The sequence below is a fragment of the Rattus norvegicus genome, chromosome 4 (genome assembly GCF_036323735.1).
Source record: "Rattus norvegicus strain BN/NHsdMcwi chromosome 4, GRCr8, whole genome shotgun sequence".
In the NCBI taxonomy this organism is placed as follows: Eukaryota; Metazoa; Chordata; class Mammalia; order Rodentia; family Muridae; genus Rattus; species Rattus norvegicus.
The window spans coordinates 70352775-70424334 of NC_086022.1; the positions used below are offsets into that span (position 1 = coordinate 70352775).

The following is a 71560-nucleotide window of genomic DNA, read 5'->3' on the forward strand; positions in this document are numbered from 1 at the left end:
ATTTGTGTTCTCTTAGGGTCTGTATGACATCAGTCCAGGATCTTCTGGCCTTCATAGTTTCTGGCGAGAAGTCTGGTGTGATTCTGATAGGTCTGCCTTTATATGTTACTTGACCTTTTTCCCTTACTGCTTTTAATATTCTTTCTTTATTTTGTGCATTTGGGGTTTTGACTATTATGTGACGGGAGGTGTTTCTTTTCTGGTCCAATCTATTTGGAGTTCTGTAGGCATCTTGTATGCCTATGGGTATCTCTTTTTTTAGGGTAGGGAAGTTTTCTTCTATGATTCTGTTGAAGATATTTACTGGTCCTTTGAGCTGGGAGTCTTCACTCTCTTCTATACCTATTATCCTTAGGTTTGATCTTCTCATTGAGTCCTGGATTTCCTGTATGTTTTGGACCAGTAGCTTTTTCCGCTTTACATTATCTTTGACAGTTGAGTCAATGATTTCTATGGAATCTTCTGCTCCTGAGATTCTCTCTTCCATCTCTTGTATTCTGTTGGTGAGGCTTGTATGTACAGCTCCTTGTCTCTTCTTTTGGTTTTCTATATCCAGGGTTGTTTCCATGTGTTCTTTCTTGATTGCTTCTATTTCCATTTTTTTTTTCAAAAAACTTATTTTTTTTTATTAACTTGAGTATTTCTGATATACATTTCGAGTGTTATTCCCTTTCCCGGTTTCCGAGCAAACATCCCCCTCCCCCCTCCCCTTCCTTATGGGTGTTCCCCTCCCAACCCTCCCCCCATTGCCGCCCTCCCCCCATAGACTAGTTCACTGGGGGTTCAGTCTTAGCAGGACCCAGGGCTTCCCCTTCCACTGGTGCTCTTACTAGGATATTCATTGCTACCTATGGGGTCAGAGTCCAGGGTCAGTCCATGTATAGTCTTTAGGTAGTGGCTTAGTCCCTGGAAGCTCTGGTTGCTTGGCATTGTTGTACTTTTGGGGTCTCGAGCCCCTTCAAGCTCTTCCAGTTCTTTCTCTGATTCCTTCAATAGGGGACCTATTCTCAGTTCAGTGGTTTGCTTCTGGCATTCGCCTCTATATTTGCTGTATTCTGGCTGTGTCTCTCAGGAGCGATCTACATCCGGCTCCTGTCGGTCTGCACTTCTTTGCTTCATCCATCTTGTCTAATTGGGTGGCTGTATATGTATGGGCCACATGTGGGGCAGGCTCTGAATGGGTGTTCCTTCAGTCTCTGTTTTAATCTTTGCCTCTCCCTTCCCTGCCAAGGGTATTCTTTTTCCTCATTTAAAGAAGGAGTGAAGCATTCACATTTTGATCATCCGTCTTGAGTTTCGTTTGTTCTAGGGATCTAGGGTAATTCAAGCATTTGGGCTAATAGCCACTTATCAATGAGTGCATACCATGTATGTCTTTCTGTGATTGGGTTAGCTCACTCAGGATGATATTTTCCAGTTCCAACCATTTGCCTACGAATTTCATAAACTCGTTGTTTTTGATAGCTGAGTAATATTCCAATGTGTAGATGTACCACATTTTCTGTATCCATTCCTCTGTTGAAGGGCATCTGGGTTCTTTCCAGCTTCTGGCTATTATAAATAAGGCTGCGATGAACATAGTGGAGCACGTGTCTCTTTTATATGTTGAGGCATCTTTTGGGTATATGCCCAAGAGAGGTATAGCTGGATCCTCAGGCAGTTCAATGTCCAATTTTCTGAGGAACCTCCAGACTGATTTCCAGAATGGTTTTACCAGTCTGCAATCCCACCAACAATGGAGGAGTGTTCCTCTTTCTCCACATCCTCGCCAGCATCTGCTGTCACCTGAGTTTTTGATCTTAGCCAATCGCACTGGTGTGAGGTGAAATCTCAGGGTTGTTTTGATTTGCATTTCCCTTATGACTAAAGATGTTGAACATTTCTTTAGGTGTTTCTCAGCCATTCGGCATTCCTCAGCTGTGAATTCTTTGTTTAGCTCTGAACCCCATTTTTTAATAGGGTTATTTGTTTCCCTGCGGTCTAACTTCTTGAGTTCTTTGTATATTTTGGAAATAAGGCCTCTATCTGTTGTAGGATTGGTAAAGATCTTTTCCCAATCTGTTGGTTGCCGTTTTGTCCTAACCACAGTGTCCTTTGCCTTACAGAAGCTTTGCAGTTTTATGAGATCCCATTTGTCGATTCTTGATCTTAGAGCATAAGCCATTGGTGTTTTGTTCAGGAAATTTTTTCCAGTGCCCATGTGTTCCAGATGCTTCCCTAGTTTTTCTTCTATTAGTTTGAGTGTGTCTGCTTTGATGTGGAGGTCCTTGATCCACTTGGACTTAAGCTTTGTACAGGGTGATAAGGATGGATCGATCTGCATTCTTCTACATGTTGACCTCCAGTTGAACCAGCACCATTTGCTGAAAATGCTATCTTTTTTCCATTGGATGGTTTTGGCTCCTTTGTCAAAAATCAAGTGACCATATGTGTGTGGGTTCATTTCTGGGTCTTCAATTCTATTCCATTGGTCTATCTGTCTGTCTCTGTACCAATACCATGCAGTTTTTATCACTATTGCTCTGTAATACTGCTTGAGTTCAGGGATAGTGATTCCCCCTGAAGTCCTTTTATTGTTGAGGATAGCTTTAGCTATCCTGGGTTTTTTGTTATTCCAGATGAATTTGCAAATTTTTCTGTCTAACTCTTTGAAGAATTGGATTGGTATTTTGATGGGGATTGCATTGAATCTGTAGATTGCTTTTGGTAAAATGGCCATTTTTACCATATTAATCCTGCCAATCCATGAGCATGGGAGATCTTTCCATCTTCTGAGGTCTTCTTCAATTTCTTTCCTCAGTGTCTTGAAGTTCTTATTGTACAGATCTTTTACTTGCTTGGTTAAAGTCACACCGAGGTACTTTATATTATTTGGGTCTATTATGAAGGGTGTCGTTTCCCTAATTTCTTTCTCGGCTTGTTTCTCTTTTGTATAGAGGAAGGCAACTGATTTATTTGAGTTAATTTTATACCCAGCCACTTTGCTGAAGTTGTTTATCAGCTTTAGTAGTTCTCTGGTGGAACTTTTGGGATCACTTAAATATACTATCATGTCATCTGCAAATAGTGATATTTTGACCTCTTCTTTTCCGATCTGTATCCCTTTGATCTCCTTTTGTTGTCTGATTGCTCTGGCTAGAACTTCAAGAACTATATTGAATAAGTAGGGAGAGAGTGGGCAGCCTTGTCTAGTCCCTGATTTTAGTGGGATTGCTTCAAGTTTCTCTCCATTTAGTTTAATGTTAGCAACTGGTTTGCTGTATATGGCTTTTACTATGTTTAGGTATGGGCCTTGAATTCCTATTCTTTCCAGGACTTTTATCATGAAGGGGTGTTGAATTTTGTCAAATGCTTTCTCAGCATCTAATGAAATGATCATGTGGTTCTGTTCTTTCAGTTTGTTTATATAATGGATCACGTTGATGGTTTTCCGTATATTAAACCATCCCTGCATGCCTGGGATGAAGCCTACTTGATCATGGTGGATGATTGTTTTGATGTGCTCTTGAATTCGGTTTGCCAGAATTTTATTGAGTATTTTTGCGTCGATATTCATAAGGGAAATTGGTCTGAAGTTCTCTTTCTTTGTTGTGTCTTTGTGTGGTTTAGGTATAAGAGTAATTGTGGCTTCGTAGAAGGAATTCGGTAGGGCTCCATCTGTTTCAATTTTGTGGAATAGTTTGGATAATATTGGTATGAGGTCTTCTATGAAGGTTTGATAGAATTCTGCACTAAACCCGTCTGGACCTGGGCTCTTTTTGGTTGGGAGACCTTTAATGACTGCTTCTATTTCCTTAGGAGTTATGGGGTTGTTTAACTGGTTTATCTGTTCCTGATTTAACTTCGATACCTGGTATCTGTCTAGGAAATTGTCCATTTCCTGAAGATTTTCAAATTTTGTTGAATATAGGTTTTTATAGTAAGATCTGATGATTTTTTGAATTTCCTCCGAATCTGTAGTTATGTCTCCCTTTTCATTTCTGATTTTGTTAATTTGGACACACTCTCTGTGTCCTCTCGTTAGTCTGGCTAAGGGTTTATCTATCTTGTTGATTTTCTCAAAGAACCAACTTTTGGTTCTGTTGATTCTTTCTATGGTCCTTTTTGTTTCTACTTGGTTGATTTCAGCTCTGAGTTTGATTATTTCCTGCCTTCTACTCCTCCTGGGTGTATTTGCTTCTTTTTGTTCTAGAGCTTTTAGGTGTGCTGTCAAGCTGCTGACATATGCTCTTTCCTGTTTCTTTCTGCAGGCACTCAGCGCTATGAGTTTTCCTCTTAGCACAGCTTTCATTGTGTCCCATAAGTTTGAGTATGTTGTATCTTCATTTTCATTAAATTCTAAAAAGTTTTTAATTTCTTTCTTTATTTCTTCCTTGACCAGGTTATCATTGAGTAGAGCATTGTTCAATTTCCATGTATATGTGGGCATTCTTCCCTTATTGTTATTGAAGACTAGTTTTAGGCCGTGGTGGTCCGATAGCACGCATGGGATTATTTCTATCTTTCTGTACCTGTTGAGGCCCGTTTTTTGACCAATTATATGGTCAATTTTGGAGAAAGTACCATGAGGAGCTGAGAAGAAGGTATATCCTTTTGCTTTAGGATAGAATGTTCTATAAATATCCGTTAAGTCCATTTGGCTCATGACTTCTCTTAGTCTGTCTACATCACTGTTTAATTTCTGTTTCCATGATCTGTCCATTGATGAGAGTGGGGTGTTGAAATCTCCCACTATTATTGTGTGAGGTGCAATGTGTGTTTTGAGCTTTAGTAAGGTTTCTTTTACGTATGTAGGTGCCCTTGTATTTGGGGCATAGATATTTAGGATTGAGAGTTCATCTTGGTTGATTTTTCCTTTGATGAATATGAAGTGTCCTTCCTTATCTTTTTTGATGACATTTAGTTGGAAATTGATTTTATTTGATATTAGAATGGCTACTCCAGCTTGCTTCTTCTGACCATTTGCTTGGAAAGTTGTTTTCCAGCCTTTCACTCTGGGGTAGTGTCTGTCTTTGTCTCTGAGGTGTGTTTCCTGTAGGCAGCAGAATGCAGGGTCCTCGTTGCGTATCCAGTTTGTTAATCTATGTCTTTTTATTGGGGAGTTGAGGCCATTGATATTGAGAGATATTAAGGAATAGTGATTATTGCTTCCCGTTATATTCATATTTGGATGTGAGGTTATGTTTGTGTGCTTTCATTCTCTTTGTTTTGTTGCCAAGACGATTAGTTTCTTGCTTCTTCTAGGGTATAGCTTGCCTCCTTATGTTGGGCTTTACCATTTATTATCCTTTGTAGTGCTGGATTTGTAGAAAGATATTGTGTAAATTTGGTTTTGTCATGGAATATCTTGGTTTCTCCATCAATGTTAATTGAGAGTTTTGCTGGATACAGTAATCTGGGCTGGCATTTGTGTTCTCTTAGGGTCTGTATAACATCAGTCCAGGATCTTCTGGCCTTCATAGTTTCTGGCGAGAAGTCTGGTGTGATTCTGATAGGTCTCCCTTTATATGTTACTTGACCTTTTTCCCTTACTGCTTTTAATATTCTTTCTTTATTTTGTGCGTTTGGTGTTTTGACAATTATGTGACGGGAGGTGTTTCTTTTCTGGTCCAATCTATTTGGAGTTCTGTAGGCTTCCTGTATGTCTATGGGTATCTCTTTTTTTAGGTTAGGGAAGTTTTCTTCTATGATTTTGTTGAAGATATTTACTGGTCCTTTGAGCTGGGAGTCTTCACTCTCTTCTATACCTATTATCCTTAGGTTTGATCTTCTCATTGAGTCCTGGATTTCCTGTATGTTTTGGACCAGTAGCTTTTTCCGCTTTACATTATCTTTGACAGTTGAGTCAATGATTTCTATGGAATCTTCTGCTCCTGAGATTCTCTCTTCCATCTCTTGTATTCTGTTGGTGAAGCTTGTATCTACAGCTCCTTGTCTCTTCTTTTGGTTTTCTATATCCAGGGTTGTTTCCATGTGTTCTTTCTTGATTGCTTCTATTTCCATTTTTAATTCCTTCAACTGTTTGATTGTGTTTTCTTGGAATTCTTTCAGGGATTTTTGCGATTCCTCTCTGTAGGCTTTTACTTGTTTATTAATGTTTTCCTGTGCTTCCCTAAGTGTGTTCATGTCTTTCGTGAAGTCCTCCAGCATCATGATCAGATATGATTTTGAAACTAGATCTTGCTGTTCTGGTGTGTTTGGATATTCCATGTTTGTTTTGGTGGGAGAATTGGGCTCCGATGATGGCATGTAGTCTTGGTTTCTGTTGCTTGGGTTCCTGCGCTTGCCTCTCGCCATCAGATTATCTCTAGTGTTACTTTGTTCTGCTATTTCTGACAGTGGCTAGACTGTCCTATAAGCCTGTGTGTCGGGAGTGCTGTAGACCTGTTTTCCTCTCTTTCAGTCAGTTATGGGGACAGAGTGTTCTGCTTTCGGGCGTGTAGTTTTTCCTCTCTACAGGTCTTCAGCTGTTCCTGTGGGCCTGTGTCTTGAGTTCACCAGGCAGCTTTCTTGCAGCAGAAAATTTGGTCTTACCTGTGGTCCTGAGGCTCAGGTTTGCTCGTGGGGTGCTGTCCAGGGGCTCTCTGCAGCGGCAGCAACCAGGAAGACCTGTGCCGCCCCTTCCGGGAGCTTCAGTGCACCAGGGTTCCAGATGGTCTTTGGCTTTTTCCTCTGGCGTCCGAGATGTGTGTGCAGGGAGCAGTCTCTTCTGGTTTCCCAGGCTTGTCTGCCTCTCTGAAGGTTTAGCTCTCCCTCCCACGGGTTTTGGGTGCAGAGAACTGTTTATCCGGTCTGTTTCCTTCAGGGTCCGGTGGTGTCTCTGGCAGGGGTCCTGCCGCTCCTGGGCCCTCTCCCACGGGAGCCCAGAGGCCTTATACAGTTTCCTCTTGGGCCAGGGATGTGGGCAGGGGTGAGCAGTGTTGGTGGTCTCTTCCGCTCTGCAGCCTCAGGAGTGCCCACCTGACCAGGCGGTTGGGTCTCTCTCTCACTGGGTCTGGGAGCAGAGAGCTGCTGCGGGCCGGGATCCGCGGGTGTGGGACTTCCGGTAAACACAGAACGTGCCCGGTTCTAGAGAAATTCTGCTTCCGTGTGTCCCAAGCTCACCAGGCAGCTTTCTTGCAGCAGAAAATTTGGTCTTACCTGTGGTCCCGAGGCTCAAGTTCGCTCGTGGGGTGCTGCCCAGGGGCTCTCTGCAGCGGCAGCAACCAGGAAGACCTGTGCCGCCCCTTCCGGGAGCTTCAGTGCACCAGGGTTCCAGATGGTCTTTGGCTTTTTCCTCTGGCGTCCGAGATGTGTGTGCAGGGAGCAGTCTCTTCTGGTTTCCCAGGCTTGTCTGCCTCTCTGAAGGTTTAGCTCTCCCTCCCACGGGATTTGGGTGCAGAGAACTGTTTATCCGGTCTGTTTCCTTCAGGGTCCGGCGGTGTCTCTGGCAGGGGTCCTGCCGCTCCTGGGCCCTCCCCCACGGGAGCCCAGAGGCCTTATACAGTTTCCTCTTGGGCCAGGGATGTGGGCAGGGGTGAGCAGTGTTGGTGGTCTCTTCCGCTCTGCGGCCTCAGGAGTGCCCACCTGACCAGGCGGTTGGGTCTCTCTCTCACCGGGTCTGGGAGCAGAGTTCTATTTCCATTTTTAATTCCTTCAACTGTTTGATTGTGTTTTCCTGGAATTTTTTCAGGGATTTTTGCGATTCCTCTCTGTAGGCTTCTACTTGTTTATTAATGTTTTCCTGTGTTTCCCTAAGTGTGTTCATGTCTTTCGTGAAGTCCTCCAGCATCATGATCAGATATGATTTTGAAACTAGATCTTGCTTTTCTGGTGTGTTTGGATATTCCATGTTTGTTTTGGTGGGAGAATTGGGCTCCGATGATGGCATGTAGTCTTGGTTTCTGTTGCTTGGGTTCCTGCGCTTGCCTCTCGCCATCAGATTATCTCTAGTGTTACTTTGTTCTGCTATTTCTGACAGTGGCTAGACTGTCCTATAAGCCTGTGTGTCGGGAGTGCTGTAGACCTGTTTTCCTCTCTTTCAGTCAGTTATGGGGACAGAGTGTTCTGCTTTCGGGCGTGTAGTTTTTCCTCTCTACAGGTCTTCAGCTGTTCCTGTGGGCCTGTGTCTTGAGTTCACCAGGCAGCTTTCTTGCAGCAGACAAGTTGGTCTTACCTGTGGTCCCGAGGCTCAAGTTTGCTCGCGGGGTGCTGCCCAAGGGCTCTCTGAGGCGGCAGCAACCAGGAAGACCTGTGCCGCCCCTTCCTGGAGCTTCAGTGCACCAGGGTTCCAGATGGCCTTTGGTGTTTTCCTCTGGCATCCGAGATGTATGTAAAGAGAGCAGTCTCTTCTGGTTTCCCAGGCTTGTCTGCCTCTCTCGTATTTTGTTTTTATTCCTTTAAACACAACATAAATATATCTTCTTGTCTGAAAATGCAAGACTTACAATCTGTGGTCCCGAGGCTCAGGTTCACTCGTGGGGTGCTGTCCAGGGGCTCTCTGCAGCGGCTGCAACCAGGAAGACCTGTGCCGCCCCTTCCGGGAGCTTCAGTGCACCAGGGTTCCAGATGGTCTTTGGCTTTTTCCTCTGGCGTCCGAGATGTGTGTGCAGGGAGCAGTCTCTTCTGGTTTCCCAGGCTTGTCTGCCTCTGAAGGTTTAGCTCTCCCTCCCACGGGATTTGGGTGCAGAGAACTGTTTATCCGGTCTGTTTCTTTCAGGTTCCGGAGGTGTCTCAGGCAGGGGTCCTGCCGCTCCTGGGCCCTCCCCCACGGGAGCCCAGAGGCCTTATACAGTTTCCTCTTGGGCCAGGGATGTGGGCAGGGGTGAACAGTGTTGGTGGTCTCTTCCGCTCTGCAGCCTCAGGAGTGCCCACCTGACCAGGCGGTTGGGTCACATCTGTAATTCTTGACCTCTTTCCTAGGTTTTTTATTTCCAGGTTTGCCTCCATTTGTGTTTTCTTTATTTTTTTCTATTTCTACTTTTAAGTCTTGGACTGCTTCATACAATTCCTTTACCTGTTTGATTGTGTTTTCCTGTATGTCTTTAAAGGATTTATTTCTTTGCTCTTTAGGGCTTCTACCTGTTTACCTGTGTTTTTGTGTATTTCTTTCAGTGAGTTATTTATATCCTCCTTAGAGGACTTTATTATCTCCATGAGATAGGATTTTAGGTCAGCTTCCTGATTTTCAGGTGTGTTGACGTATTTAGGACTTGCTGTGGTGGGAGAACTGGGTTCTGATGATGCCTCCATATAATGGCTTTTGTTGCTTGTGATCTTGCACTTGCCTCTTGCCATCTGTTTATCCACCATATTTACTGGTCTGAGTGACTCTGTCTGGAGTGCCTCTTTTATTCCTGGGTTGCTACAGGTCTCTTGGTAGGCCTGCAGCCCTGGCTGTAGCAGACCTCCCATGGAACCTTCCAACTGGAGGGTCTTTAGAGGGGCAGAGAAGCTGCTGATTTGTTGCTCTGGCTATAATAGATCTCCTGGGAGGCTTCAGACTGTTGAGTCTTCAGAGGAACAGTCAAACTGTTGTTCTGTATAAAACTGTTCTCCTGGGGTCGGGGCAGGGGGTGCTATGCACTGTGGTTTCTGTTTTCTTGTGTACAGCTGAAATCCAGGGAGTCTTTCTGTCTTTTGGGTCAGTTACTCTGCATGCCACAGAGCCCCCAGGAGGTCTTCAGACTGTGGTGTCTATTGCCCAGTTGCCTTGTGTACAGAACACACAAGCTGTGGTGTCCTGGGTGCAGTGGATCTCTTGGGATGCCTCAGGATGTGGTATCAAATTCTCTGAGTGTAGTAGTTCTGGTATGCCTCATGATATAATGTCAAATTCTCTGAGTGAAGTGGATCCTCTGGTATGCCTCAGGATATAGCTTCTTTGGGCAAGCAGACTAGCTAGCAGGCTGTCCCAGCAGAAAGGACCAGGAAGAAGGGGAGTGGTATTTGGTGGTCTGGGGGTTTAGGGAGATGGTGGTTCCCGGAGGCCATTGGACTCCCAACTACAGCTGTGGGACTTTGGAAGGGTCCTTACCAAATGCTCTGAGTGTAACAGATCATCTGGTATTCTTCAGGCTATAGTCTCTTCTGGGGCTAGCAGACTAGCTAGCAGTCTGTCCCAGCATAGAGGACCAGGCAGAAGGGTTGCCTGGTAATTTCATGAAGTCCTTGTTTTTATTTTCCATTTATTTATTTATTTATTTATTTATTTATTTATTTATTTATTCACTCACTCACTTTATATCCCACTGCCTCCCCTTCTTGGTCACTCCCTCAAACAGTTCCTTCCCCATCCCCCATTCTCTTCTTCTCTGACAGGGAGGAGACTCCCCTGGGTATCCCCACCATGGAGCATCAAGTCTCTGTAGAGCTAGGCACATCCTCTCCCATTGAGGCTAGACAGGCATCTCCAGTATTAACCCCAGCTTTAGAAAAAGCCCCTGCTCCAATTGTTGGGGGGATACTGAGCTGCACCTTGTCACATATTTGGGGGTCTAGGTCCAGGCCCATGCATGATTTTTGGTTAGTGGCTTAGTCTCTGATAGCCCCCAAAGATCCAGGTTAGTTGACTCTGTTAGCCTTTCTGTGGAGTTCCTATCCCCTCTGGGAGCCTCATTGCCCCTCCCCCCCAACTATTCTATTAAGCTTCCCATGCTCCATCCAACATTTGGCTGTGTGTCTCTGCATCTGTTTTAGTCAGTTGCTGGGTGGAACCTCTCAGAGGACAGTTATGCTACACTCCTGTCTAAAAGCATATTGGAGTATCATTAATAGTGTCAGGGATTGGTGCTTGCCAAAGGGATGGGTCTCAAGTTGCATCAGTTACATGTTGGTCATTCTTCCAGCCTCTGCTCCGTCTTTGTCCTTGTATTTCTTGTATACAGGGCAATTTTTGGGTTAAAGTTTTGTCAGTAGTTTGGTGTTCTTATCCCTTTATTGGGACCCTGCCTGGCTAAAGGAGGTGGGCCATTTTAGATTCCATATCCCCAATTGCTAGGAATCTCAGCTAAAGTCACTCCCATAGACTCCTGGCAGCCTCTCCATCCTGATACATCTTAGACAAGCCCTCCCCCCGCCCCACAACACACTAGCCCCCAATTTCCATTCATTCTCTTGGCCCTCTGGCCTTCTCTCCTATTTGCCACAGCTAATCCAAAATCCCCCTCCCTTACAATCCCCTCTCCAGCTTAGTTCCCTTCATTCATCAGCCTTTTATGACTATGTTATTTCCCCTTCCAATTGAGATTAAAGCACCCTTGCTTAGTCCTTCCTTCTTGTTTAGCTTCTTTGGGTCTGCAGAGTGTAGCTTGAGTATCCTCTACTTTATGGTTACTATCCACTTATCAGTGAATATATACCATTCATGTCTTTTGGGTCTATGCTACCTCACTCAGGATGATATTTTCTAGTTTCGTCCACTTATCTGCAAAATTCATGAAGTCCTTGTTTCTACAGCTGAGTAGCATTCCATTGTGTAAAAGAACCATATTTTTTGTATCCATTCTTTGGTTGATGGACACCTGGGTTCTTTCCAGCTTCTGGCTATTATGAATAAAGCTGCAATGAACATAGTTAAGCAAGTGTCTTTGTTGGGTGGTGGAGCATCTTTTGAGTATATGCCCAGGAGTGGTCTAGCTGGGTCTTCAGGTTAAACTATTTCCAATTTTTCAAGAAACTGCCAGAGTGATTTACAGAATAGGTGTACAAGTTTGCACTCCCACCAGCAGTGTTTCCTTACTCCAAATTCTTGCCATCACAAGCTGTTGCTTGAGTTTCTGATTTTAGCTATTCTGGTTTGTGTAAGGTAGAATCTCAGAGTAATTTTGATTTGCATTTCTCTGATGAGCAAAGATGTTGAACTTTTCTTTAAGCACTTCTAGACTATTCCTCTGTTGAGAATTCTTTGTTTAGCTCTGTGCCCCAGTTTTAGTTGGGTTATTTGGTTTGATGGTGTCTTACTGCTTGAGTTCTTTATATATTTGGATGTCAGTCCTCTGTTGGATGTAGGTATGGGGAATGTATTTTCCTGTGTTTCTTTAAGGGATTTATTCATTTCCTCTTTAAAGGCTTCTATCTTTGTAAGATTGGATTTAAGGTCATTTTCTAGTGCTTGTGCTATCTTGGAATATCCAGGGCTTTCTATGGTAAGATAGCTGAGCTCTGATGGTACCATATGGTCTTGGCTCTTGTTTATTATGTTCTTATGCTGGCCTTTAGTCATCTGGTTGTCCTTGGTGATTTTCGGCCTGGTAGTCCCTGCTGGCAGCAGGAAGAGCTGTGGTCTGAGCAATGGAGGGCACAGGGTACAGGGCAGAACTTTCTGCTAGATCAAATAATTTTATTTTAAAACTATAATCTATACTTATTACTTGAAAAATAGTACATGTTTCACAAAACATAGAAAAAAGACAAAGATTCCTTATTATTGAAGTGTGTGTATGTATGTCACATGCATGTATATGTATATGTGGTGTGTGTGTGTGTGTGCACTCATTTGTGCCTATGTAGAGGTGAGAAGTTAGCTTTATGTATCTTCTTTGCTGGTCTCCATCTTATTTTTTGAGATAGACTTTTTCATTTTCCCCAGAGCATGTTGATTGTCTAGACTAGCTAGCTAGCTAGTCTCTGGAATTCTCTGTTTCTGGGATGATAGGCTCAGACTACCAATCACATCCTTTTATCTAGGTTCTAAGACTCTGAGCTTGGGTTCTCATGCTTGTGCAACAAGCACTCTCCCCATGAGCTATCTCCCACTCCTAAAAATAATATTTTAAATGTAATTTTCCTATCTATCCAGCATCCCAGTCATCTTCATTTTTATGTAATATTTCCTGTCACTTTCAACTATTAGTTCTTTATATTTTACTCCTCAATTCAGGCAGGTAGTCATAGCATGAGAGGACTCACAAAAATGCATGGCTGAGCTGAGCAGCCTCCATTGGAAGGAGGCTCCATTCTCTGACACTAACAGACTATGAAGCTTAAATAGGGAGCAGTTCTCCCCATTTGTTTTTTCTTACCATAATTCACATAACTTCAGGCAGAGTAATCTGACAGGAGATGGATAGAGATTAGCTTGGAAAGTGGGTTCCTAACATGGACACACAGAGACAACTCTTGGCAGTTTGTTTTGTGACTTTGGGTTTTGATATTTCTATAGGAGACTCTGTGAGAGCTCTAGCCTGGCGTGGCTGAGGTCTGTTGGGCTAAACTGCATCAAGTACAGGCACAGATCTGATGAGGAGGCTGCCACTTCCTAGCCTGGGTTGTTTGTTCATACGTTAGAACCTGAGAGAAGCTAACCTGGGGATTCAGAAGTTCTTGATGAGGGAGACTTCAAATTTCCTGACTAAATGACTTTTTAGGGTTCCAGAAGTTGATTAGCCTCCAGAGAGAAGGATAGAAGTTCTGTTGAGCTTTTCTTTGCCAGTATCCCTCGTGTATCTTTGAACTTTTAGAAATTGTACCTTAGTGTATAGCTAACTATCCTTGGGGGCAGATATAGGAAAGAAAAAGGAAGCAAAGAATATAAGAAGACAAATGAACTTTCTGCAACAATATGATTTCTGGATTTTGCCTACGCTTCACTGTGTGTGGTCAGTGTTCTTCATGATGAACGGGGAAGAAGCCACTGGCTCTACCTTACGGGCTTAGGTCTGGACTAGCCAGGAGATTGCCAGTGTGGGTGATCCCTGGAAAGACAATGAACTTTCCAATTGAGTCTATTGTCTGTAGATGTCTTTCAGTGGCTCCTGCCTGTGAGCTACAGAACAGTAAAGCACCATCCTGGAAGTGCTTGGCTTGTCACCTTCTAAGGACACAGACACACTGAAGAGAGGCTGAGGAGCTTCACAAAGGGTGATCCTGGAGTCACATCTTTCTTCTTTGCAGAGAACACATCTACCTGGCTTTGTGCAGGGTGGGTACAAAGTGCTGCCTTGTTCCCAAATCCCACCCCTTTCTTCTCTCCATTCTTCTATTTGTCTGCCATTCTGTAGAGCTCTAGGACTGGCAGAGCTACAAAATCACGCTGTACTCTCTGTTCAGTCTCTATGTCCTCACTTCTATTCACTGACATACTCATTAAAAAAACACTGAGTTCATATGTCATCAAACTTTTTTTGACACTGGCAATACATGTGAGAGAAGTGAAGGAAGGATAAGATGGGGAAATGTCAATCAAATCTGGGGTTCCAAGACTACATTTGTAAGCAAGCAAACATGATTTGATAGTAGATCTTACCAGTAAGAGCAGTGTTCAGGAAAATGCAGCCTAGTGGAGGGTAGCATAGGTGTGCTGTGCTACTTTAGAGAAAATGGGATTTCTCTGCAGGAAAGGCTGGGAGAAGGAAGAGGAGGAGGAGGAGGAGGAGGAGGAGGAGGAGGAGGAGGAGGAGGAGGAGGAGGAGGAGGAGGAGACATTGTACAAAGATCTCATGAGGTGAGAGTGGGAACCCAGGCTGACTCACTGGTGTGTTTTTCTTTTCTCTCAGAACTGTGGAGAAAATAGGCAGTCACAGTAGACTTGATGTGCCATTTTTGAAGCTGTGTGGTGGGACTGAGTCAGTGGCGGGTTAGAGTAGTGCACTAGTCATTTGAGGTTCTATCTCCCATGGAAAGTAGAGCTTGAGACCCAAGGGATGTAGGAGATGCCACCTCTGCTCCAGTTATTTTCTTGCCTTCTGGTCCCAGGTGGAGACTTCTCAGGACAAATGGAAATTGAAGATTAAAGTTTGAGCTCTCTCACTCAGTCTGGCTTCTTCCTTGCTTGTTTGCAAAAATCATATTCAATAAGGTAAGAGGCAAAAATGCCTTTCATCATACCAGAAGAAGCCATGTCTGATGACAGTATCCTGTGTATATTCTACTTACCAGCCCCACCCCATAACTGATCCATATTGTGGAGGTGGAAACTTTGAAATGAACACAATAGAAACAGAGCCTGTGTTTGGAAGATGTAAAAGAGAGAGAGAGAGAGAGAGAGAGAGAGAGAGAGAGAGAGAGGGGGGGGGAGAGGGAGAGGGAGAGGGAGAGGGAGAGGGAGAGGGAGAGGGAGAGGGAGAGGGAGAGGGAGAGGGAGAGGGAGAGGGAGGGAGAGAACTTAGAATCATTGAAGTGCAGCAGGGGTTTGTAAGATTGGGACACAGTTGCAGAGAAGTGGTAGCATAACTGAACAGACCATGATCGGGGAAGTAGTATGATGGCTGATCACAGCAGATGTAGGAGGATTTCTATCATGCTGAGGGACAAAGGTACACGTCATACTGTTTTCCCTGTTTATGATGTAAATATTGTGCTATTGATGAGTAGCACTTATCCATTTGAACCTACACACTTCTCTTGTGTATCCATATACATTTGTGTATATGAATCATCCATGTGTGATTCCTTAAACATTGAACAACAACTATGGATAGAAAGAATAGCCATGTGGAGACTGTTTCTTGAATCTGGTAATATCTTCAATAATTCTGAGGCAAAAACCATTGTCCTCTTCTCTCTTTTGCTATCTAGGTTTCACAAGGAACAAAGACTCAGAACTAAATGTTCGGGAATCACACTAGTGCTACTAAATTTTATCTTGTTGGCTTTCCTGGCTCTGAAAAACTACACCACATCCTGTTTGCTACCTTCTGCTTCTTCTACTTAGTCACACTAGTGGGAAACACAGTCATCATTGTGATTGTCTGTGTTGATAAACGTCTGCAGTCCCCCATGTATTTCTTCCTTGTTCACCTCTCCATCCTGGAGATCTTGGTCACAACTGTTATTGTGCCGGTGATGCTTTGGGGGCTGCTACTCCCTGGAATACAAGTTATATCTTTGGCTGGGTGTGTTGCCCAACTTTTTCTGCAACTTGCTCTGGGGACCACAGAGTTTTCTTTGCTTGGAGCTATGGCTGTGGATCGTTATGTAGCTGTCTGCAACCCTTTGAGGTACAGTGTCATCATGAACAGTCGCACCTGCAACTCTGTGGTAATCGTGTCTTGGGTATTTGGCTTCCTTTATCAAATCTGGCCGGTGTATGCCACATTTCACCTTAACTACTGCAAATCAAATGTGTTGGACAATTTCTTCTGTGACCGAGGGCAGTTGCTCAAATTATCCTGCAATAATACTATTTTCATAGAGTTTATCCTCTTTTTAATGGCAGTCTTTGTTCTTTTTGGTTCTTTGATCCCCACAATTGTGTCCTACACCTATATCATTGCCACCATCCTCAAGATCCCCTCAGCCTCGGGCCGGAGGAAAGCCTTCTCCACCTGTGCCTCCCACTTCACCTGCGTTGTCATTGGCTACGGCTGCTGCTTGTTCCTCTATGTGAAACCCAAGCAGACCCAGGCAGCCGACTATAATAGGGTAGTTTCCTTGATGATTTCGATCGTAACTCCTTTCCTCAACCCTTTCATCTTCACACTCCGTAATGACAAAGTCATAGAAGCCCTTCGTGATGGAGTGAACCGTTGCTACCACTTATTCAAGAGCTAGCCTTGTTCTGAGGCATCTACATGGCCAAACACATGCTACGAATGTGGAATAATCTGAGAAGAACATCTCTGAGCTGCTCTACACTCACCATAATTATTAAATAACCTGGGGCTGGGGATTTAGCTCAGCGGTAGAGCGCTTGCCTAGCAAGCGCAAGGCCCTGGGTTCGGTCCCCAGCTCCGAAAAAAAAATAACCTGTGTTCAAAGATTTTAAGTTGGGGAATATAATATTTTTTTTATTATATTCCAGATCCTCCCTCTTTCCTACCCATCCAACTTCATATTCTTTCTAATAAAAACAAAACAAAACAAAACAAAACAACAACAACAACAACAACAACAACAAAATCTACTGAAAAACACTGAGCCTTATCTGTGTTGATCATCTACTCCTGAGCATGGTGCCTACTGTGGAGTGTAGTTGATGCACCAAGTGTCACTCCATTGAAGAAAATCAATTTTCCCTCTCCCAGAAGCTATCAGTTACAAATAGCTTCTCGGCTAAGAGTGAGATTTTGTGTTCACTTCCTCTCCTTTGTGCTGGGATTTCATATTCTGGCTTGAACTTGTATAAGTCTTCTCCATTCTGCCACAATCCCTGTGTATCTGCCCTGTTTTTTTGTGGGAAAAATTAAAACCATATGAGAGGGCATTAACAAGACCGCTCCATTATTAGGTGGGGGGGGGAGTTTTTATTGTGAATAAGAGAGAGAATATATCCAGAGGCATCTGGAAGAGTCTAGAGCAGAGAAAAAAGAAAACAGATGGGGCACAGCCCCTAGAGAAGTAGGAGAACAGAGTGGAGATATCAGGGGATAGAGAATTGAGCATAGTAAGAGAGAGGATATTGACAGTAGCAAGAGAGCAAGAGGATAGCCACAGATAAAGTGTGCGGGGTGGGTGGATGGATCGTGTGGAGTATGAGAAGGACGAGGATGCTCAGGTGCAGGAAGGATGAGGAGACAGGGTAGATTTTGAAACGTACAAGTTCTTGTTCATAGGGACCAAGGGAATCTGGAGGCCAGCATGGGCCCTATATGCAACCACAGGTAGCCATATGTCCCTTCTGCCAGAGGTAAGGGAAAAAAAATGATACCTCCGGGCAGGTAGGAATCAATTTTACAAGTTCCTGAGGAATGCTGGCTTTTATTTAACCACCAGAATTCCTTCCATAGTCCAGCTTGAGCTTACTCCTTACATATGGACTACCTGAGACCTAGCAATCACTCCCCTAATTGCAGAGCTTTCTTGAGCTGTTAGAGAAAGAAGAGCTGGGGAAGGTATACTCTCTTACATCATCACACAGATCCTGCTGCTGCCACAAGGAAGTTTGCTGATGGACGTAGAATGAGAAGAGGGCTGGGATTCCTGTCATCCTGGGCTGAGGGGTGCAATTCACAGGCTGAAGAGACTGCCTCGGTTCCTCTCTGGGATGCTCAGTCTCCATTTCTCCAGGTCTGCGTCCTTTGCTTCTGTCTTTCTTCGTTTGCTCATCCTCCTCAGCTGTGCGTCCCCATTCATCTCTGTGTTCCCCTTTTGGTGGTTCCAGCTCTACAGTGTACTCCTGGGTTTGAATTTTTCCCTTACTCAGAATAATCAAAAGTTTTCCATTCAGTCGTCCAGCTCTTTCCAGTATTGCTCTCACGCCCCACTTCCCTCTTTCCTGCCAGCTCCACCCTGTTCCTAGTCTCATTGTTTCCATTTCTTTGGTTGCGGCTACTTTGTGAAGTAATCCACTGTAGCAGTTTTAAAAGCTATGAATTGATGCTCTGCGGGATGTCCATAGGGAGCTGTTTAAACATTTTATCCATGCAAGGAACTATTATGAAGCTGCTGGAACAATGGTTTTCTTTCTGCAAGGTTAGAAATGTTATAAGCTCTATAGTCTTAAGGAAGAAAATCAGAGTGTACAGAATGTAAGTGGCTGGGTAGTCACTGGTGCTGTGGGTGGCAAAGTAAGAAGGAAGTGGTTACTAGTTGTCCTGAAATTATGGCAATGAAGTGGGTACGAAGGAAGGAATGACTTGGCCCTGGGCACCTTTTAATATTCTTTTTATTCCTGCAAACGTACACTAAGTTATATTATAAATTATAAATAAAATTTTCTATACAAAATAAAACAATTGGATCTCTCTTATTTGTCTTTTTTTTTCTTTTTCTTTTTTTATTTTTTATTTTCAGAGCTGGGGACCGAACCCAGGGCCTTGCGTTTGCTAGGCAAGCGCTCTACCACTGAGCTAAATCCCCAACCCCCTCTCTTATTTGTCTTAAAGGCTATGCAAAGTCAAGCTCCTACCAATTTTAATATATCTCACAGGCACGAGATCTTCTTTACACACACATTTGTCCAAGTAAGGAGAGATTTTGTTAAGTAGTCCTGATGTTAAATCATGGCATTTTTTGGGAACAGTTTTGGATGCATACCTGTAATCCTAGTATTCAGGAGGCAGAGGGAAGATGATTGCAAACGTGAAGCTATACTGAGTTGCACACTGTTTTCTAGGCTGGCATTAACTGTGTAGGGACAGCCTATCTTAAAACAAAGGAGTTATGAAAGAGGATATAAAGATATTCATTTTATAAAGTTCTAATTCTGTTATTATTTTTGGCTTGAGTGGTGGATAAGTGCGTAAGATATATTCACTACTGAAAGTGCAAAATTTAATGTAAAGTCACACAGCTTCCACTTCAAATATCATTTTTAGTTATTTAAAAATTTGTTTAATTGTATAGACATTGGGTCCAGTTGATTTTGGTGGTTGATGTTTTTATTTGTATGCAAATTTTTAAATAATAAAATTTACTTAAAAACCCACAAAAAAAAAACCAAAGGAAGAACACTCTGGCAAATTGGTAAAAAAGGTAGCAAATGTCACAAAGCACACTTATGGGTGTATTTCTAGATCTTTACACAGAAGTTGAGAGCTCAAGATAGTAACAAAATTAGATGTGTTGATAGGACCATATCCTTTCCTATGTTTTAAGTTAAAAAGTCTAATATCAACAAAAGTATCATTCTCAGCAGAAGAGGCTACTCAAAGTACAAGAAAGAGGCTTCTAATTCTTCATCAGATGATGAAAAATGGAGATGAAATACAAATCAAAATCACCACGGGAGCACATTTGCATAAAACAAGGCAGCTAGGTAACAGCATGGGTTGGCAAGGGTATGGAAAATATTAGAGTGCATACATATTCCTGATGGGAATTAGCAATGGTTCAGTAGCCTTTGAAGACAGAAAGTTCTTTAAATAATGTAGCAGATAACAAATGAACTAGCAATCCCACTCCTCGGTGTATACTTGAGAAATGGATGTTTGTTATAGTTATAATGGTTGACAGGTACAAAGTTAAAATACCAGTCAGCTGTTGAGGTATTATAAACAAATGTAATAGTATTCAGCCATAGAATGAAATACAGATTGTGATAACAAGCTTTGTACCACTCTAACATATACCGAGACAAGTAACTTATCAAAAGGTTTTGGAAATTGCAACCCATAATTAGTTGGCCACACTTCATGTTAAAAGCATGTAATAGAGAACAACCAGTTCTGGCTTGGGAGCAAAATGAAAGTGCTGAGGACAGTACAGCTCTCATAGAAAGCACATTCTGAGGGACCTACATACATTCCAGGAATTACTACCTCTTAAAGGCTCTACCATGTTCCAATATCACAATCCTAGGGAATGAGCCTTTGACCTATGGGGGACACTCAAGATCCAGACTGGAGCACTACTATATGCTGAAATGCATCGGTGAATCTTGAAAATCTTATTCTAAGTAGAGGAAAGAGTAAAAGAAGGGCATACATTGTATGGTTCTATTCATATGACACCCAGCATAAGGAGCTCCATAGAGACAGGAAGTAGACCAGTGTGGCTCCTTAGGGCTGAGTGGAGTACAAAGATGCTGTAGTGATATCTAATACTTACAGGATTTCTTTTTGAGGTGATGGCTGTAAACTACTGTGAATGTGCCAAACATATTGAGCTGTACATTTCAAATGGGTAAATTTTTGGATATGTCACTTATATCCTAATGAAGCTATAAAAACTATACCTAGTGTGCCTGATATTTAAGGGAAAGTATATTAGAAGCAAAGTCAAAACTCCAACACAAATGTCTTACTAAGTCCATTTTGAAACTCATATCACGGCTCCCTAATAAAGGTCACTTTTACCTACCCTTCATGAGTCCCTTCCCCAGTAACTGAAACAATATACAAAGAGTCCCTGAATATTCTCTCTCTCATGCCAGCCCTTGTCCAGGCTTCTTTAAGAACCTGTACATGAGTAACTAACTTCTCGTCTTGCGGGATATTCAGACTTCAACCACAGAAATCATTAGATGTCCTCATTTCCTGACCCCGGGAGTCAGGCAACTATTCTGTCATAAGACAGGAAGTGTGGCAACACAAGTTCCCTTTTCTCAAAAAGGACCAAGATTTCCTTTCTGATGTCTGAGTTTTGGGGCTTACATCTGATTAGACCCCAATTGCTTTTCTCTACCATAGATTAAGCCCACCTTGCCCTGGCTTTGACACCATTAAGACCATTAGAGAACACATAGCTCATTGGGTACAAATGTAATTCCAGTATCCACCAGATTATTTTTGATGGCCTTCTTCAAGCAGGTTTTAATAGGTAGTACATTATCTCATTAAAAAATATAAATCTACTAATACACCAACTATAAAACCTAGAAATTAGAAAAAATATCTTAGTATTGTAATAGCAGAATTTACAATTTATTTTGACTACTGATGCATGTACATATTGCTACTAGTTGAAAGTAATGAGTTGATTATTGGGTGGCTTTAATTCCTTTAACTCTCTATAGGCTTCTCTGTAGTTTAATTCTTGCTACTTAAAACAATCAATACATCTCCTTTCTCCTATAGTTTAGGTATGTATGTAGCTTGTGTCTTGTGATAACGGTTAATGTGCCCAAGACATTTTCTACCTCATTCCTGTCTTTCTTTCCTTGTGATCAAATGAACCTCTGCTTCATCTCTCATGATTTCCATTTGTCCCCAATTTTGCCCTTTCTTTTCTAATGAAAAGGTATTATATATATCACAATAGACTTTTATCCAAAACCAGAAAAAAATTTAGCTTGAGTGTCTTTCCTGGCCCCTCCTGTCTCTTTTTCTCCTGTCCATCACTCCTTTCCCCACTCCTTCCCACTTTTCCTTTCTTCCTATCTCTTTCCTTATCCTCTTTGTTTATCTCTGTCCTATTCAGAACTTTCATCATTCCCTCAACATTTGTTCAGTTCCAAGTCAAGCTGCAGAAGTCCTCCCCCAATTCAGGAGGGCCTCTGCTTCTAAGACAGAGTATGGGAATGGGAGTCTTCTGGGAATGGAGGAGGTTGTGAAGCCGAGTTTATAGTCTTCTGCCCATAGTGCTTCCTAACAGTTCTCATATCTGCTTCATGAGCAGTTTCTCCTCAGTGGTGTGGGCATGTTCTCTAAGGATGAAGGTAGGTGGATGGGGAAGCATCCTCATAGAGGCAGAGAGGATGGAGGAAGGGATAGGGGGCTTATGGAGGGGAAACTGGGAAGGGGGATAACATTTGAAATGTAAATAAATAAAATAACCGATAAAAAAGAAATGGATTCTGTCAACAGAGGAAACCCTACTGATAAGTCAAAAGGCTCAGCTCTGCAGAGACAGACTGCGCTTCCACACGGATTTCATCTCCAGAAACATGGCCCTGTCTGGAGATAGCCAGAGTCCAATCCCCTCTCAGTCTTGGGAATACTTAGTGCAGAAAGGAAGTTTTACTGTGCGATGATGTTTGTGAAAGGGCATGTTGACTTTGAGGATTCATTAGGAAGATGGGCACAGTCTTTGATGCTCTATATTTTCTGGACTGGTTTCAGTCACAATGAATCTCTTTTGCTGGTTCTGTAAATATTCACTCTTGTAGAGATCTCTGATCATTTGGGAGTGGTCTCACAGATCCAGCGATAGCTGATGTCACACGATGCAGCATCAAATGTCATTGTCAGACCTATAGTGACGCAGTTGAAGTTCTGCTCCTGATTGGTAACACTAAATGAAAAGAGAATGCTTGGTTAGGCTCCTGGTTTCTGTTCTGACTTTAACCCTTTGGTGAGGGTCTCCTGGGAGCTGTACATGGAGGGAATGCAGCCTCATGCAACCACACACTCTTCTTGCCACTCGGTCTTTCATTCCAACTTAGATCCCTGCTTTTCAATACATCATCTCCAATCCAGCCCCGTACCCACTGCTTCCTCTCAACTCTCCTGTGAACAGTCACAGATTCAAAGAATCTCAGTCTAACTTCTCATATTACTGTCACCCCCAATCATAATTTTTTTTATTGGATTCCTGTTTATAACAGGAAGACCCAAGGCAAGAGGAGAGGGAATTTTTAATCTTTTCCTGGATTTGAGCTGGCTCTTGGAAAAACTTGTGAAGGCAACTGTTATCATTCTTATACTTCCTTTCTGTCAATAAGATCCTTTTGGTCTAACTGCAAAGTCTCATTTCATGAAAAAGTTGTATGATTTTTGGGATCAAGGGACTGTAGAATCAAATGATAGCTCTATCTTGTTGGTATATGAAAATCAACACACTTCTAACCATTCTAACACTAAGTTCAAGAGCCTGGAAGTAATAAAAGCTTTCTCCGTGGCATCCCAGTGAACACACGAAGAGATAATCCATGCTTCGCATAGCATAGTGACTGACGAAGAGTAGACACTGAGTGGATATAAATTTTCCTTCCCCCGTAAGGAAGTTCATGTACACATTGGAGACCCAGCTTGGTCCTTGTCTGACTCATCATCTCTATATGAATACTGGAATATTACAGCCACCTGCAAACTTTGGAATATTACAGCCTCCTGCAAACTTTGACTCCATGGAGTGATGCCTTTAAGGATCTTGAGGGTAACAGCTTCCACTGTGAGGCATAGGTAAGGCTTAGGTGTGTAATAAACTTTTTTAAATGAAGGAGCTATATCTGGGGAGATGACATGACAAATAGTTTAATGGCCTATGAAATATCATGTGAGGTACAGTAGCAGCTCTTATACATATTATAAAATATTAATATAATATATAACTTAATTTAATTACAACATATAATATATTAATATAGAATGTAACATATTATTATAATATAAATAAAAAGAATAAAAATTTAAATAGGAAAGAAATGGGTTGGAAGCAACTAGAATAGTAGAACAGAGTCCAGTCTAAGCCTCTGAGCTGTTTCAGTCTGATGCTTAGGTTTTGTCTTATCTAAAGGTTTTGCAAAAATCTTTAGAGAAATGCAGGCTGTTCACGTACTTGCCCTTGAACACAGAGTTGTTGACCCAGCGCCATTTCTTCTCTCCAGGCTGACGTATCAAACCAATAAAGTAATTCTCAGCCCCAGCTCTGTCCTGAAGAAACTTCTAGAAATTAAAAAAGAAGTTCATCAGTGAGCTCTTCACTGCTGCATTCCAAGCTGGTGGTAAATGGTTGGCTTGGTTCTGGGAATCAGGAAGACAGTTGAGGATGTTGGCTGACACACATGCCATTAGAGAGAACTTCACAGAGACGTTCTAAAACTTTGTAGGAAGTAAGATCACCTGGTTATCTGGACCAAACACAGAGAAATTATATTATATTTAGCATGCATCCATTCATTCATTTCCCTGTCAACATACTTTTGTGAGCTTGTGTATATATATTTATGTGTACAATCATACATGTGACACTTTTGGAGATTAGAGGTTCAATCATGGGAGCTGATTCTCTCTAGGATCATGTTAGCCTCAGGGACTGATTGAAGGTCACCAAGCCCAGTGACAGGAACCTTTATCTGTTAAACCATCTTATTAGGTTCATATGACATTTATTTATTTATTTACTTATTTTAAATAATTTATTTTATACATATGTATGTGCTCACATATGAGTGGCACAGTCTTTCTGTAGAGATCAGAGGACAATACGTGGGAATTGCTTCTCTCCTTGTATGCAAATATTAGATCTCTGTGATTGAACTCAGGTCATCAGGCTTGGTAGCACATGACTTTACCCATTGAGATATCCTCCCAGTCCTTAAGCCACTTCTTCAGATCTTTGGTCATTTCTTGCACTTTAAATGTCCTGGTCCATCCTTAGGGTATGGTTCATAAGGAAGACAACAGAATCTGGAATTCTAGTGTAGATGAAAATGAAGAACCTTCCATTCTCAGGTTTACAATAAGGACTGTGAACTTCTCAGCTAGGCACATCTCTACTTCTCACTATCATCCTACCCTTACATCATCAAATTGTTCCATAGACTCCACCAACTGCAGCAGGTGTAGGCCAGACTATTTTCTTACACCATCCCAATGCTTTACCAGTTTCTTTGGAGTGTCGACAATTGCCAGTGTGGATCCTTTTGTTGCACAATAGTCCCTGCTGTTTTTCCAAGGTGATTCAGAGGTAGAGAAGAAAAAACATCTTCCTTGGTGAAAATCCCAGTTGTTGGGACAGGCTGGAGAGATTGGAGCAGGAAGGAGCAGAGAGAGAGGCAGAGAAGGAATACATGTGATTAGTGGTTTGGAATCTGAGCCCTTGAATGGAGTCATAAAATGATGGGGCACATTTCTCTGTAACTACCTCATGATATAAATTCTTCCCAATTCAGGAAGAAACTCCACTACTCTGGTCTACTTTCCTGTCCCTAACATAAAGGGAATGAAAACTCTTCATGGTCCCTTTGAGCAAAAGTCCCACAAGAAAGGAGGTGTTCAGAAAGGTCCTTGAGAATCCAGCTCGTGAATACCAAGGGGGTGGGAGGAGCCCAGGATCATGCACTGTACCTGTTCCAGAGCTCCTTGTGGGAACGAAGCTTTCATCACTTCTTCCAAAAATCTGTGAGACTGAAATGAAAAGAAATCCTGGTGAACACTATATGGTGAACACAGCAGTCAATAGGCTGTGGGCTGCTGAGTTCTGAATATTTGTTTCTAAACATCTCTGGTGTTCTAGATGTGTTTCCACATACCTGATGTTTCCAGAGGTGGAAAGAAAAACCACCATCCTTGATGAAAATCCTATTCGGGGCAGATGAAATTGAGATGGGAGGGTGTAAAAAGAAGGAGGGAAGAAGGGAAAAAGAGGCTGAAAGAGATGCTATAGAGAGGACAAGGACCTTGAATGTTAGAAATACTGTCTTTGAAGCATCTGTTACTATGATCTATTATACTTGGCACTCAGGCCCTACTATCTATCTATCTATCTATCTATCTATCTATCTATCTATCTATCTATCTACCTATCTACCTCTCTTCCTTATGATAGTAGATGTGAAATGCTTAGATAGAGATAAAGATAGATAAAGAGAGAGAAGCCCATTAAGGGAGGTTCTTACTCCTTTCTTATATACATATTTGACCCTGTTTCCAGAGAGCTGTTTGAAGCACTTTTGTTTTTTACCCAGTAGAACATTTTCATTGTTTTTTTTTTTTGATTTTACATAAAGCACCCTGATCACATTCACTTCCCAGTTCTCTCAGGCTGATTCTCATCCATGCTTGTCACCTCCTCCAAGAAAAAAGAAGAGGAAAAAATAATTCCAAGTCCATTTTTGGTTGCCCACATACTTTTACCCCAGGCTCCCCATAGCAATTTTGCTGTTCCCTTTACTTCTGGAGTCCAAACCCTCTGTGAGATGCTATTGTCCTGAGCAACTTTAGATGCTTTTCTCATTAATATTCCCTTAGCTCTATGGATGGTAACTGATTAAGGTGGACCCAGGATACAGGGAGTTACAGCAGAAAAGGAAATATGGAACTGATCTAGAGATTTTTAAAATATAAAATGTGGAGATTAATGGACCCCAAAAGCTTCCTTTTCCTTGGATGCACTGGCTGTCTGAGCAGACAGCTACAGTGACTCAATAGGCTATTGAAATATAGGGGCCCTTGTTACTTGCTGTTTATGCTTAAGACTACATTCATTTACCCAGATGCCAACTAGTCACTTAAAATCTTGTTGGTAAAACAGACATGAACATTCATATTTTATTGTACTTCCCTACTACTGGACTGTATGAAGACAATATCAGAAAATGGAGAGATCTCCTATGCTCGTGGATTGGCAGAATTAGCATAGTAAAATGGACATCCTACTAGAGGCAATCTACAGAGTCAATGCAATCCCCATCAAAATCGTAACACAATTCTTCAAAGACATGGAAATTCTTAAATTCATCTGGAAAGGCAAAAACCCAGAATAGCAAAACCAATTCTTAACAATAAAAGAACGGCTGGGGGAGTTACCATCCCTGACCTCAAGCTCTACTACAGAGCAATAGTCATAAAAACTCCATAGTATTGGTACAGAGACAGACAGGTTGATCAATGGAATAGAATCGAAGACCCAGAAATAAAACCACACACTTGCACACATTTGATCTTTGACATAGAAGTAAAAAAATATACAATGGAAAAAAGAAAACATCTTCAATAAATGGTGCTGTTCTAACTGGCTGTCTGTATGTAGAAAAATGAAAATAGACCCATATTTATCATCATACACAAAGCCCAAGTCCAAGTGGATCAAGGTCATCGATATAAAAACCAGATACACTGAATCTAATAGAAGAGAAAGCAGCAAAGAACTTTGAACTCATTGGAACAGGGGAAAATTTCCTCCAATGGCTCATGCTCTAAGATCAAGAATTGATAAATGGAACCTCATAAAACTAGAAAGCTTCTGTAAGGCAAAGAACATCGTCAATAGGACAAATCGGTATTCTACAGATTGAAAGAAGTTTCACTTACCTCACATCTGATAGAGGGCTAATATCCAAAATATATAAAGAACTCTAACCACCACAAGATCAAACAACCCAATCAAAAAATGGGGTATACAACCAAACCGTGAATTTACAATAGAGGAATCTGGAATGGCTGAGAAGCACCTGAAGAAATGTTCGAAGTCCTTAGTGATCAGAGAAATGCAAATCAAGATGACCCTGAGAGCCCACCTTACACCAGTCAGATGGCTAAGATCAAAACCTCAGGTGACAGCACAGGTTGGCGAGGATGTGTAGAAAGGGGAACACTCCTCCATTGCTGGTGGGATTACAAGTTGGTGGGGTACGATCACTCTGGAAATCAACTTGGAGGTTCCTTAGAAAATTGGAAATAGACCTACCTAAAAACCCAGCAATACCACTCTTGGGAATATACCCAAAAGATGCCCCATCATGCCACAGGAACACATCTTCCACTATGTTCATAGTGGCCTTATTTGTGATAGCCAGAAGCTAGAAACAATCCAGATGTCCCATGACAGAAGAATGGATATAGAAAATGTGGTTCATTTACACAATGGAATACTAATCAGCTATTAAGAAGGAGGATGTCCTGAGTTTTTCAGGCAAATGGATAGAACTAGAAAATATCATCCTGAGTGAGGTAACTAAGACCCAAAAGGACATGCACGGTATGTTCTCCCTGATACGTGGATATTAGCAAAAACAAAAAGAAAGAAAGAAACAAACAAACAAACAAACAAAACCGTACAGAATACCCAAGAGTCCACAGGACTCAAAAAGAAGGGCCCAAGTGAGGATGCCTCAGTTCCACTTGGGAGGTAGAAGAAAACAACCACGGAGTGGGGGAAGGGGATGGGGGAGGGGAGAGGGGAAAATGATCAGGTATTGGATGGGGAAAAAGGACTGAAGCCCCAAGGGCCAGCAGAAAGAATGGACACATTCTTGGGAGGAAGGAGGTTGGGAGGACCCTCTAGAATGAACCAGAGACCTGGGAATTGAGAGACTCAGAACACAAGGGGGGAAGAGGGACCTTATTGAATCCATCTCCAGCAAAAAGACAGGGCAATCAATCCCTCAAGTGAGGGATTGGGTTGCTATCCCACAGCCAAAGCTCTGACCCATAATTCTTCCTGTCTGAAAGAAATGCAGGGATGGAAAGGGAGAAGAGTCTGAGGAAAAGAAATTCGCCCAAAGGCAGATCCAGCTCAACAGGAGGATGATACCATTACTGAGGCTACAGGGCGTTCACAAAATGGGACCAACCATAACTGCTCTCCAAAACACCCAACAAGCAGCAGAAAGAGTCAGATTAGGGAAAAGCTGGAGGAAACTAAGGAGGGCGACCCTGTAGGAGGACCAGCATTCTCAATTACCTTGGACCCCTGAGATCTCTTAGACACTGGATCACCAACCAGGCAGCATACACCAGTTGATGTAATGAGGCCTCCAACACATATACTACAGAGGACTTCCGGGTCTGGGTTCAGTCACAGAAGATGCACCTAACCCTCAAGAGACTGGAGGTTCCAGGGAGTTTAGAGTTCTGGAGGGGTGGGTGGGGTGGGAACATCCTCATGGAGACCAGGTGTGCAGGGAGGGAGTGCAGGGGGTGGGCAGGAAGGAGGTGTGGGATGTGGAACTCGGAGAGGGGGGTGGACTGGTATACACTCGGATGTGGAGTGTAAACAAAAAGATTCTATGAAAATCATTTACAATCCATTATAGTAGTCCCATACAATTCATTCTCAAGCCCATGAGGGAACCTGAGGATCATACATTTCATACAGGGTCTAGGGGATTTATAGCTCAGTACTAGACTTTGTGCTTTCTATGAGCAAGGCCCTGGATTAGATCTCTAGTACCGATAGGGGACAAAGCCCGGAAGAGACAACGATCAATGAGTTTGCTGTTCATTTCCACACTTGTAAAGGAGAATAGGACCTTTGCATGGCATCTGTATGCAAATTCATAGGAACTGTTAGAATTCACGACATAGAATCTGGATAGTAGAGAGATTACCATTCTGCACATTAGTGGTTCCGTAGCTCTCCGTGGGGATGAAGCCATCACTACTTTTGCCAAAAACCTGTGGGACTGCAAAGAAAACCAGCTAGTGGCTCAGCACCAGTGTGGCTGCAAATGAAGGTGACAAGTGAGCCACAGGGGATGGCAAGAAACTGTGACCACAGGAGGAAGCACTGAGCTCCCTCTACCTCCGTGGGGTGTGTGTATATTCACACTTCACTAACTTACTTGTGTGTCTTTTCTGTGCCTGTTATTGATATTACATGTTCACATTGAGTCACAAGGAAAATACCTCTTACCCAACTGCTGCAATTTACCCACATTTCCTTCCTCCATTTTTTCCCTACTGGCTTCAGTACTAAATATTTGGCTATGAGGCCAAGTGAATTTATTGAGAGTAATTTATGTATACACACACACACACACACACACACACACACACCACACACACACCTCTGTTAAACCTTGGTCTTATAGTTAACTCTTCATACAGTCGTATTGGGTTGAACTGGAACAGTAATTTTTAAAATTATAGCAACAATAAAAAAGCCAGGCTAGATATTCTAGTTTAGATTATCCAGTGAAGACTCTCCAGTGAAGCCTTTCATGCAAGGGCTCTGTCCCTTTTACAGTCAGTTGTGCATTTCCATTGTAGCTCACAGACCCCACGCATCTGCTAGAGTGTAGGAAGACAGTGTGGAAGAACTTGGGCACTGAACCTTTGCACTCAATCTAGCATTCTGAGTCGGCTAAAGCAATAAGGAAGCGGGGGAAGAAGCTTCCACAAATACTTACAGTACAGCAGAAAAAAGGTCATTCCAACAACTTTGATCACTACTACGATAAGAGCTGAGATGGTCATGTGCCAGTTCATGATGATGGGGGTTCAGGGATCTGTGGGGATAAGAGCAACATTGTCAGAATCTGGGAGTGAAGCCGTTGACCTTAGCCTTGTGTCTTTCTCAGAGAACCCAAGGACAGCTGGGAGACAGGCATTCCATTGACCGGTGAAAGGAGGTGACCCACACATGCCCAGAACACCGATAGAAAACTCTGTCCTTCAATTATACTTTAGCATTAGGTCTTAACCTTGTTTCCATTTGTGGTTTCATAAATCCTGTCTAATAAGTAATTGTCCTGCAATTCAAGAGTACTTAGTCTTGAAATGACACCTGCTCACAAGCTTATAGTCTTGGCCATGCTAATTTCACTTATAAAAGCTGCAGTCTCAAGTGTGTCAGGGGCGTGTGTCCAATGAACAGAGGACAGATGGACAGACAGACAAGACTGACTTACCTGATCTCTTCCTGTGAGTCTTGGTTGGCATACAGATAGGAGTCTTTTTGATAAGTTAATATTTGGTGTGGTGGGCAGGGTTCCTTTTCTTCTGAATGCCCGCTCCTGCTTGGGTAATGGGTAATGTCCTTATTCACAACCTCTCCTCTGAGCAGCATCTCCAAGCAAACACTTCTTCCTGTTCAGTGCTCTTGGCAAAGGAGTAGGTGGGGCAAAAAAGGGAAGGGAACTTCTGTCTCTACAGGAGGGAGGTTCCTTTAGGGGAAACTTTCTAGCAGGATTTGGAAAACCACATGCCTCAGGACAGACTTCTCCTCCATCTGTTCACTTTCTTTTGCTCATAGGATGAATTTTAGCTCCTCAGTGTAGTATACAAATCTTTGCATATTCCTTCTTTCATGGTGGCTCAGTGTTCAGACACATCCTAGATATACTCTTAGGCTGGGATATGTGTGATGGTTCTGCACCTCTCATTGGCACCAAATCTGCCCTGCTCTTATGTGCTGAACTGAAATTTGTTTTCCTTTGGTGTCATGTTTTCGTCACATATTCACACGACACACCTTTGTTGATCTGTCTCTGTCTCTCTGTCTCTCTGTCTCTGTCTCTGTCTCTGTCTCTGTCTCTCTCTCTCTCTCTCTCTCTCTCGCTCGCTCCCTCCCTCCATCTCTCCCTCCCTCCTCTTTCTCAGATACACAACAGTACACAACAGACTCCTTGATATTCTCTTTGTCTAGATAATTCTGGTGCATCCCTTAGACCTCACTTCCTTCAGGAAAATTCTTTTGCCAATCCTCTACTTGTTTGTCCCATTTAGGTTTCGGTAGCCCTTACCTAGGACCATGAGATGAGGTACCTATTCCTTGGGAGAATTTTTGCAAGATCATTTACTTGTGCACTATAATTTCCACACTCTGAAACCATGCAGGCTGAAGCTACTTCTTTTCTCACTGCTGTCATCCTGACACAGTCACAGCTCTTGGATCACTGTACTTGAACATGGCATCTGACTTTTTTATTTGTGGGATTTATCATTAGACCTATAAAATAAATATTTATGATCCTTGGTTTTTGTGTGACACTACTTATCCAAATTGATGAGTTAGTCGTCTTTGTTTTTGAAGATAATGTAGATGTTAGACCACTTCCAAACATGTAGATTCCTGATTAAAATCCATGGACTGCAGACTGTGATGACAGTACTCAGAATGACAGCTAACCATCCCCCCATTTGTAAACAAAGTTAGCTTACATTACAAAATAGTACGTGCTTTTAATGTAAGCTGCCACTCAGCTTATGTAGCAACTCAGAGTTCATAGAAAAATCTGGTTTTTAATAAGCTGTTTCCTGAGAGGCTCTGCCAGAGCCTGACAAATACAGAGGTGGGTGCTCACAGCCCACCATTGGACTGAGAATGGGATCCCCATTGAAGGAGTTAGAGTAAGGACTGAAGGAGCTGAAGAGATTTGCAACCCCATAGGAAGAACAACAATATCAACCAACCAGACCCCCCAGAATTCCCGGGGACTAAACTACCAACCAAAGACTACACATGGAGTGACCCATGGCTTCAGCCACATATATAGCAGAGGATGGCCTTGTTGGGCATCAATGGGAGGAGAGGCCTTTGGTCCTATGAAGGGTCGATGCCCCAGTGTAGGGGAGTTCCAGGGTGGGGAGGAGGGAGTAAGTGAGTGGGTGGGTGGGGGAGCACCCTCATAGAAGCAGAAGGAGGGGGGATGGGATAGGGTTTTTTCAGAAGGGAAACTGGAAAAAGCAATAACATTTGAAAAGTAAATAAAATATCCAATAAAAGAAAAGAAAAAAAAGGAAAAAAAGACATAGGTGATGTAAAAAACAATTGTGGGTAGTTAGTAGTAATAGTCTGTAGTACTGATAAACAGTTTTGTACTATGAATTTTCCTATAATGTATACAATATCAAGATATGATTTATTTTTATGTGTTGGAGAAAGCCTTAGCATTTTACTGTGAAAATTGGTACACATGATGAGATAGAAGTTCTGTGTGAAGCATCTTGAAGTCATGCTTATCAGTAACTAAGACCACTGTGGCCACCTTTCACAATGACAAAGAACTCAGGTCTGGTCATTGCACCATTTATCAGGAAACACATTGTGTTGCTATGTTCATGAATGTGGTAACGAAGGCTGCGTGTGACATAGCCTTGGATATCTGGATGTCTGGAATCATAAAAATCCTAGGGCTTTGCAGGATGAATTGGATTTATAGCTCAAGATTATTTTATCAACATTAGTGAACAAGATGTGTGTGTGTGTGTGTGTGTGTGTGTGTGTGTGTGTGTGTGAGCGAGCACTCATGTGCAGATTTAAGGTGTATCATATTCATTGGCTCTAAGATTCACTCAGGATATCTCTTATCCAACAATAAGAAGGTTTTGCACATGTTACAATTAGGATATTCACTATTTGCCCCAATGGCTTATGTATGGAGGCTTGGTCCCTGATGTAAATACTGTTCAGAAGAGGGGCCTCTGAGAAGAACCTGCCTTCATCAATGACTTAATCCATCAAAGGATTTAATTTTGAATCAACAGTTGGCACACTGTGGGACAGTGGAAAGTGAGCTTAGCTGGGAGAAGTAGATCACTGGGAAGTGGTGAGAATGTCCTTAATGGTTATTTCCTTCCTGGGCCCTCTCCTGTCTTTTTTATACTTTCTGGCTATTATGAGGTGAGCCTTTCTACTCTATCACTCCCCTTCACCCTGATGCTTTCTCTCAACATGGCCACAAAACAATGGAGCCAGCCAACCGTGGACTGCATCATCTGAAACCAGGAGTCAAAATAAATTCTTCCTCCTTTAAGTTATGTATTAGTCTGGTTAATACAGTACTCTATAGTCACCTAGAACCTCCTCTCCCAACCTCATATGCTAAAAATCATGGTGACTGAGTTCCTTAGGCAAAAGATATCAGTTTTGCAAACAACTTATGCAATCCTCTTATATACTTTAATACACTTTTGATTTCTACAAGTGTAATTTTTAAAAGTATTTTCACTTGACAGTTGGATTTACAAATAAAAAACTCATTTATACAAATGACTGTTCATTATCCTTTAATTTTAATCCTAGCGATATATAATATAGTGAGAGATCACTCACTGATATCGTCTCAGAGCCTATGAGATACAATAATAAAGGACAGGAGACATCTTATATTACTGAACAAACTTAACACAAGAAATAGAAGACTTGGAACAGCCTTAAAAACTTGCCTAAATGGGGTTGGGGATTTAGCTCAGCAGTAGAGTGCTTGCCTAGCAAGTGCAAGGCCCTGGGTTCGGTTGCCTAAGAATTTTTGCAAATCTGTTAAATGTAAACTGTGAAAAAGTTTATAAGTAGCAATTTGTAAGTGAAGCGTAAGTTTGAAATCTCATAAGCATTTTTATCTCAAAGGTTTTGATGTGGTACTTGCCATACTTTGAGCTGTCAGCTTGATCCAAACCTTGAACGGTTTTGGGGAAAAGGAAGCTCAGTTTTGGAACTGCCTCTATCAGATTGGCTCATGTCATTTATGTGGGCCTTTCTTTCTTTTTTTCTTCCTTCCTTCCTTCCTTCCTTCCTTCCTTCCTTCCTTTCTTTCTTTCTTTCTTTCTTTCTTTCTTTCTTTCTTTCTTTCTTCCTGTCTTTCTTTCTTTCTTTCAATTCATCTTTCTGTTTCCTTTTTCCCCTTCAGTTTCTTTTTGTATGTTAATTTTATCATTTTGAAGCTACCCCTTTCAACATAACGAAATAAACTTTAATAAGATAAAACAAAAACCATCACACTCAGGTTGGACAAGGAAAACCAACAAACGAGTCCCAAGAGAAGGCACAGGAAACAGAGATCTACCCATTCATGCAATCAGAAGTCCCATAAAATAGTCAACTTAAAGCTATAATATATATGCAGAAGACCTCGTGCAGACCCATGCCACCCCATGCTTTCTGCTTCAGTCTCTGAATTCGTTGAACTTTGCTTAGTTGGTGTAGAAGTCTTTGTTCTCCTTGTGTTTACATCTCCTCTGGGTCTTACACTTTTCCACTTCCTCTTCTGTGGGGTTCCCTGAGCTCCAAGAGGAGGGATTTGAAAGAGGCATTCCATTTATAGCTTTGTCTTCAAAGGGATCTTTCTCAGAGTAGTGTCTGGATATGGGTCTCTATATATGTTCTCATCTGTTGTAGGAGGAAACTTCTCTGATGATGGCTGAGCAAGTCACTGATCTGTGAGTATAGCAGAATGTCACTAGGAGTCATTTTTTTTTTATTAACTTGAGTATTTCTTATTTACCTTTCGAATGTTATTCCCTTTCCCAGTTTCCGGGCCAACATCCCTTTCACCCCTCGCCCTCCCCTTCTATATGGGTGTTCCCCTCCCCATCCTCCCCCCATTACCACCCTCCCCCCAACAATTACGTTCATTGGGGGTTCAGTCTTGGCAGGACCAAGGGCTTCCCCTTCCACTGGTGCTCTTACTAGGCCATTCATTGCTACCTATGAGGTTGGAGCCCAGGGTCAGTCCATGTATAGTCTTTAGGTAGTGGCTTAGTCCCTGGAAGCTCTGGTTGGTTGGCATTGTTGTTCATATGGGGTCTCGAACTTCTTCAAGCTCTTTCAGTCCTTTCTCTGATTACTAGGAGTCATTTTATTGTTACTCTTTTTTTCTTTCAGACCAGTAAAATGTGGTTTTATCCAATGTCTTTGGGCCAACTAGTCTTTGGTTATTGGTTACCCAAGTAGTGTTGGATATGGCATACTTTTCTTAGAGTGGGACTTTAGTCAAATCAGGCACTGAAGAGGATGAACAGGTACCCACATAGTACCTCCTATGTTCTAGTGTCTTTGTATGGGAAAGTACTCTATGGGCTACAAAAGGAGAAATGGAAACACCAACCCAGCCACAAAAACCTTTGATCTACAGTCTGTCTAGCCTGCAAAATTTGGTGGCACAAACTCGTGGGAGTAACCAACCAATGTGGAGCATTTTATTTGCTGCTAATTGATATAGGAGGGCCCAGCCCCACTGTGAATGGATCCATTCCTAGAGAGGTGGGCCCATGCTATATCAGAAGGAAACTGAAAGTGAGCCTGGAAGAAAGCCAGTAAGCGGTACCTGCCTCAGTTCCTGCCTTTTGGTTCCTACACTTACAACTTAACCCCAAACCTACATTTGTAAAGACAAACTTCTCTTTTGATTATGAACCAGTTCTACATCTGACATCTAATGTGAATTAGGCACTCCTCATTTCTAAACCTCTGCCAATGATCGGTTGTCAATCCTGTTGTAGTAAATCCTAAACTACACTAGCATTTCCTTAAAGCTAGAAAGAAGAAGCCAACTTCTTCTCCCAACTTCTTCATTTCTTGCTGGTGATTGCGTCATAGCAGCACCCAGCACTGAATCAGCTATGATAATTCCTTCTCTACTGACCACTCTCTCTCTAGACACTAGGTGATGATGCTTTTCCAAAACACTTTTAGATCTCTTCTAACTTCTCTATTTCCACTACCACATCCTGAAACACAAATCTTGTCCCCCTTTGATTATGATTGAGGTGAAAATGACCCAAACACTTTGCATTCAATCTTTCAAAATAATCCCATACAACATTGTCATTTGAGTCTTTAGAAAATAATTGTCATAATCACGTCATTTCCTTATTTTAGGTTCTGTGATAACCACTAACATGAGAAGTCTCAACTAAACCTTAGCTCTTCTCATTCATCTAAATATTGTTTCCATATCATTTATGTAAATTTTGATCCAAACTATGGTTACACATTTTGCTTATGCTAAGATTTGGATGCCTAATTAAATGTACCCTATCATTACCTTATTGGTAAAATAAAGTGTATTATTTTACCAATAAGTGTGTATATATTTCTGAACTAATAATCAAGTACTGATTGTGTCTGATTATTCTCTGTACCTAGTGAGAGCCAAACTGGAGTCCCTCAGCCCACTCAGTTGCAATTCTGCTACTGCACCATCCCTTCCTTAAGATTTCTCTGGTAAATGCATGAGGATACAAAGCTTGAGATGGGGACACACTGAGACATTTTCTCTTAAGAATCTTTTAAAGAGGCTTAGAAAGAAAATGCAAGTTTCATGACTGAGAGCATCCCTTCTGTGACTGACGGGTCAAAGAATGAAACAAAAGACAAATTCAATGTTGTTATCTTTTTAAATTAGATGAAGAGCAAGATGAGAGTAGGGCTGTAACAGCTTGTGTTGGAGAGGATAGTCTAGACTCATACAATGGGTAAATCACCAGAATAAGAAATCTTTGAGGTTAGTTCAGCCCACACAGTAGAGATTTTTGCACTGAATTGGCTAGGGATATAGCTCAGAAGTAAAATGTTTTCACACCCCATGTGAGGTCCTGGGTTTGAGCCTCAGGACCTTATTAACTCAGGTTGTAGAGGCAGGAATGTTGTCAGACTCTAGATAGGCTCCATACAAAGAAACTCAGATCAATACACTTCACGGTCAGATTCCTGAAATCTAAATATTTTGAAGACAGCTATGAAAACTGTCACATTTCAAGCAGGAAGGCAGAAGATCCAAAAGTACTCTAGGCTGGAATACAATGAAATGATGACTTTATAATGAAGAAAAAAATTAAGAAAGCATGCTGACTTGTTTTTTCCTCAATAATTTATATATTTTTGTTCATTTACATCCTTATCAGAGCCCCCTTCCCTCCTTTCCTCCCAGTTCTGCCATCAGCTATACCTCTCTTGGGCATATACCCAAAGTTGCTCCAACAAATAACAAAGACACATGCTCCACTATGTTCATAGCAGCCTTATTTATAATAGCCAGAAGCTAGAAAGAACCCAGATGCCCTTCAACAGAGGAATGGATACAGAAAATGTGGTACATCTACACAATGGAATACTACTCTGCTATCAAAAACAATGACTTTATGAAATTCATAGGCAAATTGATGGAACTGGAAAATATCATCCTGAGTGAGGTAACCCAATCACAGAAAAACACACTGGTATGCACTCACTGATAAGTGGATATTAGCCCAAATGCTCAAATTACCCTAGATGCACAGAACACATGAAACTCAAGAAGGATGTCCAAAATGCGAATGCTTCACTCCTTCTTTAAAAGGGGAACAAGAATACCCTTGGGAGGGTAGAGGGAGGCAAAGTTTAGAACAGAGGCTGAAGGAACACCCATTCAGAGCCTACCCCACATGTGGCCCATACATATACAGCCCCCAAACTAGAGAAAATGGATGAAGCAAAGAAGTGCAGACTGATGTACAGGAACCGGATGTAGATCTCTCCTGAGAGACACAGCCAGAATACAGCAAATACAGAGGCAAATGCCAGCAGCAAACCACTGAACTGAGAATAGGTCCCCCGTTGAAGGATTCAGAGAAAGGACTGAAAGAGCTTGAAGGGGCTTGAGACCCCATATGAACAACAATGACAACCAACCAGAGCTTCCAGGGACTAAGCCTCTACCTAGACTATACATGGACTGACCCTGGACTCTGACCTCATAGGTAGCAATGAATATCCTAGTAAGAGCACCAGTGGAAGGGGAAGCCCTGGGTCCTGCCAAGACTGAACCCCCAGTGAACTAGATTGTTGGGGGGAGGGTGGTAATAGGGGGAGGATAGGGAAGGGAACACCCATATAGAAGGGGAGGGTGAGGGGTTAGGGGAATGTTGGCCTGGAAACTGGGAAAGTTAATAACAATTGAAATGTAAAGAAGAAATACCCAATTTAATAAAGATGGAGAAAGAAATCCCTCCCCATTATCAACTCCCATTCTCCTTAGAGAAGTGGAATAGCTCTTGGGTTCCACCCCACCCTAAGACCTCTAGTCTCAATAAGACTGGGCACATCCTCTCCCTCTGAGGTCCAACCAGGTAGATCAGGTAGGGGAAGACGACTCAGTAGTAGGCAACAGAGATTGGAGCCCCTGCTCCAATTGTTATGGGACTCACATGAAGAACAAGTTGCACATTTGCTATAAATATGTAGGGGTGTCTAGACTCAGCCCATGCATGCCTTTTTGTTGGTGGTTCAGTTTCTGCGAGACCCCCTGGGCCCGGTTGTCTCTGTAGGTCTTGTGTTTTCCTTGACCCCTCCATATTGCTCAATTTTGTCACCACTCTCTTTCAAGACTCCCTGAGCTCACCCTGATGTTTACTTGTGGTTCTCTGCATTTGTTTCCATCCACTGCTAGATGAAGCCTCTCAAGACAGTTATGCTAGGCTCCTGTCTGCAAGAACAGTAGAGTATCATTAATAGTGTGGGGTTGGCTTTCTCATATGGGATGGGTCTCAAGTTGAGCAAGTCACTGGTTGGCTGCTCCATCTTTATCCCCACACGTCTTGAGGGCAGGACAAATTTTGGTTTGAAGGTTTTATGTCCCACTTCCTCCACTGAAAGTCCTGTCTAGTTATAGGAGGTAACCCATTTAGTCTTTATATTCCCTGCTTATAGGAATTTCAGCTACGGTCACCCCCATAGACTTCCTGTAGCCTCCTGGCCCAGGCCTCCAACTAGTTCCTGAGATGCACCCCCCATTGATTACTATTATTTTTCCCAGTCTTATCCTGCCCCCCCACCTTCCTGCCATCCCCATTCCTCTTCTTACCTACTCTCCCATCCAGGTCCCTCTCTCCATCCATCTCTGATGACTATTTTGTTTCCCCTTTTGAGGGAAATTCACAAATTCTCCCTTGAGCATTCCTTATTACCCAGTTTCTTTGGGTTTGTGGATTGTAGCATGGTTATCTTGAACTTTATAGCTAATGTCCACTTATAAGTAAGTATATACCATCCATGTCTTTCTGGGAACTCTTAAAATTATAAATTGCATATGTATTTATACGTATGAGTTGTATTACACACACACACACACACACACACACACACACACACACACACACAATGTCAAGATCATTGAAGCCCTAAAAAAATCTGTAATAAAGAAAATCTTGGTATAAAACATGTGCAAATTAATTTGTAGTAGAAGATGTATAAGAAGATGGCCAAGAAATACATAGAGATGTGGTTCTTATTGGCAGTTAACAGAGAAATGCAAATTAAAGACATTTTGGTCACTGCAATGACCAAATTTGAGACTAGCAGTAGTAAGTTTCTATTGGTGAGAACATGGAATGAATTCTCTAAATAGGGAGTGTAAAATATTAGGCTCACTACCAAAAACTTGAACAATTTTGTGTAGTTAAATGTGCACCAACTTTTTAATACAGCAGCTGTACTTCTAAGCATATAAGATACACAAAAGCTTTTCCTACAAAAGGATGAATTCAAGTATATCTGTAAAAACTTTATTAATAAAATCTACCTACTATAAACATTACAGTGTTAGTTATAATAAAACAAGAAGTTGGGGTTTTGATATTTCTTGTTTTATTAGTTCTGCATATTTTGATCGTTTTATGGTTCTTTTTGAGAAAATATGAGAGAAAAAGAACATGAAGTTGGGTGGCTAGGGAGGTAGGGAGGATCTGGAAGGAGTTGGGAAAGAATATAGTCAATATAAATTGACTGTAAAAACTTTTAAAGAAAGGGGTTACTGTAACATTATGGATAAATTTAAGAAATATGCAAAAACTACTTTTTGTGAAAAAAATTACATGAGAAGAGACCTTTACACAGTATTTTCAGGGAAATAACAGTGAAAGCAGTAAGATCTACTACACAGCTGTCAGAATGCTAAAGTCCAGCATAGGCACAGCACTTGCAGAAAGGCACAGCAAAAGGAACTGTCACTGTGGTGGCAAAGCAAAACGAGTTTGGTAGGTCCTCATAAAATTAAAAACACTCCTACCGTGTAATCTAGCATTTGATTTCCTTGGAATTGATCCAAGCACCAGAAGCTCATGTACACAGAGAATCTGCACACAGATGTTCCTTGTAGAATTTCTGCTAATTGCTAATTCAGAAACAGCCAAGCCACTCTTCAGTGAGTGAATGTATCAAGGGTGGCTCATCCAGACAGCAGAATATGATTTAGCACAGAAAGAAATGAGCTGCTAAGCATAAGAAGACAGAAAACCTCAGATGTAGGGTATTAAGTAAAAGTCCCAAACTTCAAAAGGCTGTATGTGCTGTATAATTTTAACTACGTATTTTTCTGTGGTCTTAAACTGCTTCGAATGGTGCTCTTTAAAAAAAATCACAGAGAACAATAAGACATAAAAAAGATGATATAATTCAATATAAGTCAGATAATACTCAAATAAAAAGAGAAAGAAAAGAGGAGGGATAATCCTTGCTTCTTCCCTTTCAGATGATATTCTACAAGTACTTTAGGGAGAAATGGGGCCAAAAGGCAATGATATAATCTGAGAGCGTCACGCCATCTAACTCAAACAATAGGGCACCAAGAGTAGTGTTTTTTGATCTTAGCTCTACCATAGATTACTGAGGGAGTTCTAGAAATATGACGTTTGGGTTCATCTTCAAATATTTGATTTTGTTGGCCTGAAGTGTGGAAATAGGGTTTCATTATAAGTTTCTCGAGTGGTTATACTTGGAGTCATGAGTGGGGATAGAGCTGCTGAAAAAAACTTTAAACTATGTCCACTCCACCGAGGAAGTCTTGGTCATTGGAGCTGAAGAAAAGGCTTATTTGTTTGGAAAAAAATGTAAGAATTTGTATCTATCAATAACAGGGGCCTGAGAAGAGAAAATGCTCTTCAATTGCATCCACACAAAAAGGAAACCTTCCTTCCTGGGAGATCTGTGAATGGACCCCTCTGATGGATTTAAATACCTGACCTACAACTTTCTCTCTTGTATCTCTAGATCTGGATTTTGGAAAGCCTTCATGCCTCAGTTCCTATGCAGGAAGATAGAGCTGGCTCTTCCAAAACCTGCCTTGTTGCTCAGGCTTTCTGGCCGACTGCCTACTCGCATAGACGAAGGAACCCGGGCAGTCGGGAGGTGCAGCAGACATTCTGTTATCCAGAGCTCGGGCAGAGGAGATCCTACCTCACACTTCTCTGTCTGAGAAACAGGCAGAAGTATGCCTTGGATTCAACATATTTTCAAAATGAATCACAGTCATGGACCCCATTGGAGCTTTTATACAGCACACTTTGACCCAGAGGTTATGGCATAGTTGTTACCACACAGTTGTCTTTTTCTTATCTCATTTCCATGGAAACTGTGGGGTCTGAATGATCGACGTGGCAGTAACTATTTTCTTGTGTGATTCGAGTACATGTTCTGAACAAAAGTCTCAGCAAACTTGCTTAAAGACAGGACCATTTCTTTAAGGCTTGCTATTTTAGAAGAGAAGGCTTCCCGTGGGGCACCAGAATCAGTGATGAGCTTCAGTGCAGAAAGATTCATTTATAATGAATCTCTCTCTCTCTCTCTCTCTCTCTCTCTCTCTCTCTCTCTGTCTCCCTCCCTCCCTCCCTTCCTCCCTCCCTCTTTCCCCCCTCTGCTTATTTTACCAAACAAATCTAAGGAGCCAACACTTATATTTGCTTAGACAATGTAGTTTTAGTCACTTTGCTCCACTATTAGAGAGTCTGTTAACATCAAGGAGAATGGATTCCAGTTATATTTTATAGAAGAAACTGTAAAACTTCATGAAGAATTGAATGTGTATTTGTGAGGAGCATATTTAGTGACTTATCAGAGTATCCTGGGAAGAACCTTGTGGACTCTTCTCACCTTTTGCCTGCTTTGAAACCAGAATAGAATGGTCACTATGACCTTCTTCAGCTTGGCATTGCCTGATATCAGGATGGCTGCATGTCCAGAAGGGCAGGCTGCCATCATCCCTATACAGACCATCACTCCTCCCTTATTGTGCCACAGTACCAGTAAGGGTATTGATATTAAAGCGGCACAGAATGACACCACATAAAAACAGAGAAAGGAGACCAGAAATATGATGGCTCTGACATGGGCCTCAAGGCTGGGGTCACGAGAGCCTCTGGTTTGGGACTTCATAGTTCTCATGTGATTTCCCAGGGAGATAACCAGCACTCCGGAGGAAATCAAGAAAACTAGAGAAGGGGGCACAGAGCCCACATTGCAGAAGACAAACGAGTAAAAGAAATTGAGTTTTTCAATTTGCAGATTGAATTCTGTGTTGTTCATGTGCAACATGGATGTGACCACGGTGTGAGATCTGCTAAAAAAGTCCCACAAACAGAGGGCAGTGCAGACGCCGGAGAAAAGAAGAGCAACTAGAAGCATCTGGAGAAATCTTCTGGAGACCCAGCTTGCTAAGTGAAGTGGGAAGGTGTGAGAGAAACGGACAATCTTGGCGCAGTAGAGGAGACTGAGGCAGGCAGCAAGCCAGAGGCTCACTTGGTTTGCGATCATCCAGAGAGTGAGGATGGCTTGGTAGTTGTGGCTTAGTGGGTCTTTCATCTGCTGGAAGCAGGCAAGCTGGATAGCATCCAGAAGGAGAAGGCCCTGCAGGAAAAGCCGGGTGATGCTGAGACAAAGCAGTGCGATGTCACAGTTGTTCAACGGCTGCTTTTTTACCATGTCCCAAAAGTTTACCAAGACAATGAAGGCATTGGCCATGATTCCCACTGCAAACTCCACCACGGAAAGGAACAGGAATGAAATCTTGGCTTCATAGGACACAGTTAAGACGGGAGTCAGAGTCAACATGATGCCCCTTCTCTGATTAACTAACCTAAAACTCCAATATCACCCACCAGAGCAGGAAAGGATATCTCTTGAATGGAGAGCTTTCCTTTGCAAGGATTATCAAATCTTGCCCAGTTTATTTTTTTCTCCCTTGGAACACAAATCCCTAATATTCCTATTGGATGTCCCCAATATATCCCTGGAGGGGATGTCGTCACTTTACACTACCCTGTGGTTTGGCATGAATGCTTATGGTAAGGGAGGAGCAATGATGGGTTTACCCCTAAGATGATGCAAAAGCTTTAATAAATCCAGGTGTTACCTACCCAGCAGCCCCACCCCCAAGTCACACTGCAGCAATGGGAATGTAAACAAGATTGAGTTTCAGCTCCCTAACCAGGCAGGGTCTGGTTTTACATGCCCACATGGATTTGTGAGCACAGAGGAGAGGAGGATTTGTTTATGGGCCCAGGGACACTGCCTGTAGGCAAAACAGATGTTATAAGCGAATTAGGCTTTGAAATGGGGTATCCTCACATTTGCACTTCTCATTTCACAACTGAGGCCTGACCTACCATAAGTACACTTTAACATGATTCATTGAATGCTCCTAGCCAAGAATTCTTTTTTTCCCCCATCTTTATTAACTTGGGTATTTCTTATTTACATTTCTATTGTTATTCCCTTTCCCGGTTTCCGGGCCAACATCCCCCTAGCTCCTCCCCCTCCCCTTCGATATTGGTGTTCCCCTCCCCATCCTCCCCCCATTACCGCCCTCCCCCCATTACCGCCCTCCCCCCAACAATCACGTTCACTGGGGGTTCAGTTTTGGCAGGACCAAGGGCTATCCAAGACTTTTTTTTTTCGGAGCTGGGGACCAAACCCATGGCCTTGCGCTTGCTAGGCAAGCGCTCTACCACTGAGCTAAATCCCCATCCAAGAATTCTTAATCCTCACCCTCCACAATGTACAGCCAACCCAATCTACATAGGATTAAAACAATGGGGCAGAGGTAAAGAGAAGACAGGAAAGTCACAGTAAACTCCAGAGGAAATCAGCCAACGGGGACTAGATGGAAACTGCCGTTCATATGTAAACAGAGCCTATTCCTTACTGGAAGAGATCATTTTACTTAGAGGAAAAAGACCACCGAATGATTACAGATTGTAAACATCGCTGAGAGAAACAGCTTGTTGTTACAAGGATAGAGCATTGGCAGTAAACAGACTGGGTGGTGACATCCTGAGGGACAAAGGGTTTCCACGGTGGAGAACATGAATAGCAGAGAGCAGCATTTCGAGGGGTATAGAGAAAAGGTCATTTTACAGACAGGGAGCCAGGCTGTCCTGTAGCACAAAGTGAGGCTGGAGGGAAGAGTTCAGGCTAAACTGGGGGCAAAATGACTTTTTTGGCTTTTGTGTGAGTTAAAATATGATATGGTTCTCTTCCCAACTTGTCTCCATTCATACATGGGGAGATCCGCTTCAGTCATTTTCCTAAGGTCTGGCAGATGTAGCATGGCTTGGGTCGTACTCCTGGGAAAGGGTGGATTACTTTCTCTCAGCAAGTGTGAATACTGGGAATGAATTCCTGCATCTCTTGTTATGGGGACACTTGGCCCTTCCTGGGGTACCACATGATACAGGGGAAAATTTGGATCCTCTCTTATTGTTAGTCTTTTTAATAAAAGAGTAAGAATGGACTCTGGAGGAAGCTCGAGGACACTTTTATTAGATTTGAAAGAAACCCCCCCTGGGCAGGGAGCTGTTGCATTAAGGAATCTGGAGAAGAGGAAAAGAGAAGATGGTGGTGGTGAACAGCTTCGGATGACAAGAGTAAGAAAACTCAGAGTGTCCAGGGAAGTATGCCCAGGCCACAGCCAGTATCCAAGAAAAAACAAATAAAAAGAAAAGAAAACAAAAAAAAGAGTGAAGGAAAGAAGAAAAAATGTGACAGATTTCTGAGTTAGAAAAGCAGTCAGGCTTAACACGCTACATGGTAATAGCATCACAAGTTGCTGAATCAGGGTAGGGAAGAAAAAGCCCATCACGTTATTAAGGAAATAATTATTCCTCCAGCCTCTTCTGGTTAGGGGACACAAGTCAGCCTTCACAGGAGCTGCTTTCTGCTAGGTAGCTAACAGGTATAGCTGCAACTTACGTTTTGTGTAGTTTAGGCCAGAGGTAGATTTCATTCTTTCGACTGGGAAGACATAGCTTTTCACTGGTAGCCCTCACCAGAATCCTGATTAAGGCCTTTATATGTCCTTCACTCTGGAGAGGTAACCCTAATGTTGTTCAGGAGATGGCTGAAGCTGGGAAATGAATGCAATTTTTTCCACCACGAACATCCGGAGACCTAGTTTGCTGGAAGGAGTTGGTGTCTGGACTGGAGTATCAGTCACATGGTCATGGAGTGCTGCCAAGCAGGGATGCTCATTTAGGAAAAGATAAACCAAAGTGCTCCCTGCCATTCCTGCCCCGAGAAACAAGGACATTTCATGCTTCAGGCCAAGGACAACAATGAATTGTTCAGTTTTTAGTCCCCTACCCCTAAAATAACTAGTTTATTCCCATCTCCTGTTCATCACAATTTCCCTATATTATCAAATAAAAGGGACAGAAATTAGGAGTTGATAATCCTCTCCTTTCAGCCCTTCCCTTACAAATCATTTCCCTCATTACCACTTCCCATTCTCCTCAGAGAAGGGGAACCTCCCTTGGGTACCAACCTACCCTGGAACATCGATTCTCAGTAGGGCTAAGCACATCCTCTCCAGCTGAGGCCCAACCAGGCAGTCCAGTTAGGGTAAGGGGACCCGAGGGCAGGCAAGAGTCACAGACAGTTCCCACTCCAATTGTTAGGGAACTCACATAAAAAGCAAGCTGCAATCTGCTATAAATATGTAGGGGGCCTACGTTTAGCCCATGCATGCTCTTTGGTTGGTGGTTCAGTCTCTGTTGAGTTCCCCCCCGGCCCCCTGCTCCCGACCCAGGTTAGTTGACTCTGTAGGTCTTCTTGTGGTGTCCTTGACCCCTCCGGCTTGCTCAATTCTGTCCCCCACTCTTCCACTAGACTCCGTGGGTTCCGCCTGAGGTTTGGCTGTGGGTCTCTGCACTTGTTTTCATTTGCTCCTCAATGAAGCCTCTCAGAAGATCGTTATGTTAGGTTCTTGTCTACAAACTAGCAGAGTATCATTAATCGTGTCAGGGGTTGGCGCTCTCCCATGGGTTGGGTCCCAAGCTGGGGCAATGATTGGTGAGTGATTCCTTCGATCTCTGCTCCATATTTATGCCTATGCCTCTTGAAGGCAGGACAACTTTTGGGTTGAAGGTTTTGTGGGTGGGTTGATGTCCCCCTCCGTCCACTGAAAGTCCTGCCAGGCTACAGGAGGTGACTATTTCAGTCTCCATATCCAGCCACTAGTGAGAATCTCAGCTAGGGAAGGGACAAGGGAATGGTGCTGCCATCAGGATGTAAGGTTAATAAAAATAAATTATTGAGAAAAATAAATAATTTGGGACAAGTAAAATATTTTACTTTTAATGTCATTTTAAATGAAACATGTATTTATTCAAGCTATGTATTTGATTTACCAAATTTATACACAGTTTTATACATTTTAATGACAAGCTTGAAAGGCAAAAAAAAAAAAATATGTAACCATGCACTAGCCAGGGACATACATTCCCTATTGCAGGAGGCCAGGCTCAAAGTCCCTCTAACATTGATTAGTGCCACTAGGTGGCGCCAGACCACTGCAACTTCTAGAAGTCCCAGTTTTCTGGTCCTGCATGCTTGCCCCAGGCATTTATTTGAATCCAGTCAGAATTTGTTCCTATATTTTAAGTATTTTAGACTCCACATAATGTATCATGGTATATTAGACTTTCTTTAATTTCAAATTTCCTTGCAAATGGTACTTCTAATTAGCTAATGAGACAGCAGAGGCTTTGGAAAGGTCAAATGATCAAATACCTTGGCCAAAATCACCCAACGCAAAGTGAGAATCTAGGATTTCAGTATTAGTATTCCTTCCTGAAGGGAGAAGGAAGAATGCCCTGCCTTGACAAGATGAAGTCTGTCAGCCTTCTTTGCTTTCAGTCACACACACACACACACACACACACACACACACACACACACACGGGTTTGGGTGCAGACTGTGGAAACAAGCTATTGGGAAACAACCTCAAGTCAGTAGAGGAAGGAGAGAGATAGTTCAACTCCTTTCTCAGGAGAGTTGGAAAAACTGAATCTGGGTAGGCTCATGTCTCTTCAAGAGACTGTGATGTCTAAGGAAAAAAGCCAGAGACTCCCACTAGACTTGCTGAAACAACATGTTTGTCTCCATACAAGGATAGCATAGGTATTAGTAAAGTAGGTTATTGAAAAGAAAACTCCGCAGGTTTTCTTCAGACGGATCTGGGATGAGGTCTTCCTTTATCACTTCTTCTGGATGACCTGCATCTTCTTTGCTGTCACCCTTCTGATTATACTAAGGGCGTAGCACCGCCATAGCTCAATTCAGACTTCTGTTAGGAACTAACCTGATGTGTAGCCATTTAGAAGGCACCCAGCCCATGTATGCTCTTTGGTTGGTGGCTTAGTCTCTGTGAACTCTGAGGTATCTGGGTTAGTTAAAACTGTTGTTCTTTCTATGGGGTTGCCATCTCTTTCCGCTCCTTCAGTCCTTCTCCTAACTCTTCCATAGGGGTCCCCAACCTCAGCCCAGTGGTTGGCTGTGAGTATCTGCATCTGTCTAAGTCAGCTGCTGGCAGAGCCTCTCAGAGGACAGCCATGCCAGGCTCTTGTTCTCCAGCACATAATGGCATCAGCAATAGTGTCAGGGTTTGGTGCCTGCTCCTGGGATAGATCTCAAGTTGGGCCGGTCACTGGATATCCTTTCCTTTAGTCTCTGCTCCATTTTTTGTCCCTGCATTTCCTTTAGACACGAACAATTCTGGTTCAAAAAATTGAAGATGGATGGGTGGCCCTGACTCTCCACTGGAGGCCCTGTCTATCTACTGTAGGTGGCCTCTTCAGGTTCCACCTTCCCACTGTTGGGCGTTCAGGATAAGGTCATCCCCATTGAGTCCTGTGAGCCCCTCATATCCCAGGTCTCTGGGACTTTCTAGAGGTTCCCCCCACGCCCAACTCCCCAACCCCTGCATGTTTCCATTCATTCTCCTGGCCCTCTGGGCTTCTGGCCAGTCTCCCCCATACCTGTCCTCACCCTCCTTTTCTCTCTCCTCCTCCCCTCTCCCATCATGGTCCCTCCCTTCCTCTATCTCCAATGATTGTTTTGTTCCCCCTTCTAAGTGGGATTGAAGAATCCCCCCTTGGGCTTTCCTGCTTGTTAAACTTTATATGGTCTGTGAGTTTCATCATGGGTATTCTGTAATTTTTGTCTAATATTCACTCATTAGTGAGTATGTACTTATGCGTGCCCTTTTGGGTCTGGGTTACCTCACTCAGGACGGTATTTTCTGGTTCCATCCATTTGCCTGCAAAGCTCACAATGTCCTCATTTTCAATAGCTGAATAGTATTCCATTGTGTAAATGAACCTCATTTCTATATCCATTCTTTGGTTCAGGACATGTAGGTTGTTTCCAGCTTCTGGGTATTATGAATAAGGCTACTATGAATACAGTAGAGCACTTGTCCTTGTTAAATGTTGGAGCATTTTTTGGGTATATGTCCAGAGGTGGTATAGCTAGGTCTTCAGGAAGAACTATTTCCAATTTTCTGAGGAACCGCCAGATTGCGTTTCGGAGTGGTTGTACCAGTTTGCAATTCCACCAGCAATGGAGGAGTGTTCCTGTTTCTCCACATCCTCGCCAGCATCTATTGTCACCTGAGTTTTTGATCTTAGCCATTCTGGCTGGTGTGAGGGGGAATCTCAGGAATGTTTGGATTTGCATTTCCATGATGACTCGGGATGCTGAACATTTCTTTAAGAGCTTCTCAGCCATTTAAGATTTCTCTGTTGAGAATTCTGTGTTTAGTTTGGTACCCCATTTTTAATAGTGTTATTTGGTCTTTACAGAGACAGCCAGGTGAATCAATGGAATGGAATTGAAGACCCAGAAATACCCATACACCCATGGACACTTGATCTTTGACAAAGGAACTCAAACAATAGAGTGTTAAAGAGAAAGCATCTTCAACAAATGGTCTAACAGGCGATCTGTGTTTAGAAGACTGCAAATTGATCAATATTTATCACTTTATACAAAGCTGTAGTCTAAGTGGATCAATGACCTCAACATGCATTGATCCACCCTGAACAGAGAGACTGAATCTAATAGGAGAGACAGTGAGAAAGAGCCTCAAAGTCATTGGCACAGGGGAACTTTTCCTGAACAAAACACCAATGGCTCAGGTTCTAGGATCAACAATTGGCAAATGGGACTTCATGAAACTGAAAAGTTTCTGTAAGACAAAGCACACGGTCAATAGGACAAAACGGCAACCTACAAATTAGTAAAATTGTAATCTTAACACTACGTCTGAGAGAAGGCTGATATCCAAAATATATAAAGAACTCAAAAGTTAGACTTCAAAAACCTGATTCTTAGGAAGTGGAGCTTGTTAGTCTCCACTTTAGCTTACAGTATCAGAAGCCTCAAGGTACAGCCCCATTATCTGCATTTAGCAAGACATTTGGGAGATCTAATGCACACTGCACACTTATGTTTGAAAAGCTCTAAGATATAAGGGGGAAAGGAGTTTCCCCAGGAGCTCAGTGATGACCACTCACTCTGCAGGAACTGAAACACGGTTTGTATACTGGACCTTTCTTCAGAATCCATGCTGCCTTCTAAGCCATAGGAATTATTTATCATTTGCTCGAATGCTTAAAAAATGAGGTCCAACAGAGCTGGAGAGGTCATTTGATGTTTAAGACGACTTGTTCTTCCAAAGAACCTGAGTTTGTCTCCCAGCACTCATGTCAAGTGGGTCACAACCACCTGTTGCTTCAAGCTTGTTTCTGGCCTCTAAATAGTGAGTTCTAAGCCAGCCAGAGCTGCACAGTAAAACTCAGACATAGAGGATAGATAGATAGATAGATAGATAGATAGATAGATAGATAGATAGATAGATAGATACTCAGTTAGAGATTGAAGGACCTTGATTGGTTTTGAATATCTTATAGTTCCCAGGGTCCTAAAAAGCTCTCTGGATTATTGCTCTAATGTGAGGTATGTAACAGTGAAGGGAATGTAGTGTGAGTTTTATTCTTGTCTAACCAAATGTAGTTCCCAAACTGTGCTGAGGCAGAAGTCTGCAGCGATTAAGGTTTTAGCCCAAGCAGGTTCCACACATGGGATGACCATTCTGTGTGGTGATTAGTGCCAAGTGTCTATGTGATATGAGCCTTCTGCTTCATTACTGACAACCCCTTTGTTTGTTGGATATACAAACTTTCCCAACTGGAAATAAGATATATATTTCTTTTCTTCCACGTAATAGCTGATGATGTGCTAGGACTAATTAGACGAGACTTCTTAGAAAGCCCTGACATCTTTTTTTGTGTGTGTGGAAATTTGGCTGCTATGATTGGGGACACTCATGAGATGAAAGACAAATGTCAAACTCTCACCGTAAGACACTAGATGCCTCAGATTCTAGAGCAATTGAATGCAGACCAGAAACTGCTGCCTTCTAGGCTCTTCATTGTACGATACATGGAAACTCCCTGACGTTTGAGTCACTATTACTGGAAGCTGAATATTCATACTAATCTGGACGGAGTCTAGCCCTTGGGACTCAAACCTTCAGAGCAGAAAGAAGGAGCAAGAGAAGGAGGAGGGTAGGAGCAACACAGGAGAAGAACGGTTACTCAAACACTTGTAGAAGGAGAGAAACAAGAGGTACCTTGTGTTTAAGAAGTGTCCAACAAGGGGAAGCCCTGGGTCCTGCCAAGACTGAACCCCCAGTGAACGTGATTGTTGGAGGGAGAGCGGTAATGGGGGAGGATGGGGAGGGGAACACCCATAAAGAAGGGGAGGGGGTAGGGGGATGTTGGCCCGGAAACCGGGAAAGGAAATAACAATTGAAATGTAAATAAGAAATACCCACGTTAATAAAGATGGAGGAAAAAAAAAGAAATGTCCAACATCTAATTGTCTATTACAGCATGCGAAACCAGGAAACAGAATGAGCAGGTAAATTTGATTCCTAAGTTTGCCTGTCACAATGAATCAGAAAACAGGAGGAACATGAGTAGAAAGAAAAGATGCTTTTCGTTCTTCCATTTTAAAGCATATGACTTCATCACACGTAACTGTCCAAGGGATGTGGATAGAGCCATGCTAGTATGCTGTGAGGTTAAAGATTCTCTCTCACCTAGCTCTTTTTTTTATTTTACTCCATTCTTTTCTCCCAGTTACTGAATATTCCGTCTTCCAAATTTCTCAAGGCCTTTTGTGCACATAGCATGAAGATGTGTCGTTGTCACGCAGTAAGACTTCAGTTGTGTGTCTTTGGGTTAGGTGCTCTACAGGCAGTACTGATACCAACATGAAACCGTATGATTAGGGGCATAAATTGGCTCAGTTTCCTGGGCGGGGGCTGTGGGTAGGTATGGTTCTGCGTTTTGCTCTGTTGCTGGAGTGTCAAAACACTGCTGCGCAAATGAAACTAGAAGACACCAGATTGCATTTACCATATGCCACAGTAGGGTCCTTGGCTCGAGGGAAGTAGCAATACATCGCTCAGGGGGTGTGGGAAAATGCAGCCTAAGATGTGCCAGGCAGAAGCTGGGGTTCCCTGACTCCCTGGCACCCAATTCTCATCAGAAAACAGGCAGGGGAGTCAGGAATGGAGCGTTCGGGGTCCACAATCCTTCAATGAGTTTGGTTCGTGAGTTCTCAGACTCCTGGATGTTCAGTTGCCGCTGGAAGAATGGAGGAGGCCCATGGGCTGAGGACAGTTCAGGGTGGGAAGGGTGGAGTGATATGGAGTGATTTATCTTAGCTCAGCAGTGGCGATTTTCTGAGGAGCACAGAGGGCCTTTTGAGGGAGACAGGCTGTGGCTCTATAGATGAAGGCTTTCTCCATGCTTCTCATGGTAGTTCTTGATGAAAGAGAGTCCCTGTTTATCTATACTGTTTATTGACTGTTCATCATGGAGAATGGGTACGTACTACCTCATCAGATTGGACCAGAGATTAAATATCTTTTTCTGGAAGGAATGTCCGGGAGTGAAAGTTTATTAGCTAAACCCTCAGGATCTCTAAATAGTTTATTAGCACGGAGAACTCTGTTCTGATTTATGTGACCATAGGTCACATTCCTATGTAGGGAGTATGGTCACGTGATAGGGGCCTGATCAAAAGCAGGTGAAACTCTTGCTCTGGGACTTCCAACCCCCTCAATCTTACCAAGTTTCCTGGCCTGGTCGGTCCATTGTCCCACAGATAGGGACTCCTTTTAAAGGAAGCTGGACATTTTTCAAGATTCCCTTTGGTTCACAACCATGAACTAAAGGGAGGAGATTTTAATAAAACTAATAGCGCTGCAATACCTTGGGTGGTTATCAGTGCAGCCCAGGTCTCTCAGATTGTAAGGTAAAAGGCCAGGGTACACTGTAGCACTCATTCTTTGTGGGGGTCTTGCCTAACTGACATGGAGTTCAAGCAGGAAATGGTGTAGCCATGGTGGGTCCCAGAGATCAGTGTGGGAGAGAGAAGCACTCTGAGCAAGTGGGCTGGGTCAGAGGAGAGAATACAATGGCAGAGCCCACACATGACTGCTAGACACTCTCTGTGACCTTAGACACTTAGTGTATCTTTACATCAGATTAGCTGTCCATCTGTGGTAAGAGAATGGAAGGAAATACAAAGGTCTATCAAAGACCATTTAGAGGAAGTCATACATATTTACTTATGGTCATACTTACTACCATCTTTTTGTGATTCAAAGTTGATTGGTTGATTGATATTACTTATTCTTCTTCAACAATCTTAGTCTAAAATTGAATCAAGTGAGAATGTATTATGCACCTCCTACTATGCTGTCATATACCCCTTAGGACACATGCCTTTTACCTTAAATCTACAACACACACATACACACACACACACACACACACACACACACACACACACACACACACACACACATTCTGAACAATTCATAGTTTTTTGTGGAGATTTGGAGGTTCTACAATTGTAGATGGTTATAATATCCAGCAAAACACAAGCAACTGGAGATCTGTGGTTCATAGGATAAACAGGAGTGATTACAGTTTTAGCAGAGATATTTGTTTGTACGGAGTGAGCACTTGAGCCAGTTAGAGGGGGACTAGCAGGATCCTTTCCAAACCTACAATGGTTGGGAAATATTCAGAAACAGCAACAGAAACACATGTGTTCCCTTTGTGGGCAATGAGAATGATAGCACAGTAAAGTAATCTTTGGCTGAAGAATCAGAAGCGTCATGTGAAGATTATGCATCAACTTCACAGAAATTAGAAACACACTGGCAGTCCTTCTTGCTCTTGGTTTTATATTAGTCTGCTTTCAGTTGGTAAATTAAATACCCGAGGAAAGTTAATTTTTTTTAATAGGTCTATTTAGCTCACAGTTTTGAGGGATCAAAGTCTAAGCAGTATGCTGCTGGATCCGGCTGGGCATTGGGGGCTGGGCTGGCTTTATTACATCATGGCAGATAGCAGGAGATTTTGCAGGAAGGAGAAATTGGTGTGACAGAGAGCCAAGGCCAAGAAAGGAGCAGTTATACTTCTGTACTAGCTGTCACCAGAACTAACTAGACTCCTGTAAGAGGTGCACTATTTCTTTTCAGAGGCAAGATATCCAGTGTCCCATGTCTTACAGGTCCCATGGCTTCCTTTCAGAGCACAATAGTGTTCCTTAGTGGACAAACTATATCCAAGACACAGCAGATTTTTTTTTTATTAACTTGAGTATTTCTTATTTACATTTCGAATGTTATTCCCTTTCCCGGTTTCCGGGCAAACCTCCCCCTAATCCCTCCCCCTCCCCTTCTTTCTGGGTGTTCCCCTCCCCATCCTCCCCCCATTGCCGCCCTCCCCCCAACAATCACGTTCACTGGGGGTTCAGTCTTAGCAGGATCAAGGGCTTCCCCTTCCACTGGTGATCTTACTAGGATATTCATTGCTACCTATGAGGTCAGAGTCCAGGGTCAGTCCATGTATAGTCTTTAGGTAGTGGCTTAGTCCCTGGAAGCTCTGGTTGCTTGGCATTGTTGTTCATATGGGGTCTCGAGCCCCTTCAAACTCTTCCAGTTCTTTCTCTGATTCCTTCAACGGGGGTCCTATTCTCAGTTCAGTGGTTTGCTGCTGGCATTCGCCTCTGTATTTGCTGTATTCTGGCTAGACACAGCAGATTTTTGAATTGTCTTAGTCTTGCTGTTCTTTGTAGATCTATTCAATTTTCTTCGGGACAGGCAAGTACTTGGTTAAACTCTTTACTTTCCGTTTCTCACCAGTGTGACACGATCTACAGACCTATTGCTCATCAAGGCAGTGCATATTCCATATCTCCAATCCAAATGTCTGTGTGGAGAATCCACTTAGGAAGTTTGAATTATCTGTTCAGTACTGGTTGTTTGGGATGTGATCATAAGGTTAGGGTTATGTTGAACTGCCCTCATAGGAATGGACTGTTCTCAGGGAGGAGGATGACATCTCGGTAGGGTGAAGAAGCCACAGAGAAAATGATGGGAGTTTTCATATAAGATCTGAATTGGAGGGAGGTAGCCATCTCCAGATATTGACACTAGAACTTGATAACTGACAATTCAAGAGTTTCTGTTCTGGAAACCTGGTAACAAATGAATGTTGAATTTGTTGAAAGCAAGGACCAACTTTTAATCTGAAAGGCACTTTTTCTAGATTTACTGACTGTAGACTCTATGAACCTTGGATTACTAGATTAAAATCATGGTAGTCAGTGTGATACCAAGTGACCTTTAGCAGATGCTTTTTCATATTTCCTCATTTATTGATGGGAGTTAAAATACCTGCCTTGTCCCATGGGACTGTTCTTATCTAAAAGATGATGCAGATTAAATGTCCAGAAAGCTTCAAGGTGTCGAGTACAGATGTATAGTTTTATTATGAACACGTGAGTATTAGTTAACGTATTATACTAATGCCTTTCTCCTTGGTTCTTGCATGCACATGCTCTTATCTGTGCCCAGGGGTGGGGAATGACAAAGGCAGTATAAAATGGTGGAACAGGAGGCATTTCACAACACGAGGAAATTCTGCAACCCTCTCTGTGTGTTGTTTATATCCTCACCTTCCTCTAACATTTCTGGGCAGAGAAGACTGCTTCTCACTTTAATTCCTTTTCTCCTTGTCTAGGTGGTGTGTGATGTGACTGGCTCGGCTCCCATGTGGAACAAAGGTAGGGAAAGATCTCAGCCTCAGGGAAGAGGTACAGTGTAAAGTATGTGGGGAAATTGTTTCAACAGGCAGGCAGAGAGAAGATGGAATGGGCTTGAGCAGTGTGTGTGTGTGTGTGTGTGTGTGTGTGTGTGTGTGTGTGTGTGTTGTGGGGGGGTTGGACATGGTACCTGGGTTTAGTTTTCTTCCAACATCCTGTAGAATCAGTTTAGTGTGTGATATAAAGATTCTCCTTCACGCATCAGTTTTCAGTGATGGGAAAGATCCCTTTCTTTTGGCTCAGTTTAGCGGGGGCTATTTGGAGGCTAACAAATTGCAGAAGCAGCTCTATGATGAGATATAGGGGATTAGAACCCAGGGCCATGCAGATCCTATGCACTCTATTACTGAGCTAGATCCCTCAGTCATCAGGTTCATGAGACAGGGTTTCACTATAGAGTCTTAGCTGGCCACAGGCTTGAATCTCCTGCTTCTTCCTCCTTAGTACTGGAATTATGGGTGTGCAGACTCGAGAAAAACAGTTCTTAGCAGAGCTTTAGCTTAGATATTGCTTAGTGATATTTTACTTTCACAGCAGCAGCATCAACAACAAACAATAAAAGGGGGCTGGAAAATTGACATTCTAGGTCAGCTACTAATTATCTTAGGTTTGGTTAAAAATGTGCTTATATTATAATCCATTGTTTATAGGTGAGAACATTGAGTTTCAGAAACTCTGAGTGACTGAAATATGCAGAGAGTATATCGACCATTTGTACAGGCTCATTTCATTTAAAATTCCATGCTTTTTATGACACTGCATTTCAACTGGAGGCTTCTAAACAGTCATTCAGTGATGGAGTACTGCATTACTGATCTAAAAATGCTTTGTTTTCATTTAAATGCTCCACTCGAGCTTCAGACTGAAGGGATGCCTTTAGATGTGTCAGTCACCCTCAGCCCATGGACGGTAGAATGTATACTGAGAGAAGACTGTTTATAAAATGGCTTTATCTAGGAAGGGAGAGTGCACAAGAGACTGCAAGGAGGAGAAAGAATACAGACTGGGCTTCCCTAGCTCTCTGGGCTCTACTCAGATTAAGCCCTCTTAGGGCTTTGTCTGTGATGGCAAGTTGGAAGAAACTCAGCTAACAGAGCCTCAATGGGTACCTAGGGATCTGCTATGCACTGAAGGAAATCCTTGAGGAAAAGGAGATATGAGAAAAGCAATAAGAAACACGTGCTTGCCATGACGTATGATTATGTTAAATGGTCCCATGAACCCTCTCATTTCTTTCTCATAGCCTTTGACATTAACATTGACATACCTTGTGCATTTTCCAGGGTTCCTCATCCAGATATATTTGCACTACTGGGAACCATGGGAGAGGGAGAGGTCATTTTGAGTTAAACCCCAAAAAGTCATGTTATATGGTTGGGCAAGTTTTTGTTGGTGCTTCCAGTTTCTCATCTTGAGGGATAATGGTACCCACTTCAGAGTATAGTCTGAGGAAGAAGTAAAGAAAGTACTTGAGTCATTAAGTATAATACAGTCCATAGGGATCCCTTCGTCAGTGTTGAATTCTGAGGGTGCCTCATTTACAGTACACAAAAGCTATACATTGAATTGCACTGTGTAGAGAAGTGGGTTATTACTATAGCGCCTGTCACTGCAAGTGGAGAATAGCCAAGGGCCTAATGCTTGATTTAGACATTGGAACCTGAGAACCACTCAAAGAGTGGTGACTGAAGGGGTAGAGAAAATTTCCTGATACATATTCCTATCTTGTTACATATTCCTATCCTGTTACATATTCCTTACACTTAAAGATCTTCATGCTTTCAACACATCTCTAAGGCCAAGGGAAGACCATGTCACTCAGAAGTAAACTACTCAAAACATCTTAGTGCTTGTACCTCAGACTTGCCTGAGTTGTCTTTTAAATTAAGGACTTGGAGCAGAACTTTCTAAATCTTACTATTACTATAGTCAGGCAAGGTCACACGTGCCAATATTTAGTGTAGGCCTTGTGTGAAACAGATGTTTCATGTTTTTATTGGTGAGTTATGCTTGACAGAGAGGTTGACACAGTCAAAGAAGAAGCCTACATCCTAGCAGTGCATCAGTCTCAGGATAATTGTGACATCAACTTCTACCTACATTGCTTTATTTTGTAAGTTTTTGGCTAGGTACCACTTTTATCATCATCTAAGTTAGGGAAGCCGACGTACCTAAACTCCTGCTTTAGCAACCAGACCTGGACTTTGAACTCAGATCTAGACTTTTTTTGGTTAGCAGCAAAATAAGCCTCACAGCATTCTTGGACCTTGTTTTCCTCATTTATAATAGGAGGAGCCTATATTTTTATAATGTTACTGGGATATTACTCTGGCCTCCATTCCACTCCCCAGTAATTGTGTTCTAAGTGGAATGAATTTGGGTGGGACATTCAGAGCATAGAGTATGTTACGCAGTAAATATGGTTCTCTTGAAGGATGAGAGTGGCAATGGTCAAAGGGACCATTGTGGATTAAAGCACTCCCAGTGTGAGAGAGGATGATACTTAGGGAGACAATTGTGTAGGCCACACTTTCCAGGCATAAGAATGGTCAGTAGTTAAAGGAATCACAAGAATGGTCAGTAGTTAAAGGAATCACTGTGTAGATCCTTGTGTTTATGTAGCTCTGTCTCCTGAAGTCTTTGGAATAGAAGGCTCATTAGCTGTTGATCCTTTGGTTTTCTGATGAAGGTTGATTCCTGACAAGATTTTCATGATAAATGGTGATATGAGAAACCTAAGGATAACTGAGTTTATTAAAAAGACAAAAGATTCCATTTTGATCATTCCAGGCTGTTATGATGTGACCAGGGCAAGAGATGGTAACATTTGTTTGTTTGGGTTGTAGATATAGCTCATAATCATGATTTTTCTGTCTCAATGTTGCCTGACTCTTTAGTGGTCCATTGAAGCAGATCAATGGTGATTAAGCAGGGCCTTTAACATGGTGCTTAGTAAAAGAACAACTTTAAACTGTTAAAATTTCAGTATATCCTAGAGTGAGATCTTTACAAAATTAAAAGTAAATTACTAGAGAATAAAATTTAAAAGCAGGGTTAAAATAGATTCCACATTTAAAAATTATTAAGGGCAATAAACATCAAAATTGTCATAAATGCTTTCCTACACCTCTTTGCTTTTTGTTCTTATTTCTTCAAGGACTGCTATCCCTGGTTTATGGATTACATGCGAGGCAGTCATTGGGGAGGACTCTGCCCTACCTAGAGAGAACATACTCAGTGATAAAGGAGGGTTCTGCACCTGTAGTCCTTAGAGATAAACCAGAGAACTCAGTGAACTTGGAAGAGGGAAATAATTACATACTCCTTGCTAATTCCTAACTGGAATTTAGCATTTCTTTTCAGTACAAAGTCTGGCTGCAAACCACAGTAGTAGTAAGCAGTATTTGTGACTTTGGTCCAAGAGGTTATATCAGTTCATATGATTAATATTGAGAGATTGTTGATACTTATTACTACTTTGAAATATCAATAATTGCTATGCCTACTGTTATGCCATTAGTCAAAATGACATTAATTAAAATCGTTACTGCAATTAAAATGATCTAGTAACCATTTCATTCTAAGTAGTTTTCTTTGTATACTTTTTTGTATATTTCACCCATACATTTGAAAACAGCTCTAAGCATGTCCAGATATGAAGTTGCTAAAGTGTCTCCATAGCAAAAAAAACAATCTTAAGGACATTTTCATGGTATTAAGATCAAAGCATTTTGATAACATTTTCAAGACAATTTTCTTCCATTACAAATCAACAGATTGTGTAATTGCCAATGAGTTCCTGAGAAGGCAATAATCTCCGAGAAAGACCAGAATTATTCTAGGATCCCAGACCAGCTATTTTTCTTTCTCTTCTAAATTTATAGACATACAAATTTAGTTAACTCTGTGTTATTTTAACAGACACTGTAAAGGTCCTGAGGGTTAAATGAACTCACAATGGATGAAAGAAAATGGGTCATGACCATGACTTTCTGCCCTAAGGTCTTAGAGATGGTCTCCTTAGAGCAGTGGTTCTCAACATTGCTAAGGCTGCAATCTTTTAATACAGTTCCTCATGTTGTGGTGACACCCAGTCATAAAATTCTTTTTGTTGTTACTTCATAACTGTAATTTTGCTACTGTTATGAATCGTAATGTAAATATGTGTTTTCTGATGCTCTTTGGTGATCTCAATGAAAAGATAATCTGTCACCCCCCCCCCCCACACACAAACACAAAGGAGTTGTCACCCACAGGTTAAGAATGGTTGCCTTAGAGAAAGACTGATTACTAATTAACTAACAGTCCTGGTCCTGGAAATGAAAGCTTGGTTGTGATTTGCATTCAAAAGTCATTAACAATTTCCTGATTGGCCAGAAAGCAGTCACCAGCCTTTGGATTGCTTTCTGCAAATTGCTCTGTTCAGCCTTTATTGCTAGGTCATTCTTCAGAGCCACTGGGAGCAGCTGCAGCAGACAATGAGGTTTGTCTATGAACGGCATATTCCTTTGTGGCTTCAGATTTGTGTGCAAGTGTGGGTGTACAGGTTGGCATGAATTTGTGCCGACTTTCTTTGGTCAAAGGGCCTTTGATACTTTGGACAAAACCAAAAACCACACACATTTTGCAAGCACACACTTAAAATTTAACTCACTTTTTTTCTCCTCCGGGTAAACCTGTGTTTCATGTGTGTTTAAGTGTGCATTCCTCTGGATCCATGCAGGGTCTTTAATCCTGATTGTACTTGTATATGATGGTGTTGAAGTGTGAAGAATAGTATCTGGGGTGAAATATCAGACAGAAATTCAGATTCCTCAGATGACTTAAGAGATGAAGTAAAGGAGGACAAATGGGGGCAAGAGTGCAATTTTGGGGGACAGTCATTTCTGAAAGGCTGTGGAGCTGTGGCTGAGGAATGGTAATTAGGGTCAGGACAAGGGAGGATCTATTGGTTATGGGTTTGGTGGCTTTATTGATCATACACAGAGTTGTTTTAGTGAAGAGGCCAAGGAGATGTCACTATATGTATGATGCTATCCAGAGGCACGTGTGAGGTAGGAGTTAGAGATCTCAGGTGGAATTAGAGGGAAGTCACAAAGAAATCATGCATATTTAGACTGGACACAGAACGGAAAGTGCCCAGGGAAAGAGAAGAAGGCAAGGGATTGTTACTGGCTTCTTCCTGGTGACAGTTAATAGTTACCAAGTTGTTAGAGCTTGTTTAGACAGTGAGCACCTCTTTCCTGATTGGCCACAGAAGGAGGAAGGTGTTACCGTTGGGAAAAAGAAGAGACTAACTTCGTGTACTCACTGGACAAGCGGCCAGTATGATCCTTATACTAGTGTGAACAGAGGTTCTGGTGTGCCCAGGGAACTCCTGCTCTCTAACCGTTGTTCTGGCGTCACAGTACAGGACAGAGGGCACTTATGGGAAGTGAGGATGTTGGGTGCTACAGGGAGTGGTTCTTGGTCTGCTGCTCTGGGAAAAGTGCCTGAAGGATGTGGAATGACATTTTCTCCAGTGTCCTGCATTTAAGAAAGCCCATCACCTTTCACTCATACGGATACCCCTGGTTTTAAACAGTCATTCCCACACACTGAAGTTTTAACGAGCTACTGAGTTACATCACACAGTGTTCCTTCCAAAGTGTGGAACACTAAGAATGAGAGGGACCTAGAAGAAGAAATTTCCATGAAAACTTGGTTCAGACCATAATGGTGGGGGTGCTAAGGAAGAGGAAGCCTTGTGTACCCTGGATCGAAATAACAGAAAGATACAGCGTCTTCACGGAATGCTGGGAAAACCAAGGTCTCGTGTTAAGTGTTCCTTCCACCCCTGAGTCACACACCCAAATAGAATTAGATTTCTTCACTTAGCTAATTTTTCCCTTTCTATTCTCAAAGAAGCCAGGAGATCACAGGTGAACTTGTGAAATATTGTTGAACACATCTGTGAAATAGCCATGCTTGTTGGAGCCCTCTAACTGACTCATTCTGGTTCTCTATAAAGCTTTTCCCTGGATTTCTTACCTGTTATCACATGAGTTTTAAAAGAACAGCTTGGATCTGTCACTGGCTTTCCTTCAGAGAAGAGGAGAGTTATACAACTCTGTCACGTTAACCGACAAGCCCATTTTCATAATTTGACCTCCATGTCATTTACTTTGCCCAAATAGCTATAATGATGCCCATAAAATGAGACGTGGCAACTATTCATTCAAAATGGAAAACTTCTATTGGATCTACACGATATACGTGCTGTAAAAATTCTTATCTTTTCTGTTAGGTTTTCCTTGACTGGCCTTTTTATTACATCTCTTCCCCTGTGTCCCTCTGCTCTCTCTCCTGTTTGATTTCCCACAAAGATTGTGTAGTGTAACCTGCTGTATGGTTTATTTGGTATGTTGCCTTGCTTTTCTATTCACAAGGATGTAGGCGCCACCATGGCAGGGATTTCTAGGTTTTGCTCACTGAGCACAACCGGCTCCAGGGAGAATGCCTACATAAATGTGATAAATAAATAAAAAGCAAGCACATTTCCCTTCCCCCATTTAAAACCATAGCTTTGATAACCTTACGATGGGTAAACCAGAGAACAATGCACATCAGTAGCCTTTTTCTCTTCAGTCATAGAGACTATGCTGTCGTCCCTAAACCCAAGGTGATTTGATATTTATAGGTGCTTATACAAATGTCTCAGCTGCCATGGAGACAGAAATGACAGAAAAACTTGTTTCCTTTTGTGAGCCTTGTCTTTACAGAGAAACTTCTCTCATGTATCTTACCTCTTAATTTAAAAACACTTATTTCTCATGGATATATATATATATATATATATATATATATATATATATATATATTTGCTTTTGTGGCACACATTAGGAATTGGCTTCTGGTTGTCTGTTGACGCTTGGCTCTATTAAAGGGATGAGCTTTGGATTACCATGTTCTATACATCTCAGTTAATTTATTTGTGAAATGGAGAAGATAATTCCTACTGGACAATGATTATGAGAACTAAAAAAAAATGATGCACGTATGACGTGCATAGGCAGCTATGATCTGCAGTCCAGCCGTGGCTAGTGAGCCAGAGGATACATGATACTACTGCCATCACCCTCAAAGCAAAACAGTTGTACCCCGTGTTCTGTGGGCCCAGCAGTATAGAATACGGAGTGTAGTTGAAAAGCCTGGCCGTGCAGTCGAAAGGGCAGCATGCAGGTACCTGCTCCCCTCTTTTCTGCTGTGCGGCAGGCAGGTAATATGATCTGATGAAGCGTACTTTTCATCCTAGTTGTATGAGAATCATGGAGAGTTCTTAGCACATTTTCTTGATCTCTGTCAACTACAGTTATTATTAGCATTAAAATTTCAATGATATGCTGACTTAACAAAAAAAGAATATTTAGTGAATTAAGACAGATTGCCAAGTAGTGGCTGTTAAAAGCATTTTTTTTCAAGTTCCAGTCTTTTTTATTTTTTAATCCTTAAACAAAGTTTTAAATCTTGCGGTTCTGGTGAAGGAGCCCAGGCCTCACAGGTGACAGGCAGGGTCTTCAGTTGCCTCTTCAGTGTAATTGAAGAGACTTTCACCTTAAGTCACTGAAGGCTTCTGTCTTCCCACTTTATAGTAGTGATACATTCATCTGCTTGTTCTCTCGATATGTGGTTACTTTAAGCTAACACACGCACATACACACACACACACACACACACACAGAGAGAGAGAGAGAGAGAGAGAGAGAGACAGACAGACAGACAGACAGACACTAAAATCAGAATAATCTGTGGATAGATAAGTTGAAGAAACCAGTGTATGGAAAAAAAGGTCCATACCACAAGATTTTACAAATGATCACATAAACTTCTTGGCCATTCAACCTGAGCTGCTTTTACCAGAATCTAAAGGTCATCATCTCTTGATTAGCTTTAAAAGACACAAAACAGAGAAGACTTCTCTGTCTCAATACTTCATCCTGTAGAGGTGGGTAGGCTTAGGCTTAGGGAAAGGGTAGGAAAATCTCAGAGTTAGAGGGCCTTTCCTCATAGAGTGCTGCCTCTCATCTTGTTCTCTGAAAAGTCAAACCTACAGTCTCTATTTCTTTGTATATTTGTAGACAAAAATATTATTTTCTGTAAGTCAAAGCTCATAGGCTGAGGAGATGGGGAAGTATTATGGAATTTACGATACCTGGGGTGAAGCAGAGGGTTACAGAATTTATAGGGCCAGCATTAAAGCATGAGAGGAAGAAGTTAGAGAATACAGACAAAAGTAGCAGGCTTCTGTTTGTTTGCATTGCCTCTCAAGGCAGATTAAAGTGAACCCAGATCTTCCCCTTTGCAGTGTTGTCTGTGGGAATCATAATTTTAATGCTTCTCCCATTGCAATAATCATGTCATCCCAAATGTCATGAAGGTCCGCGGATCTGCTTTACGGACTCTAAAGCCACCAGTAGCTATGCTTATTATTCTGCTCTCCCAGGTCTTCAGTGGGAGCCACAGGTAGTGGTAATCTAGCAGTACCTTTACGGCATTTAGGGAAAGTGTAGTTTTTTTTTTTTTTTTTTTTGCATGGACTGGGAACTTTCTGCTCACCTCCAGTTTTCTCATATTCATTCCTCATACTGATTATTCATCGTACTCTGGCACTGTTTCCATAGTCTCTTGGTGATTCCTATGCTACTCCAGTTGGGTGCACCCATCTTCATGGCTTTTGTTTCTTTAGAACGTCTTCAGTTTTCTTCCTTCTGCTTCTGAAAGCAGTTAGAATACATCCTCCATTTCATTCTCATTCTCCCCCATTTGTTTTCTTTCTCTTCTCTCCTTCAGGCGCTGCCTTTATTCTTAGAGTCAGACACTTGGGGAGGAACTTCTCTACTGTTCCGGTTCTTCACTTGCATTGTTTCCCCAGTCATGGAACCGTAGAGAGGCCATGGAAACTGCTCAGCTTTGCTGGGCTTTAGCTTTCGGCCAGTTTTGATTTAGAATTTCTACTGACTTTTTAATTTTTCTGAAGCCTCTAAAAGTCTCTGTTACTCTTTTCCCACCTTATAATTTTTAGGTGAAGTTCTTTGTTTTGTTTATTGTTTGCTTTTGTTGTTGTTCTGGGACATAGTGACTAACGCACTTCTGATTTCGTTCCTGACTCAAGCTCTTAGGTAGCCCTGACAGAACGTTGGCTGAGAACTTTACCAATCAGAAGTTTCAGAGTTCTTACTTTACACATTTAACTTCCAATCCTCCTAGCCTTGTCCATTTGGTTTAGATGCTTCTTATCTACCAGGCCCGTCTGATCAAGGAATATAATATGTCAAAAGTTCTCCCCTGGCGGCTTCTTGTCTTCTCTTTTGCGATATCTCTTTCTGCCACAGCAAGATCTTTGTGAACACTGGACCATCTCTTTCCTCAGAAACCAAGTGTATGTCCTTGGGACATCAAATTAGTGTTCTATCTTTTTATTGTTTTATGCACTCAGAGGCCTCCTTGTGGGCACTATATTGTTTTCATGATGAAAAAAAACATCGTTGCATATATTGTTTCTCAAATATATGATTGCACTGATAGGATGAATTGTCACAAATTGAACTCCTGGGTTATGGGTCTAACTTTAAATTTTTTGCCAAGATATCATGGAGTCTGTGGTATGGATGGCGGTAGATATGTTCTTACACAGCATGTGACACAGTGTTTAAAATACTAGCATAAAGAACAACTTCCCACATCACAGCCGTAAGCAGTCACCAGAGAGAAAGAGCCATGGTCACTTGGAATGTCATTCTAATAGTTCTTCTCCAACGGTGAACATAGGACCAATTTTTGCCTTATTAGTTAATGTAATAAAAGTAATTATGAAATATTATTAACCTTGGTAGAATTTTACAAGAAAGACTTTTGGGGAATTTCTTATAAAGCTTATGCTAATGTGAGGTATTGTAGATAATAGCCAGGAACTCTAGAGTTAGGGACTTGATTCTAGAAAAACACAAGGTAGTCCAGAAAGAAGGTCTTTCAGCTCCACTTCCTTTTGTATAGTAAGAGTCAATTATGCTCACCGTGTTCTCTTATGGATATATGAGAAGTCACTTCTCTTGTCATCTAATCTCTGGGCAGACAACTGTGGAATGCTTCTCAGGAGAGGATATATGAGTACACACTGATAGATGAGAAAATGAAGATATCGGAACTAAATATCAGAGGTCTGAGGGAACAAGTTAGGACAAATGCTCTTTGAGTAGACAGTGCATAGGTTATAAGCAAGCCTGAAAAGTAGTGGGTGGGGTGAGGAGGAAGGTAGCCTTGAGTGAGCAGGGTGATAAAAGAGTTAGAAGATAAGAAGGTAACGTTAGAGCATGCTGATAAGAACAGAACTTCACAGAGTGCAGCCTTGCTTCCGATCAAAAGCCCCATGATGATTTCTTCCTCCAGGACACCATCTCTTGCTACCATGACACTGAGTGCTAGGTTGCATCACAGGAAGGATGTATGTACAATAAAATCATAATGAAAAGTAAATGCATAATTTCAGTATTTTTAAAATAGCAATTTCTGGGGGCTAAGGAAATGGCTCAGCAGTTAAGAGCAATGGTTGCTCTTGCAAAGGATCTGGGTTAGACTCCTGGCACCCGCATGGTGGCTTATAAACAATTATCACTTAACTCCAGTTCCAGAGGATCTGCAGCTGCAACTCTCTTCTGACTTTTATGGGTACCAGGCACACATGGGGTGCATGTATATGCATGCAAGTTAAACAGCTACACATACAAAATAAAATAAATGTAAAATAAATTAAAATCGCACATCTTAACGGATAGAAGGCCACCTTAGAAAGTAACCATTAACTAAGCATGAAGCTCTGGAATTCTAAATGATTAAGCCTGTATTTCATTAACTCTCATCGCCACTATTTCTCCTAAATATTAAAACCATTAAAGAAGAACAGAATCCTTGTAGATATGCAATTACAGACCAGGGCATGGAGAATGTAAGAGGAACCAGGGATATCATATTGTGTCAGAAAGGAAGTATACTATAAAAGGTTCTTAAGGGCTTGGAAACTTTTGGGGAGATTCCCTTTAAGCAAAGATAGGAAGACCTGAGAATGAATGATATCAATGTGTTAGTAGGAGTTAAATGTGCTTAAATCTGCCAACTTATGAAAATGAGTAGAAACGGATTAAATTCAGTCTCTTTTGAAAGATACCAGGAAAACAAGCATTTTGACGAGTAGTAAACAATGGAGTTAAACATTGAATTCCCTCTGGAAACTGCATGCCTTTAATAGTAGATAAAGGCATTATTTTTTGTGTACAGAAGTATTTCCTCTAACAATTAAAGGATTAAAGAATCACAGTGCTGCTATTACATAAATCCAGATGGGATAATAAATCTGGGAAGTGCCAGTGGCTGAAACACCACAAGAAAGAATAGGAGATTTTATGTTTCCTGATGAAGATGCCCTACCATCTATAATCCTTTGCTGTAAAACCATCAAAATACATGTAGGAAAATTCTGGATCCTAATAACTAACCTTAGCTATAAGAGAAACACTCTAACGTTATGAGAATGTAATCAATGACATCCAGAGTATGTGTAATGTCTACAGAATAGGCCCTTTGGATGAGAAGGGACTCAGACATAAACTAATTATAATACACACACCTTACTTTCATCTTTGTTTGTCTATGCTATCAACATCTATGAAGTCTACTCTAAAAATTATAAAAGTCATTTGAAAAGTTTCTAAACGGTGGATTTTAATGCTGGCTAGGTGTTTGGGAACAATGAGGAACTTCTGTAAAACCATGTAGGTCACGATGGTGCTTTTGCTGGTTGTTTTGTAAAGTTTCTTGCGTCTTGAAAATACATTTTAATCCTTTCAAAAGAAGATGTATGAAATTTGAAATTGGCCCCCTAACAATGCAGGGACAGGGTGATGGCTCAGTAGGAAATGTCAGTAACTGGTGGGTTTTGGAAATTCAGGTGGAAGGTTTGGCACCCAGTTGAGCTTTGGCGTCCAAACTGTACTAGCCACAATTCAATGCCTTTTAATTCTGAAACCGCTTTCTGTCTCTTCAGATGGCAAGACGAAGGTTTAAGAAGTTCAGCACCCTGGAGCTTGTGCTCATTGTTCTGCTGCTTATACTGTTCATCGTCGCGGTGGTTCTAATTGTGCTCTTAGCCAACTCCACGGAACCAAATGGTAACAAGTCACTCTGAGTCCCTCCCATGCCAGAGCAAACTCACCACCCATGGTAGAGACGGCACACTTTTATATGGCTTCATGTATGTATGAATGTGAATGTGAACGCATGCAGACTGTACATCTCTTACTGAATATCTACAAACCGTGGCAGGTCAATAGACAGTGGGTTTGCATTCTGAAACCTTCATCTCCATTTTTAGTTATTGCCTTGCATCCAGCTCTGCAATCTCTGAAATATATTTGCTGAATGTTATAAAGATAGTCATAATTCTGTGAATATAGATAATGAACAATGCGCTGTGTAAAAGGAAATATGTATATTTACTGGATGTCAGCTTAACTATTTAAGGTGCAAAATTGGTTTCTGAATAACCTATTTGTGTTATTTTTCTTAACTGTTTTTTGAGCTGATATGTTTCAAAATAAGGGCAAGAACGCTCTGAATGATCCAGGCCTTCCTATCTGCCCCACACAAGAATTACTTCTCGTGGGAACTAGGCAATGAAGCGCCAGCCTCTGACTACAGCCAAACCATTTTTGTCCTTTCTATTCAGCTCCCAGCTACATCATTCCCTGCTTTTTGCAGAAAATGAGGGTCTTAAAAACCATTTAACCTTTAAAGTTGTGTAAACCTGAAGAGGGAGCTAAGGCCTTATGCAGATGCTGGCACAAACGCAATTTCATTTATCGTATTTGAAACAAAAACCTCAATACAAAGGAGAACAATTAGAAAAAACATTTTCTTCTTATAATGTCTTTGTTTATTAAGTCCATATCTTAAGTAAAACTCCTTTCCCATTTCAGAGTGCAATGGGAATACCTTTTATATTTTACTGATCTTTAAATTAGAAATTGGAGTTTTGTAGCCATGGGGTAGTTCTAGACTTGTGTATCCCTTTATGACTTTTTTCATTTTGGAGTTTATATTTACAGAGAAATATACCACCACTTGGATGTGTTCTAAAGGGACTAGGGAATCACCTGAAAAAACAGAATTGAAGTTGCTGTGATTAAGATGGCATTGTTAGTGCCTTCTCTGTGTGTACCTCCAGCATGGGTCCTCAGAGAATAGGTATTAGATGGTCAGGGCTAGTGAGATGATAGTTTGGTAGTAACGGACTTGCTGCCAAGCTTGATGATCTGAGGTCAGTCTCTGGAAGCCGAATAATGGAGAGAGGTCATTCTGTCCTCTGACCTTCAGTCTTTTGATTGTATGAGTCATTTGGTTTCTCTTACCATGCGTACTATTGCCATTGCAGCATAAAGTAGTTATCAATAAATGAGTACATTTATGTTTCAGGAGTACTTCATTTTTAGACACACGTTTTGACCTGATTTGACCAACAGGGTATGGTTTACTCACCTGGCTTAAAGGGAAGTTGATGTCTAGTTTTGCAAGCATCTGATGGAGTCCTCTTCTCGTATGGACCATATTGCAACAAAGAAGGAGACGATGTGGGAATACACAGAGGTCAACACAGTTAGCAAGAACAAAACAAGGTGTTACAAAGTAAAGCTGCAGGATTTTAAGCACATTGAATGAGAGCACAGCCAGTCCAGGAGCTAACAGAGTTGGAAGTGCTGAGGACCTGACCCTGTTGAATCCTGTGGGCACAATTCTAACTTATTTTTGTCTACTCTTGTGATATGATAGCTGTGGACGCTGAAACAACTGGCACTCCAGACACTACACTCACCAGGACCACTCTTAACTTTCCCGAATGCCCAGTGCTAAGTGAGGCGGAACGGATAAATTGCATCCCTGACCAGTCATCTAATAAGGTTTGTGTCCTGCATCTTGTTTGCATTAACGAATTCATGTCATGGTGAAATTATTCTCATCTTCCTTCTCTTTGCTTTTCTCCTTCTTTTTCTCCTCTCCTCATTTTTCTTCTCCTCATCTTCTTCCTATTGACTTCACCCCCCTGCCCCATTTCATAGAAAGTTGTGTGTATGACAGCTTTGATATGTAGCTCGCGTAATCTTAACCTGTACTCATGTTTGTAGGGTCAAGGTCAAGGTCAAGGAGGAAGAGCTAGACCATACCCTTGGGTTGCCAGGTTTAGCAAGTTATATCAGAATTTTAGATAAACAATGAGCATATTTTAGTGTAAGGTTTTAGATTTAGTGGAAGTGTATTTCTCTTTCATGGGGCTACAGTCCCATGATTGCAGTCCTCAACTCTCTCCTTGCCTTTCTTGTTGCTGGCAACATGCCATTTCAAAAGGTTATCTGGGATCTACAATAAAGTATCATGCATGTGCACAAAGCCTGATTTAGCCTAAGGACAAAGTTTCAAGAGTTAATACTTTGGAAGGAAGAAGGTAATTAATGCCAGAGTAAAGAACTTACAGGGACATGGCACTTTATTACAGCGTTTCTAGGTAACCAGCTTATGCATATCCAAGAGTATTATGATTATAAAGTCATTGCGTGAGACTGGCCATTCGCATTTAGCAAATCAAAATATCTAGGTGGAAACAGAGTGCCAACTTCTGAGTGAAGTCCGCTCACGTGAAACCACAGATTAGCATTAAATGGAGAGTGGATCCCAGCTGCACGTGCTTCTTGGACACATGTGGTAGCTTCTCTGTACTCACTGTGTTGCGTGTGCATCTCTGGGGATGGCTGAGCAAGACACTCATCTATGAGATTAGCAAAATGTCACGATGAGTCAATTTATGGCTATGTTCCTTTATTACTGAATTTTCATTCCCAGCATCAATCGCCATTGGCCCTCCAGAGACCTCCTCTAATTTCTGAGATTTCAATTTCTTCTCAGTCTACTTACATATACACCAAAACTGCTCTGTGCATGTGCCCTACTGTACTTTTAGCCATTCAGTCTGTATATGGGGTAAAGTTTCTATAGTCTGTTCTATTACTCCAGACTGCTTAGCCTTCTTACACTTCTGTGATCCATGATTTTAGGGACAGCTTTTAATATGGATTTTACTCCCATCATTTATAAGTAGGGCACTGTTACCCTCCTTCTTGATGTAGGCTTTTATTGCCAATCCCACATTTCACTGATGGCAGAGAACAGAAATGTATAATTAAAGTCCAGCTACTTAGCTCAGGAAAAGGATATTAGATAATACTTTTAAACATTTAAAGTTTTCAGGGTTAGGTGTTTTTGTGATTACAAGGGAGAACAAGTTTACACCCTTAACACAATCTTCCACCCTTTTAACCACTATGATAGTCAATTAATGTGAAAGCTGTTGACATATTTTCCATAAACAGTCATGATAATTCTTATGATATTAGAAAGGCTAACTTTTAATATTTGAAAATGCTATTTTCTTTTATAGAATACACACATTGCAAGTTATTTATCAATTCTGAATTTGGCTTATGATGTCCTGTTTCAAATTCCAGTTTCTTTTTTTGTATATAATACAGATTTAATTTATGTATTCCTAATGAAAGATAGTTTATTAACAAAATTCATTTATTATTTATTTATTTATTTATTTTTTATTACTTTTTTTATTAACTTAAGTATTTCTTATTTACATTTCGAGTGTTATTCCCTTTCCCGGTTTCTGGGCCAACATCCCCCTTCTTTATGGGTGTTCCCCTCCCCATCCTCCCCCCATTGCCGCCCTCCCCCCATAGTCTAGTTCACTGGGGGTTCAGTCTTAGCAGGACCCAGGGCTTCCCCTTCCAC

General features: G+C 41.9%; 4 protein-coding genes across 12 annotated transcripts in view; 2 read left to right on the plus strand and 2 right to left on the minus strand.

The window, feature by feature from the left end:
• The first annotated feature begins 15525 nt into the window (after nt 1-15525).
• On the plus strand, nt 15526-16470 carry Or9a4 (olfactory receptor family 9 subfamily A member 4). Its single transcript, NM_001000854.1, has one exon. The coding sequence runs from the start codon at nt 15526-15528 to the stop codon at nt 16468-16470; it is 945 nt and encodes a 314-aa protein (NP_001000854.1).
• Nucleotides 16471-21080: 4610 nt separating this feature from the next.
• On the minus strand, nt 21081-30786 carry Clec5a (C-type lectin domain containing 5A). Of its 3 annotated transcripts, NM_001109377.1 has the most exon segments (7): nt 21755-22530; nt 23797-23903; nt 24843-24979; nt 25308-25367; nt 29291-29365; nt 30092-30190; nt 30593-30732. In NM_001109377.1, coding segments are annotated over 6 exon segments (573 nt in total). In that variant the 5' UTR covers nt 30171-30190; nt 30593-30732; the 3' UTR covers nt 21755-22415.
• An 11481-nt stretch (nt 30787-42267) lies between these two features.
• Tas2r138 (taste receptor, type 2, member 138) lies at nt 42268-43263 on the minus strand. The gene has a single exon (NM_001024685.1). The coding sequence runs from the start codon at nt 43261-43263 to the stop codon at nt 42268-42270; it is 996 nt and encodes a 331-aa protein (NP_001019856.1).
• A 12225-nt stretch (nt 43264-55488) lies between these two features.
• The window catches only part of Mgam (maltase-glucoamylase), a 160490-nt gene continuing 144418 nt past the window's right edge, over nt 55489-71560 (plus strand). For 3 of the 7 annotated variants that reach the window (XR_005503531.2, XM_063285350.1, XM_063285349.1), the window contains exons 1-3: nt 55550-55645; nt 67761-67884; nt 69542-69669. Coding sequence is in view for 6 of the 7 variants with exons in the window: in XM_063285350.1 (XP_063141420.1) it covers nt 67761-67884; nt 69542-69669 (252 nt within the window). In the remaining variant the exon portion in view is untranslated. Of the gene's footprint in view, nt 55646-60071; nt 60168-67760; nt 67968-69541; nt 69670-71560 lie in introns of those variants that run through there. The other 4 variants (NM_001427451.1, XM_039108642.1, XM_039108644.1 and 1 more) reach the window with 4 other exon arrangements.

What these genes read in the sequence shown, in the direction of transcription:
- Or9a4 (NM_001000854.1), top strand. Translation starts at nt 15,526, where the DNA reads ATGTTCGGGAATCACACTAGTGCTACTAAATTTTATCTTGTTGGCTTT.
- Clec5a (XM_006236369.5), bottom strand. Translation starts at nt 30,170, where the DNA reads ATGAACTGGCACATGACCATCTCAGCTCTTATCGTAGTAGTGATCAAA. An exon ending in GACCTTTTTTCTGCTGTACT is followed by an intron (nt 25,368 to 30,091) that starts GTAAGTATTTGT and finishes TTTTCATTTCAG; the next exon opens with TCTCACAGATTTTTGGAAGA. An exon ending in TCGACACTCCAAAGAAACTG is followed by an intron (nt 23,904 to 24,842) that starts GTAAAGCATTGG and finishes TTTAATTTCTAG; the next exon opens with AAGTTTCTTCAGGACAGAGC.
- Tas2r138 (NM_001024685.1), bottom strand. Translation starts at nt 43,263, where the DNA reads ATGTTGACTCTGACTCCCGTCTTAACTGTGTCCTATGAAGCCAAGATT.